Genomic DNA, 72,089 nt, shown 5'->3' on the forward strand with positions numbered 1-72,089 from the left:
CATAATTTGATGAACCCCTTCTCTGACGGTTGTATCTATTTAATCTCTTGCAAACTAAGGTGGAGGAAGCACTGGTCTTTCTTACTGAGTTTTTGTGCCTATACACTAGACCTATATATTTGCTTTGGCCATGGTTAACTGAAAATCGAGGTTTTTTACAATGGTTAAGCCAAACTACTATATTTTCCTACTCTTCAACTGGAACTGTGTTCTATATCAATGAGAAAACAATCTTCTATAAGTTTACCTTGATTTTTGGACTGTACATGTACTGGACGCGATTAAGAACCAGTGATTTTTTACTGCAATTATATTGCCATACTGATTTTTGGCCATGATGAAGGTTTTATTCAGGTGATAAAATACTTTAATCTTGATATTAAGACCATATAGGACCCTAAAACCAACTTCTTCACCAGGATTTGATTAATTAGATGGATCCTACAACAAAACTGTCTTCCTTATGAGGAGCAATGTATAAAATGCTTTCTCTAACTTAGTAAAATGTGAGTTGGGTTTGCCCTTTGCTCTTCATAAGCTGTTTATGTTGAGATAACCCCATTTAAAGGGCCATGGTACTACTGTAAGCTTGGACCTATCATCTTTTCTTTAATGCGATAATTATGCTGATCTCCATTTATGAGGGCTGGAAACTACAATATCAAGCTTCAAGGTATGGCTTTTATGGGAGCTCAAACATTAGTTAAAATAGTTCGGGAATGAAATTTCTTTGCAGAAAATCTTGAATATTCTTTTCATTTTTCATTTTAACTCTATGACTCTCACAAAACTTATCATTATTATCATGACTTCACAGTCCTTCCAAAATGGTTTTTGGAGATGGATATTGGATGCACAAGTTTTTATATACATCATCTTGATCACCGCAATGTGAGAAAATAAATGAATTTTAAGCAGTAAAAATAGTTTATTGTGTAATTTTTTCCTGGACTATTCATTTTATTCTTCAAAGATCATTAGATTTGCACTATTTTGAACCTCCAGATTCATGGATATAAGGTAGAATCTGCTTGAAAGTTATTTGGGCTGCTGAAACTCCTGAAAATCAAATTGGATTTGAGTTAACTCATCAAGATACTTTTCTTAATAGTAAAATATTATATTTTTGTCATTGGAAACTGTACTATAATCCCTAAGACCACACCAAATACGTGGTCATAAGGGCCAATACGATCTATTGAAGGTGAAGGGTGGGTCATACATAGAACTAATGTAACTATCTCAATCAAGCGATTGAATGGTTTCCACTCTCTTTCTCATCACTATTCAAAGAATTAGTCTGTGGTTAGAACCGTAGTTAGCAAGTCTCCCCGTTAAGAACATGAATTTTTTAAATCCGTTTGGAACTTCGAGTTTTTCAAAAGATCTTAAAAAAAAAAGTGTGTTGTTTAATGAACGGACATAAACCGGTATTCTTTCTTCGAAATTTTTTTTTCAAAAAAACCTTCTTTCCTATAACTTTATCATTTTAGTTATTCAATATATTTGAATTTTGGATTAGAGATAAGTACATTAAAAGTGAAAGTAAATTAAAAATCTTGATTTAACAAAAAATTTCATGAATGTTTTTTCACAAATGTGTTTTCTTAAAAAAGTGCAATATATTCTCCAAAAAAAGTAATCTATGAAGACAAACAATATACATCAAAATAATAGAGTTAGAGGAGTAACCGAATGAAAACATTTGTTTTCCTTTAAACACCGAGTGCCATTATAAAGAGCAAGAGAGACACTCAGTGACAACTAAAGAACCTAAGAATTTAGGGGGAACTTTGAACATCTAGATTTGCATAAGCACTTTGCTGCTTTCATTATGCATACAGAAGTTCAATTAACCTTTGCAAAAAAAATTTATTTCATTAGTGTGTACAACATAACAGTTTTATATGAATGGACTACTATGTTGCATTTCAGGTTTTTATGTTTTAGTTAACTACAGTGAGCAAGAGAGACACTCAGTGACAACTACAGATTTAGGCACCTAGAAATTTAGGGTGAGCTTCGAACATCTGGATTTGCATGAGCATTTTGTTGCTTTCTTTCTGCATACAGAGGTTCGATTAACCTTTGCAAAAAAAAATTTATTTCATTGGTGTATACAATATAACAGTGTTATATGGATAGACTACTACTTTGCATTTCAGGTTTTTGTGTATTAGTTAAATATAATCCCATGCTAAAGGTCATTTTTGTTTTTGTTCTTCCAATAATAATATCCCATATCTTGGGTTCCATTCTTATTGTTCGCTAATGCAGCGCTTGTGATTAGTATTGTTATCATTGTACTGTCTCAATAAATTTATCATATATTTTGTGCCATGGCAACATGTATTCTTATTGTATTTATTGAAAGTTTACACAAAACATTGTCAAGAATGACTCCAATAATATTAGGTAAGGACATATAAATTGTTCAAAAAAAAAAAAAAAAGGGCATACAAATTTTAATTCAATGGTTTTAATCTGTCTGTACAATAACCGCAACTCATATTTTTATATTGTGTTATTTTTATGTATACGATTTTTTCACTCTATTTTTTTGAGCCAAATGTGAAATATTCACGATTTTTCTAACTATTTTTTGGCAGATTTTTTGCCTCCAACTTTTTAGAGCAAAATCGATTTATTACCGATATTTCGATTTGGCGATATATTCTTATCCCCGACTTCCTAACTACGGTCAAAACTTGGACGATCCAACCCACCCAAGGAAAAACCCTAAATATTCTAGCATTGGGTTTCTTTTCGATAGGTCATAGTTAAATTAACGCCCTATGTTTTTTCTTGAAGGGCGAGGTTTTCGTAAGGCCATGGGTTACTGATATTTGGTAAATCTACTCCTCGAAACGCCTCAGGAAAATGTAATTTCGTTGCTCTAAGCCCTTGTGAATGCCTGCACAGCCTTGACCCTGAATTTAAAAGCTCAAAAAATGGTGATAAATTTACAAACATTTGAAATCAACTATCTAGAAAATGTGTTGCATAATAAAAATTTTCAAATCCATGATGGTCAAGGTCGAGTTAATCAAAAGTGCAAAATTTTCAGGGTTGAAACTGCATTTTCCGTCTATATTTGAAATGCAACATTATCAAGAGAAAATCTAGGAGTTGGTGAGACATTAGTTTCCCAACTCAATATAAAGAGCATGTCTACTATGCTCCCATGGGAGCATATATTTTACATTTACTTTCTTAGGCAGAAGACCTACTTGGGAGGATTTTTTAATTGAAAATTTTGGGAACCAAAGAATCACTAAATGATTATTTTTAAAATACAAATTTTGATATTTAAGTTTTTTTACACTTAGTTCTCACCTTAAAAAATTGAGCAGCCTTTGTTCAATCTTGAGATATTTTTTTCAAAATGCATGGAGTAAAATTTCCTTGTTTTCTTAGGTTAGCTTATGGGTTGAAGATGTTACATCCTAAAATTACTCAATTAGATTTTATCTGGGGGAGAAAAAAAAAAATTTGCTCCTTTAGGAGCATGAAATCTGTTGGCTTGTCTAATTACGTAAGTGTAACATGTATGTTGTAGAGCACGTCTTCACTGCATTTAAATCATCATCGTCAAAGCCTTTTTCCAACTAATTAGGGTTAGCCACACGAATCCTGGTCCACTATTCTGCTCTATTAATAGTCATACCCTTAGTGAGGCTATAAGCCTCAATATATTTTTTCACTACTTGCAATCATATCTTTTTAAGTCTACCCCTTGCCCTTTTTGAGCTTTCCACTTGAATTAACTCGCACCTCTTAATACGTATTGTACTGATGTTCACGATACAGATCGAGATGATATTAAGATGATATTCGACCAGATCCGATCCACAAACTGTTTTTTTTTTAAGAGTGATAGAGAGTAAGGACAATCAAATTCTTATATAGGGCCATATCTCCTCATAAATGAGCAGATTTGCTCTCAGATTTGTGGCAAAGCCAACATTGATCCGAAATATGAAATACTACATAAAATGCATTTAAATTATTTTAATTCTAATAAAATAAATAAAAATGAAAAGAAATGTAAAGAAGAGTAAAAATATATCATACCATGTCAGTTGGGTATGGACTCCCAAGGCTTCGAGGCCTCGCCCGTATCAAAACCGACTGAGTATATATCGTGAGTCCTCTTTATTTCTTTTCAAGTTTTGATCAAGCTTTGGCTTGGTTGAATGACTTTCTTAACCTAAAGTATGGATATTTAATGGCCTAAAGGTAAGGTCTTCCTAGTTCTACGGTTTTCTCAAGGTATCACGTTTCTTAGCATACGGTGTTTCAAAGTCCAAGGAGTCTAAAAGGCTAAACAGTCTAACAAGGTTTGACAAGGTCTAACCTTAGAAATGATCCTGAAATGATCTTTTGAATGATGGAAATCGGCTGGAATGGGTAACTACCAATTTCAAATGGATTTTCCAGCCCGAACTGTTGTTTGGAGTTAAAGGCAGCACCGCACATATAAAAAGGGTCCAGATTCAATGAATCTGCCCAAAAATGGTCCAGGAGTGGTCAACATGTGGAAACTACTGTTTTGGGGCAGTCGGGGTTGGGCGGCACCAATGGTGTCGCCCAACCCAAATCTACCCAATATCAGAATATTCCAGTTTTGGGGATATCTACATGCTCTTGTGATGATGCTTATCAAAATTTGGGTTAAAACGAGGTGTTTTATTATTTTTAATGATTTTTTTACTAAAATAGGGTGTTCTGCATGACTCTAGATCATAGGGCAAGTAGTATGGACTATGGTGGTCTATGGTCCCAAGGTTTATTGGGATAATATGGTTCTAAGGCGGTCTACTATTTAGAAAACCATTGAATTTGTCAGTTCATAAAATGAAGTGTCTACAATTGGGTCTACACCACACATGGAAAGCCCACCTAAGTCTACTCTCTCATATTATCATCTATTGGTGTCACACCTAATTTTTTTCGAATATATTCATTTAAAATTTTATCCCTTCTTGTATTGTCATTCATCATTCTCAATGCCTTCATCTCAACTACACTCATTCTATGGGTATATTATTTTTTGACCACCCAACATTATGCCCCATAGAGCAAAGCTGATCTCACAGTTGTCATATAAAACTTGCCCTTCAGCTTTATTAGTATGCGGTGATCACATAAAATTTTAGGTATGCATCTCTACTTCGCCTACTCATCTCTAATTCTATGTGCGACATCTTCCCCAATCTCTCCATTTTTTTAGATTATTGACCAAAGATATCGAAAGTACATTCTTTTAGGTATTTTTGGGTCTTCAATCTTAACTATTTTCTCGTCCCTACTCCGATTATTGCTAATGGATTATCTACAAAGAGACTATTTACCTTTTGTACATCCAAGTCACAATCATTTTTATCCTTTAAATTTTTAAATGGGTGGTTGTAAGAATTTCATTGAATAGATACAAGTTCCAAAAAAAATTTCTTGGACTTCGTAACTCACCTCAAACCATCTAATTTGACATTTAATGAGTGGGAATGATTGTTACCTCCATATACAAAAGATAAATGGTCTATTTGTATACAATCTCTGTTACTAAACTTGCATTCCATATACTATGTCTTAGTCCGGCTAATTTTAAAACCTTTAGATTCTAGAGCATCCCTTCAAAGTTCTAACTTTGTATTGACGCCATTTCGGGTCTCATTGAACAAAACTATGTCATCTGTGAAAAATATATACCACGATACCTCAACTTGTAGGTGCCTAGTTAAGTATTTCATACTAAGACAAAGAGTATGGGCTCAATGCTAACCCCTAATGTAGATATTTTGTCTTTGAAAATTCACTCATCTTTCCACTAGTTGTTCGTACATTAGTTAACGCTTCATCGTATATATCTCTCACTAAGTCCATGTAGTGTTTGGAGACTCCTTTCTTTTTCAACATTCACCAAATCAAATCTCGATGTACTCTACCATAAGTTTTTCTATATCAATAAATACCATATGGTGGTCTTTTCCTTTCGCCTTAAACTTCTCAATCAGTTGCCTAAGTAGGAAAATAGCCTCGGTTGTTGACCTCCCTGGCATAAAAAAATTGATTTTCTGATACACTTGTTTCATGCCTTAGTCGTTGCTCAATCAGTCTCTCCCAGAGCTTTATAGTGTGGCTCAAAAATTTGATTCATCAATAGTTTACACATTTCTGTGTGTCTCATTTGTTATTGTAAATAGGTACTATAATACTTTTCCTCCATTCGTCTGACATTTTATTTGTTCTCAAAACCTTATTGAATAACTTGGTCAGCCAGTCAATGTCAATCTCTCTCATGCACTTCCAAACCTCTATTGGATATCATCTCGTCCTAAAACCTCTTCTATCTTCGTATTTTTCACTGCATTTAAATAAGAACCTTAAATAGTTCTAGGTTTTTCTCTCTATAAAAAATAAAAAATTTTAAGTCCCATTAAATATTAACATGAGAAGATAATGGATACATAGGAGTAGAGTTACCTAGATCGTTCATCCATCCACACAAGGCATTTGAGGTGCTAATTCAAATCCTATAGGCCAAGAATGGGTGAATTATTGCTCTTTCTCTCTCTCTCTCTATCACATCTTCAATGGCGACATCTATTTATATAGTCCCCACTTGATGGAACTTACCTTTGAAATTAAGTCTTGACGATGCACTACTCACACTTTGATGATATGGCTCTATTAATTGCAATTGCCATCGTGGGGCTCGCGATGGGCCAGACCTGGGGATGGACCTGCCCTTGGCCCAATTCATGCATGTATTTCTATAAGGCTGGCCCAAACTAGGCCAAAGGGACCTGGCCTGGGTCAGGCTAGGTCTAATATACTAAAAAAAAAAAAAAAGGAAAAAGGCTCCCTTCTTTTTCAACCACCATGCCCATTGCCAGCCAAGTCATGAGGATTATACAACATACTTCCAAGGTAAAAAAAAAGTTAATAAAGACCTCATTGTCATTTATTTTTAATATGAGACTTCCATTGTCAATATTCCATTAAAATAATCAATGTGTCACAATCAATCAGCCTAACTCAGTGAATTTGTCGATTAATTGATGAAAAAAAGTTAGGAGACTTCTTTTGAATAAATAAAAAATTTCAACAAATTGCCCCAATAGGAGACTTCCCGATGCTGTTTTTCAAGAATTATTTGGGCTGATTTCCCTTCTCCATGAGGTCTATATTCCACAAAATGCCTCTGATGCAGTCATTTGGGAGATTCAGCCCAATGGACAGTACTCAGTTAAGTGCATGTATAATCCCGTGTTTTATGACCAATGGCGATGGCCGATGCCTCAGATTGCCCCAATTTGGAAATGGCCTTTACCTTTAAAGGTACAGCTTTCTTATGACTGACAGTGCAAAATAAGGTTCTCATTGTTGACAACCTTATCAACAGAGGTAAGGTATTGCCTAATGTGTGCTTACTGTGTAAACTAGATTCTGAAACAAGGCCGCACCTCTTTCTTCATTGCCCTTTCACTTTTAGAATCTGGTGCTGGTTTTTTTATGAACTAGCTCTTGCCATGGTGATGCCCGCTAAAGTTCTTGGGATCATCTCAAATTTGTCGGCTTCCCTGCCCAAGGCTGGCTTGATCTTATGGCAGATGGCAATAGGCCTAATACTTTGGGAAGTTTGGAAGGAAAGAAACCGTAGGGTATTCAATGGTGTCCGCCAACCTTTTGAGAAGGTGTTGGACAATATTCTTCATTGGTTGTGGCTCTTCTGCTCTATGTCAATGGATCGGTCCGGTATGTTGGAAGTTGATTTCAAGAGGAACCTATCAATCCTCTTCCGTCTAGATATCTTGAAAAGTAGGCCGAAGGTTAGATGACTGCCCCCCTTGGTGGGAACTTTAAACTTAGTTTTGACGGAAGTTCTTTTGGAAATCCTGGTCCAGCTGCTATTGGAGGTGTTCTAAGAGATTGGAATGGTACGGTGGTGTTTTCTTATGCAGGGCCCTTTGGGGACAAAATGACCAACTATGCAAAGATGCAAAGCCTTCTTCATGGCTTAAAGATCTTCACTGATGGGCAACTGGGCCGGTTTTGTATTGTGGAGGAGGATTCACTGAACATTATTAACTGGTGTAATGGAACTCATGAGCCCCCCTAGGAGCTTAGGTCCACCTTGCAGATCTAGGACTCTTGATACTTCGTTTGTGCATGTTTTTCGTGAGGCTAATGTGTTAGACCATCATCTTGCAAAAGGTGGTTCAACCCTTATATCCTTTTTAACTTCGGATACTGTAATCTCTTTCTAGCTTCTGATTAATACAAATACTAAATTTCTCTCAAAAAAAGATATATCAACAAATTGCCTTCAATTGAACTAAGCTCTAGGAAATTGAACCGAACTTTGAGCAAGTTCTAAGAGAAAAACATAAAGGTTTATATTAAAAAAGAAGAAGAGAAAAACAGAAGAAAAATTGTTCCATACGGCGCGGTGGGAACCGTATTTCTATATTTACAGTCATCGAGGTATAAAGCATCCATCTTAAAAATAGATGCAAATAGGTGGTCCATTTAAAAATAATTGAAACTAAAGATCCATATATATTTTTAATATAATTATTATTTTTAATATAATTATTATTTTTAATTTTTAAAATTTATTTATTTTTTTATATTTATGATCTTCATGTTAGAGATTACATATCCTTAATTTTTAAGTCCTAAAATCCATCACAAAAACAGATTTTTAAGAGGTAACTAATTTCTACATGGACTCGCAGAAACCGTGTACAAAACATAAAGGTTTCTTCGCTTTGTTGACGTTGACCTTTAACATTTATTAGCGTTGATTATTCAGCAGGAGCACCCGCGTAACCGTATCATCTTCACGGGAAAAGTTTTACATGTTAGGCTTTTTAATCGCATACTCCCACGGGAGTATACTATACAACAACTCTCTAGGGCAACTTAACTATTTCAGTTTATGATGTATTCAGATTTTGGGATCCATCAATTATCACTAGTTATTTATTTTCAAAGAAAAATAATTTAGATTATGAGTTTTTTAACATCTAGATCTTTCCTTCCAAAAATTAAACTACTGCTATAAGATGTCATTTTTTTCATGCACATAGAGAGTAAGAGTTTTTTTTTTTTTTTTTATGAAGGTTGATGACCGTGTTCTAAATATTCCATCCCCAAAATTTAGGATGTAAAAAATTGTTTCTAGCATGAATTTTACCAGAGGGGGTAGATAGATGGTATATTCCCACACTAGGAAATCTTTTACGGTTTCCGGTGACCAGATTTATTTATTTATTTATTTATTTTAGGAGGGGGGAGCAGAAAGGAGGAGAGAGTGGGGCGGAGTTCAGCAGTAGGAATCCAACTTCATATTTCTAAGTGATAAGAGTTTGGAATTCCACACCCGTCAGCCAACAAAAGAAGCTATGATCTTGCAGGTGCAAATCCAATATGGCTCAACCTCTCCATGCTAAGGGTATTCTAGCTTAGTTGAGAAGAGTGAGTTATTATATTTCAATATTATACCTGTTCAGAGGAACAAAAGGATTGACAAGACCGAAGAGGGCTATTCGCCGATCACCTCTGGACTCAAGATTGGACACTTGTCTAGGCACTGCACCCCCACCCTAGATATTGCAGTGGGCTCGAGCATGCTATAGCTATATTGTCGACAGTTGGCTCCATACAGGTATAACAACGTAGGGAGCGAAAAAGCAAAGCATACAAACTCAACAATCCTTTCCTCACCCCTTCGAGTTCGCTATCAGGGTTCAGGGTTTGGGGTTCCGGGTTCGGGGTTCTGGGTTCCGGGTTTGGGGTTCGGGGTTCGGTAGTACACATTGCTTGAGCAAATGGCTTTAAATGCCTCATGGCAATTTAAGGGTTTCTTCTGCCTTCATATTCCGGGAGGTGAAGCAAGAGAGCTGATAGCGCAAGCTTCCAAACTAGGGCTTTCTAGCACGTGCGCGTGATTCATGCTTTTCACAGTTACACTTCTTAATAGAATGGCATTTGTGATTTAAAAAAAAAGGAAAAAAATTAAAATAAAGGCGTTACAGTGGTTGGATATAAAGAAACTTTCAATCATTGAAAATATGTTGATGTGTCTTATATCGTTAAGGCAAATCTGTCTTGTTCTTTTTTATGAATTTTTTTTTAGAAAAGTTCCTTATGACATGAAAAGTAAGAATTTTCCCCCTTATTTAGTTTTTGGATATTTTTTATAACTTCTTTAGATGTGATTATAGCCAAACAAATATACGTTTTTGAGCTCCAGCACCATGTGTTTTATCTTCTTCTTTTTTGACTTGCTAACTAATGAATTTCATTAGCTAACAAAATCAATGTACTAACATGTGGGGTATACAAAATTGTCAGATAATACTTTACAAAATTTTAGAAACTAGAGACACTTTCGAGTTCCGAATATTTTCGATGTTAGATGTACACATAATTTCTAATATAATCTATTGTAATATGAGGAAACTGTTCATATAAAGTTGCAATGTTAAAATGTAGAATTAAAATGTACCTAAAAATTGATCTTAAAAAGTTGTTATGATGCTGGAAACCCTTTAATTGATCATCTCAACATCAAGATGTACAAGAAATGAAAAACAAAAAAAAAAAAAGATTTCAAGTCTTAAAATAGTACATTTTGCAACACATTATTTGGACAGCCCATTTTCAAGATTTCCTTGTGCTTATAGAGCTACTTAATTTAAACATCTTTTGGAGGTTAAAATTTTACAATTAGGAGATAAAATAGATTCCCAAACTATCATGAGAATTGTTTACATCAAAATTATATATATATATATATATATATATATATATATATATATATATATATATATATATATATATAAAATATTCCATAACTTTATTAATCAAAGGCGATTACAACAAAATCAAAAAAATCAAACAATAACAACATCATATATAATTAAAGAATGCAAAGATATGCTTTTCATTGCCAAGGAATCTGCCACCTCGTTACTCTCCCTATAAATATGATTAAAAGATATGCTCAAGTTATGAATCATATCCATAATATCCATCCATACCGATCTCGACTTCTATGGTGCTCTAGAATTATAAGTACACCAATTAAACACATTCAAAGAGTCACGCTCGATCACACAAGGATCTTGGATAGCTCTATTTGATAAAATTTTCAAACTTTGTGAAACTGCTAACAACTCTGCCTCATTAGCTATCTTGACTCCACATGGACCTGCAAAGCAAAAGATACATACACTCCTATGATCCCTTACTATTCCTCCCATACCAGCTGGTCTCGAGTTTCCAAAAGAGCTACCATCGCAATTCATCCTAATATAACCCGTTCTAGGAGCTATCCATCTCCCTATATTCTTCCTCTTCACCACTGTTTGCGCCTTTGAGTGTTTAAGGTTGGAACCTTATACAAACCACATCCATTATATAATATATTATCACTATTATATAATGGGCAAGCTTTCTATGTTTCCCCTACAACATAGAAGCTCTATCCTCTCCTTTATCCAACTGTCTATTTTGAATGGAGGGCTAAGATTGGCCTAATCACAATGTCATGTCTCTACACTATTTTATTTTTAATTTTTTTTTTGCCAAATTTTAAACGTCCATTCCTCTATTAAACTCGCACCAGCGAAAAATATAAAAAAAAATATTTTTAATAAAATAAAATGACCAAAATACCTTTAAAAGTCTCAAAAAGTATTTTGGTCATTATACTTTATCGAAAATTTATTTTTAATATTTTTGTATAGGTGCGCCCCAATGAGAAGATGGCACGTGTCAAATTTCATATTCATACAATTTGTATAAAAAAAAACTAAAAATAAAATAATTTGAGACGTCAGATCTAAGATCAAACGATGAGTGACTCTCTTGATCAAAATTGGACAGCTGGATGGTAAAGGAGGACAGAATAGCCAAAAAAGTAAAGACATTCTCAAGGAAAACGTTTTTCGCTCGTCCTTTGGATTAATTTTTTTCGTTGTTGAGAGTTAAAGAGGCACAAATGAGAGAGAGAGAGAGAGAGGTCAACTCAACCTGAATGTTTAGTATAAATTGCACAAGAATATGCTAACTACTCTATGGGAAACCTGAGTTTTGGAAAAACAATGAACAAGCACGTGCAGTTGAGTTGAGCGGTTGATCACATCCGCCTTCCTTTTTTTTGTTTTTCTTTGAGAAAATTTGAGTTTCCCTTGTTTTAGTTGATAAGCTTTATCACCTTTCCATCGGGAATCTGTCTCCTGCTTCTCATTCAATAAGGCTAGAGAGAGAGAGGGTGAGAGCTGTGCATGTGGGTCATGGGAATCATTACGATGACAAATCATTCGGACTTTTTTTTAGAAAGAATGTATATGGCAGGAGAGTAGTTTATATCAAAATTAAAAAAATCAGTGATTTAGATCGAAATCGTTTGATCTGGATCGAATTTTACTCTATCCATTTTAAATCTTATAATATATAGAGATCTAGTTGATTCCCTTTTAAAACTAGCCAGTTCATAGTGATCCTTACTGGCTGTGTTAGAGAAAACCGGACGCTTTAACTGATTCCTATGTTTTTCAATTTTAATATTTGAAGTCAACTCTTTCAATTAAAAAAGTGTAGTGGCCCTTGAGTTGCCTTCATTGTTAGACACATGCTCTTTGAATTCCCCATATGTTGAGTTGCCTTCATTGTCAAACACTTGGCCTTTGATTTCCCTACATGTTGACTTGGCTTCATTGTTAGACACCAAACCAAACACGTAAGATTGGCTTCCCATTACGCAATGCTATCAAACACCAACATTTAAGTTGTTTTATATTGCCTTTCCCTCCCACCTTTCTTCGATGGATAATTCTTCTTTGTTCTGTTCACTCTATTCTATTGTAGTGACTACCGGAAAACTGTCTAATAGCGTACTAGCTCATGGGATTAATATTAAGATATTAGCTTATTGGGAATATATATATATATAATATTGGCTCATGGGATATTAAAAAGATAAAAAACAATACTAATACTATTTTATTGAACATTTTTTTAAAACAATACTCGCTTATCGAATATTTTAAAAGAAAAAATAACACTAGCTCATACCACTTCAGAATCTATGTTCAAGTTGTTTTATCAGTCATTCTACATTGCAAGTATGAATTTATTTATTTATTTTCTAATTTTATTGAAACTTGATTACAAATTTATGTTTCTAAATTCTATATTTTGTCCATATTAATTATCACATTAGATTTTTTTTTATTTGTGAGGGTCATACCCTTGTTTTCTCTCTATTAAATCAAAATGTCCAAAACTATTATATACTTATGAAAGAATAACTCGTGTAATCTAGCCAGAGTATATATTCTTTTCTTTTTTTTTCTTCTGTTTTAATTTTTTTTCGTTTTCTTTTTTCTTCTCGGCTTAGATAATCCTTTTACAATCAAACACTTTCAAATAAAATAAAGAAAAAAAATACAACTAGGATCTCAAGTACTTGAAATCATTCAAAACATTTCTTTCAATAACAAAGAAAAGATACATCCTATGTTTGAGAATAAAGAAAGCAATAAACAAATAAGCAAGAAACAAAAGAGGGTGTCAGAGATTACCTCAACCGGGTTTCTTACACCCCACACCGAGTTACCACCTTCTGATGGTACGAGATCTAGTGGTCAACCTTCAATCTTAAACGAGAAAGCAAATTTTGGACAAGCTATACCTATGGAACATGAACACTTTTTTATCACAAAACTCAAACCCTAGGTAAACCCCCTTTGATAACCTAGTTTGAGATATATGGATTCTCTTTTTGCTACACCCTAAAACCCTTAGCTATAAATCCAAAGTTGAGAGTTAGGAGAGACAAGAAATCAAGAGACAATGAGAGGGGTGTGCCCCCCTTGAGCTTTCATGAGAGAGAGAAAGTTTCCAAAATAAGAGAGATATTGCTTAGAGTAGGGCATGCCCCCTATGGGAGTTCATGAGAGAGAGAGATGGAAAGTTGTGATGTGTAGAGATTTGGGTAAGGTATGACCCTCTTTTATAGTACTTAAATAGATTTAGGGTGTCTTAGGGTTTTTTTTGGCTTGCCACACATGCGAGATTGAATATGTACCATTGATTGTAGGTGACTTGTGGGGTGAGAGATGTGAGCTGTCCATTTTATAAATGGGTCATCAACATCCTATGGAATTTGCTAGAATCATTATCCCCCACTTCCTAAACCATTTTTCCATCAATTAATTCAAATAAGAAATAAATATATGATAATATTATCATTTTTTATTTTGTGCTCAAGCCTTTTCACACATTAAAAATATGATTCAAAATCTCTACAAAGCTCAAGCTTTTCAAAACACATATTTCTTACCCCACAAAACAAGAGCTTGTACTATTTATGATAAAAAGTTCCCTAATTGGGGCGTGCCACCCATTGTGGCACATAATGGGCCCCACCTAATTTGTAATGGTGGGCCCAAAAGACCTACTAGGCCTCCCATGCAATTATATTATTTTTTATTTTTCGAAAACTATAAAATTATTATTTAAATATTTAAATTATTATAAAATCAATACCTCTGTTTTTATAAATCCAAATTTGATATATAAAATATCCAGAGATTCAGAAAAAATCAAATAACAATTTTTAAAATAATATATTATTAAAATAAACAAAATTAAATACTTTGATAGGAAAATTATCCATATGGTTTATGAATAAATATCCATTGGAGCACTCCATGTCCAACTGTGAACTACAAACCACACATGCTTTTTCAAACCGACCCAACTTGCCCATGACCCACAGTCCATGCAGGGGATCATTAGTAAGTCACCAAAGTCTAGCCAATGGGTAAAGGTCGTAGTCCTTGTATATGGATATCAGATTCCCTTGGAGACGAAAGCAATGTCATCTTGACCTGATATAATCCATTGTTTGATGGTGCACGAGGGCTATCTCTTGCACATGAACACGCTTCACCCTGAAAGGTGGTTCGCTTTTCTAAAACGGCTATCAATGTGCATACCGTGTGATGGTACAAATGATCAGGCTTTTCCCTTGTCTCTGAAGGGTTCCATCGCACAAAGGGTCACACAGTCCATCGACTCACTCTTCCGGGCGTACTCCGACCTCATCAAGTGATAACACATCTAACCATCATCGGTTTGTTTCTTTATGCCCAGATAATATGGGTCTTTCCCAAACCTGACCGACCTAGCACGTTAAGCACAGTCCAGCATCATCAAAGATCGTTTGCTTAGTATAGTCCACATGGGACTATATTCCCTATGAATTCATGTTTCACTATATAATTTCATTTTACAAGCACTCATAAGGCCTTTAATGACCACACATACCCAACACTTGTTTTTTTTTTAATTATGATTTTGAGTCAAAGAGATCCATTCTATTGTAATGAGCTGCATTTTAAATTTCATTTTGACTATAAAATGAATATAATGTACAACAAACACTCATACATGAGACAAATTCTTAGTACTTAAGTATTTTCAATAAAATTAAAAAAACTATAATGCAATACCACTATTTTTAAAAAAATCTAAAAAATAGATCTTTAATAAACTTTTAAAGTTTTTTAATGCCGATCCGCCCGATTCTCTTATCCGGATCACAGATCTGCCTATCCGACCTTGTTTTTGAGATGGGCAATTTGGATTACCGATTCATTTTTTCAAACCTTGGTCTATATAGTTACTCCGTCGGGCAAAAGATACATGAAGGAGGGCCTCTTTGACCTATTATATTGGGTCCATTTTAAAGTTGTCATGTGAGTATTATGAAAACAAAGAAAATGTACGATTTTTTTGACCTATTATATTGGGTCCATTTTAAAGTTGTCATGTGAGTATTATGAAAACAAAGAAAATGTACGATTTTGAATAGTTGAATACTCATATATAACAATCTTTCTTAGAATGTTACTACTTTTGAGAAATTAACATGTGGTTCAACCTAGGGCAGAAAATTTACCCGGTTTGTTACTTAATAGGGTTTTCTCTTTTTTTACTTTTAGCGAGAGGTGGTGTTGACCGCTTGGTGGTCGTTTCTCTTTCCTCTTTTCTCTTTCCTCTTTTTTTATTTATTTATGTTCCTCTAATTTGAACATTGTAATTTCATGCTCTTGCAACAATTTATCAATAAAAACTTCTGAACATTGTCAAAAAAAAAATAGAAACTTATATATGGCTCAACCTAGGGCAAAAAATATTACTTATTTTTATCATTAAAAATATTTATTTTTATTTTTTTTATCAAGTGTCCCCCTACAAGAAACCAATACCTCAACTTTCATCGCAAATGCTCTACGCCATTTAATTAAGGTAAGAAGCCTAGAGGTTAATGTATGACATTTTGATTGGAGTTATCTCAACCATTCCATTAGATCGAATGGTTGGGAATCATAGTTGGTGGATCAATCATAAACAAGCATCATTACGACATCATCCCCTATTGTTCATTCAGTGGATATGCATGAGTATGTTCCATAATACTCAATACTGATACTATACAAGTAAGGCGTACCCTTAAAATGTGTCAAAAATTTATGGTTGTTTGAAAATTCGTGTTAATCTCTAATTATGAAATTTAAAATTTTAATAAATGTATAGATTGAGTAGATTTATATACACTTTAAAATATTAAAAGAAAATAGGCAATCCAAATACCTTGTTACAATATACTATTTTTAGTATTTAAATTTTATATTTATGCTTTTATCCATAGACCTTGATGTTGAGGTGATCAATTAGAAAATTTTCCAACTTAAAAACACTCTTTTTTAATTGATGTTTTAATAAGGTACACCTTACTTCTATAATATAATATTACAATCGGATACGAGGTTGCAAACTTAAACAAGCAAGTTAAGGTGCACATCCAAACTTTGTCATTGCATACAATTTTACTGTCGAAATTTTTTAGGATAGCGGCAATATATTTAAGGACATGTAATCTTTAACATGGAGACCATGAATATGAAATAATAAGTAACTTTTAAAAACTAATAATAACAATTCTAGTAAAAAAACATTTGGACCGTTAGTTTCTATTATTTTTAGATGGAACACCTACTTGCTTCCATCTTTAAGAGGGATGTTTTACACTTTTTGACCGCATATGTAGTTATGCGGTCCAGCCCGCATGAGACAATTTTCCCCGTATAATATTCCCGCCGTTCAGAACTGGCCATGTGAATCTTGGCGTGCAGCCAATAAAATGAAACTTTTTTCCTTGATTGTTGTTCAGAGGAACAGAAGACTCTGTACATGTCAATGTTCCCCTCCTCCGCCTTCTCTCTACGTTCCGATCCACAATTTAAGCGCTCTCTCTTTCTCTCTCTAAATCGCTCTATCTCGCCCCTTCCCCTCTCTCTCTCTCTCTCTAACAGTCTCTGACTTCATCTCTTCGGCCCCTAGTATCTCTCCCTCTAGCAGAGGCAATGCTTCCAGAGATGAGTGGCATAGAATGGGACAGAGAAACGTATGCCCAATATCAAGACTTTGCGGCGCTTCCTTTACTAGCTCTTTTTTTCCCATCAATTAGATTCTTTCTTGACAGATTCATCTTCGGGGTATCTCTCTCTCTTATTGTCCATCTGATTCCTTTTTCTTTTTTTTTTTGATTTTTTTTATGGTTGTACTTGGGTCTCTCTCTCTCTCTCTCTCTCTCTCTCTATTTTCCTATAAATATGAAAAGTTTGTTGCATCTATAATTGCTGAAATGGGGTTCTTTTGGTTTGTGAAAGTTTCAAAATTTTGACTTTTAGTTGTAATTTAAATTGTAAATCTCTGCCCTTTTCAAATAGTAGTTAGCTTTTGGCTTAGTTATGATATGCTCTTGAAGTAAGAAGACCAGTTTTGGCGTACAGGTTGTTCGATATGTGAGCTTTTAGCTTCTCTAGTGATCCAGATCTAGCATGCTTAAAGAAGTATTTACTTGTCTGTGGCTGCAGAAGTGTAATAGCCAAGTTTATTACCTTGGGCATTTTTGTTTTAACCTTTTTGTTTTTTTTCTGTAATGTGAAGTGATTGTGAAGTTCATAAAAGTTAACCAAAATTACCATGAACAAGTGAGCAACAAATTCCAGCTTACACATGGAGATGAGGAGGAGCATTTAATTGTGATTGATTTTGCTTTTCTTTCTGATTCACGGCACTGACAAAGGAAACAAAGAATTGAATCATTTAAAGGAACCAAGTGGGAACGATAACGATGTGTACATTTGGAATCATGTGATGAAATAATAATAAGTTCAATCGATTTTGTTGTTTACGAGGATTTGGTCAAACTGGGGAGACCAGAAATAGATATGCACAAGCATTGCTTCTGGTTCATGTTTTTTGTACAAAGTCCTGTAAACTGTGTGAAAGGATACACTACACAAAGAAGTAGCACTACTTTAGAAGGATTGGCTAAACAGAAAGATAACGGACCAATCTTCAATTACTGCCAAATATTTGCTAAAACAAATTGGTCAATGGTGTTAAAAGTTTTAGGATGAAAGCTTATGTCTGTTGTAGTGGAAAGTAAATGATATCTGGCTATTCTCCCGTCCTCAATATTTGTGGCTGTCTCCTTGAAGTTTTCATGTAATTGGGTTGCCAGCATGCTTGGATAAGCCCTGCATGGTTGATCATCTTTGGCAAAATGGTACTTGAATTCCCATTATGTGTCTCATATGTATTGGGGTATTGGATACAGTTTTTGAGAATTTGTAAGGCTCACTGTAGAAGAAATTCAGAGGCATAAAGGTGTATGTCTTAGCCATTAGTAAATCTAACTTTAAGGACTTTATGCATGAATTTTGGTGGTGAAGGGCTATGTGTGTTGGAGGCAACCCTTTTAGATAGAGCGCAAATGCCTTGAGTGAGGCCTGTACTCAGTAACCTAAGATGGGGGAAATAGTGAAATGAAATATTGAACGAAGCTTGCTTATGAATTCAGACTGTAGCCTCTCCACTTTTGTAATTGTTTACTATTTCCTTTGACCCAGGAGATACTCCTTTAGCATCTCCTGGCCCTTCCTGGCATTTATTTTCTATTATGTCAATCCACCTGTACTGTTTGCCTTTTTGGTAACTAATCAAGAAACAGATTAGATACTCTTTCTAATCTCTTACTGGATAAGTAGCATATGATTTGTATATATCTGGTTGCATATAATGGTGGATATGTACATTGTTTTTGATGTATTCTATTACCTTACGAATGAAATTTTGCGACCCAATAAAAAAAAGACTTTGCATTTGTTTTAGATTCAACTTTGCCTGAAGTTGCTTCATTTACTGCAGCAATACGCAAAGGTGTTATGCATCATAGATACGTTGAGCAGTGGCTATAAAGTCCCAATTTGTACATGTGAACATCCATGATTTCATTCGTTGGATCTAACTATAACCTGGCCCTAGAGGTTACACTATGATACAACAGGGCAAAAATGGTTTTGTTGGAAGTCTTTCTAGCTCTTGCGTGTTAGGTTTTGCAACCTTGAAAGACACATAAGGATGATTGCATCTCTTATGATGTGTGGGAGATCCTCAAGGGTTGTAAACCAACTAGAGTCCTATTTTATGTCAAGGATGTGATTTTGCATTAAACACTAACTGTTACTACACAGTTTACACACACTTGCATTTGCACATATGGAAGTGTGCACAGATCCTCAAGGGTTGTAAACTAACTAGAGCCCTATTTTATGACAAGCATGTGATTTTGAATTATACACTAACTGTAACTCCACAGTTTACGCATACTTGCATTTGCACATATGGAAGTGTGCTTGTGTGTTTGCATGTGTGTGTAGGTACGCATGTACATATAAATGTACTGTGTTCGTATGCGTGCAAGTATTTTTTGTGAAGTATGTGTGCACACACACACATACATACATGTGGATTTCTAGGACTTTTGTATGCCTAATAATGACTTTTAACCGTTACCAGCATCCAAACACAATCGAAATATGTTGTGGACTGCTCATTTATCCTTGAAATATGAATCTATTATTGCCATGTACTTGGAGCTCCAGCTATGTTAAATCTTGAGTTTTATATGTGCGAGAATTGGTTAGTTGGTGTAAGTATCTAATGCCTCTTTTGAAAAATCTAAACTTAATGGAATAGTTGTATGCTGTTCGCGAAGAGTGAACAAGAACCCCAACATAGAGAGTTATCATGGCCAATGTAGTTATACAGTGCCTGTGGTTGGAGTTATTTGCATTTTGGATCTTTCAGCTTAGACTGAACCTGATGTGAATCATGTTGCAGAAGTTGGGAAAGCGATTTATTGTTGGCTCACAAAGATGTTTGGATGATGAAATTCATGAAAAGAGAAGGAAGCTCAAGAAATTCAAAGAATCGGCTTGGAAATTCATATACTTTCTCTCTGCAGAAATATTGGCTTTGGTGGTGACCTATAGTGAGCCCTGGTTCACAAACAGTAAATTCTTTTGGGTAGGACCTGGAGAGCAGGTCTGGCCGGACCAAAAAATAAAGTATGGTCTTTCTATAGTTTTTGCTCATATGATGCATGGAATTTGGACTCTGTTATTAATTATAAGAAAAATATAGTGACTGGTTTGTAGTCTGTCAGAGTGTCCAGTTGTTATTGGCATAGTAACCTGGAGCAATTTATTGAACGAGTAGTTTATCTGTTCACAGATTGAAGCTGAAGGGGTTGTACATGTATGCTGCGGGATTTTACATTTATTCTATTTTTGCTTTGATATTTTGGGAGACAAGGCGGTCTGACTTCGGAGTTTCGATGGCTCATCATGTAGCAACTCTCATCCTTATTGTGCTGTCCTATATTTTCAGGTTGGTTAATTGACAATACTGTATTTTTGCTTTAAAATTATGAATCTGATTCTTGCCTTTGGATGTAATGGCTTTTCTGTGTGGAATAATATAATGGATGGCAGATTTTGCTTTCTATCTTTGTTTACACTTATTCTGCTATTGTTGGCTAACAAGTTCATATAGTGTGTTTATTTGAGGGTCATTGACATGGTTTGGAAGTCAATATTGCATTAAACTGAGTGATTATACCTGGACTAGTTATATCTCTTGACATGATGAATCTACAACTGGAGATACTAGTTCGTACTAAGAAAAATAAGAGAAGGCAAATACAGTATTCATCTGGTATGTGATAGCCCATGCTTATAAGGTATAAAGAACTGATTATAACATTGAGGATATTTTAGTAAAAGGGATTAAGCAAAGGGGATTCTATGACACTGAGGCACTTGCTAGGCATGCCTTGCATCTTCAAATTCTCCTTGATCGAAACCTAATGGAGTTTTTTATGATCAGGAACATGCATGATTTGCCACTTTTAGTTTCTTGTTACTTATTTGATTTCTTGGTGTATTTCATCTTGTGAGGTAATAAGCAATTGTGCTGCCTCTTGAAAATAATTGGGTTTCAAGTTTTACACATAAAAGCGGGATGGTGGTATCATTTAGAAATGAAGGGTGCCAAACAATCCTAGATTCCAAAACATAATGGGTGTGAATTTCTCATGGACAAATAACTTAGAGAAGCCAATATCACTAGAAGATGTAATTTCTTGTTAAGTGAAGATTGGAAGTTGGACAGATGGAGTGCAATGAGTTTATTGTTGTGGTGATGCTATTTCCCCACTGTTTTCCCCAGAAATTTGGAAGAACCATATCTTTGTTAACAAGCCACAAAATGAATGATAAGTTGTGGAGCATGTTGAAAGGGAGGTTGTCAGTTAGGTCCCTTGATTGCAACCTATGGAAGGTGGCGAAATGGGATGTGGTTAAGACTACATTATGGTCCTCAAAAATTTCAAAGGGAGAACAATGACAAGTGGAAGATGTGGTCCTCCTCAATTGGGATTTCTTACGAAATGCTGATGGAGAAACTATCAGTTACTTCTTTGCCCCCATGTGATGGACAGAGCATAGTTGTTGGCATCTCCCATCCTAGGTGGAGATCCTGCTCGGGAGTCTTGCTCCCATGCTTTGGGAAAGGATCATAGGAGGCGATTTTTAAATTTTGGGATCCTGTTCCCCTCTTTTAAGGATCCCGATCCCTGCCTTAAAAACCTTGATAACAACCAAAGTGAGGATTTCCTTTATTTATAGCTAGCTAGAAATGCAAATGTACTTTCAATAAAGTTTCTTTGCTTGCTGGCTGTAATTTAAGAGTCCCTGCTTTAAGAATATATAATCCTAGACCTTGTATATCCTGTTGGGAGCAAGATCCATCCCCGAATGGTTGGGATCGAGATCCCAAAAGGGATTGAGATATCTAACATTTGGGGATCTTGATCCCTAACATATGCATTGTATGGATGGTGCTCCCTACCATAGGGATCTTCTAGCCTTTTACTATTCCCTACTTCCAGTCTCGGTCTTGCTTCTGATGGGCAAGAGTATATATGGGCTCTGGCTCAATCACACCTCAATGGGCTCAGATGTTTTAGGGATGATGGGAAGTTTTATGGAGTTGGATATGCAGTCAGATATTCTCTTGGTCTTGTTTTTCGAAAGAGTATTGATCAGGATTAATTATGAGTGACTCTTGAGTTTGTTTGCATCATATTTGAAGAGACAACTGTCTTAATGATACATTTGTTATTAGGGAGAAGGGATAGGAGGCTGATTTAGGTGGGTTTAGAATGGCCTTGTTTAGAACCTGTTGCAGTTATTGGGAAATTATTATGGATCCAATGGGATTTCTATGGAATGGAGGAGATGATAGATGGTCACTGTAGTGTGGATCTCTAAAGCTCGAGGTGGAGGCAAGTGAGAAGAATGCCTGGCCCTTCTCCATGTATAGTCCACTCTAGGCCTTAAATTGGAGTTGTGCAATTTTTATCATTGGGTGATCAAAGAAATATTTTGATATAAGCGGGGAGGTGGCTACAGTACTAAAGACCCTAAAAGACGTATACCGATGGAACGAAGGGTTCAGGACTCCCACTGACTGCCGGCACTCAACTAAGGGACTTTGGGCCAGAATCAAATAGAAACTTTTGACTGACGGGACTAAGGGACGAGACGAAATGGTGGCTTTCGAGGCCTTTCCTAGAATTATTTCATAGGAGATCCTGAGGTTTTCAGTAATTCCTTCAGCATGGAAGTCCATGATGGCATTTTGTAAAGGGTAGCAGAGTAGTTAAAACTCCTGTCTTTATAAGTATCACCAAGGACAAGGCTAAAGAGTTGACTATTACATTAGACGTTGTTTGAGGATGTCTACTTGCCTATGGACATTACGGATACTACTTCGGTTTAAGTAATGGAGGCTTACTTGTTCTACTCATCAAGCATAGATGAAGTAATTCTTTACTCTTCTGATCATAAAATTTGGAGGAGCTTGGATTCTTCTTGGGTTTTTGACTTTTTATGGCTAGTGGTCAAACAATAAGAATTATGTGTGGCCACCTTCTTGTTACAAGTTTACAACATCTATTATATTTTTTCTGTTGTTTTTGCTAGTGCATTGTAGTTTACTATTTTCATGATCATCAGGTTCTTTGAGAATGGAACTGAAGAAAGATGGAGTTTAGCATGGATTGGGAGGTAGGTTTAAGCCAAAATTGGATTCTTATATGAGAATTCTTGCACATTTGAAAGATTAGAACAATGGGAGTGGCAAAATTGAATACATTATGTTTATTCCAAGATGATTATATGGAGGAAGGGCAACATTCCGGTCTACCTCATGTCCATCTTCCATATTCCAGCCTCTGTGTCCGATAAGCTAGAACAGCTCTTGAGAAACTACCTCTGGTCTGGGCAACCTGAAAAAACTAAATTTCATCTTTTATCCTGGGACAAGGTCTGCAGACCTAAACCTCTTGGGGGACTGGGGATTAGAATTCTCAAAAAACACAACCTTGCACTGCTCGGGAAATGGTGGTGGCGCCTTGCCACCCAGCCTGATGCTTTGTGGGCTCAGGTGATTCGTGACAAATACCACATACCTCCTTCCCATTGGGTACCTCAACACACAAATTGAGGAAGAGCTTCAAGGTTCTGGAACTCCTTTAAACATTCCCTTGAACTTTTCAAAAAGTTCATTAGGCTGCACGCAAGAGAAGGTTCCAAGGTCAATTTCTGGTCGGACTTATGGCTAGGGCACACACCCTTTAAGGACCTTTATCCCTCCCTTTATGCCATTGCATCAAACGCCTCTTTCAGAAGAAACCTATCCGGGGTTGAAATTCCTTTTTTCAATCATCTTCTTGCAGCCTTGAATGAAATTAATTTGCCAATCTCTGGTCATGATGTGTTCGTATGGACCCCCTCCCCCTTAGGTAATTTCACCGTGGCCTCTTTCTACCAAAAACTGACCCAACCTTTCGCTCTGCATACGACTTTCCACACAGCTACAGTGAAAGTTTGGTCTTCCTTGGCACCCCCGAGGGTGCAGTTGTTCAACTGGATATCATGCCATCAAAGAAATCTCATAATAGACCAATTGCAAAGGAGGGGAGTGCAAACCCCTAACAGGTGCATCATGTGCCACTCGGAAGAGGAGACCAATGCTCACCTCTTCATCCTTTGCGACCTGGCGTCTTTTTTATGGAGCAAAGTCTTGCACCTTTTCCACCTCCAATGGGTCATCCCATCCTCAGTACCTGATTTATAGGGCACAGACTTCAGTGGGCCCTGTCCGAAGGCTGGGAAATCTCTGTGGAAAGCAGCCACGGCAGCACTGTTTTGGGTCATTTGGAACGAAAGAAATAGCAGAATTTTCAGGGGCTGCTACCAGCAGCCAATGGCACTCCTCAACAAGTTTAAAACCCTGGTCACTTTCTGGGCCATTAATTCCAAAGACTTTGTAGGAGGGCCATCTGCATATTTGTTTGACAATTGGCACCTGATTGTAACCCACAAGCCAAGAAGGCCACCAAAACTCAGCTCTTGGCAACCACCCCCAAGAGGGGCCATCAAACTCAAGTTTGATGGATGCTCAAGGGGTGTAACCCAGGGCCTTCGGGGGCAGGCGGAGCGTTCCGAGACTACCAAAAAAAACCTCCTCTTAACATACACCGAACCTCTTGGGGTCATGGATGCTCAACATGCTGAGGCATCAGCATTCCTGATAGGATTAAAAAATTTCAACTGTTCATGGGCCATTACTCTGATAGTTGAAGGGGACAACAGAAATGTCATAGCCTGGGCCTCTAAAAAGACTCCACCTCCTTGGTACTTATTGCACATTTGTGATAAAATTGAACTTCTATGCAGGGATATCAGCGTCTTATGGATGCATACCTACAGGGAATCAAATGCCCTAGCGGACCTACTGGCAAATGACGGAGCCCTCATCGCAACTTAATCACGGATCGCAATTTAATCACGGGACAACTGGCCACTTTTTGTCTTCCTCTTGTTTACCTTTCGCCCTCAACTTTGTACACATACTACTCCTCTGTAATCTGGGTGCTCTATAAGCCCTTTTTTTTCCAGGCCAACTTTTGGTTGTCATAGGCGATTTTTGTTTGTACATAGGCCTTTTGCTGGCCCTGGGTGGCACCCATTTTTGTGAGGGTCGACACTACAACCTCATGTACTTCTCTTTTATTAATGACAGTTAAAGTTATCAAAAAAAAAAAAAAAGATTATATGGAGGAAGGGCGTATTGCTAAATACCTTCTCAAGGTCAACACTGTATATGGTATGAATTTTTAAAGTTTTATTTTGAAATGGGCAAGGGGGTTTGAGAAACTCATGATTTCCTATTGATTGGAAGGATTTCTTAGGGAACAGTAGCACACCAACATGAGTGATTGAATAATGCTTCTTGAGGCTAGAAAACTCCATTAACTACTCCCTATGTTACAAGGTCATGGATACGAGAATCTATATCTGACTCAGATCTGAACAATCCAAATGAGGTACCTATGTTTTGCCAAATCAAATATGATGCCTCTGTACAAATCTGTACAAAGCTTGTGTGACTATTATATATTTAATTTAAAATTAATGTGTGACTTCTAATAATAAAATTAACTCTAAAATGAGAAATGTGAACCCAAATCAAAGTCATGCATGCCCAAATTATAAGACAAGTGTGCCCATGTGTGTCTTGAAAGATGGATGTGCGGGTCTTACAAAATGGACATGCTAGTCTTACACTAGGTTTAGGGTAAGAGAGAGATTTGGAACTTGACAAGATTAAAAAACAAATCCCAAAAATTAGTAAAAATGCCCAAAATTTCCAAATTACCAAAAATCCAAAATCCAAATACCCAAGTTAACCCCAAAATTCTAGCAAAAACAACAGGAAATTAGGATAAAGAAAATCAAAATCATGTATTGGAAAGTCCATCAAACTCGGCATTGAGGTGCATCCCTCTTTTCACAAAAAGCAAGCAAGGTGGGGCTATATTCCGTACGGGAGTGAAGGGTGTTTAATCCTCATTCCAAGCCACTGTTCATAAATTCTGACACGAGTGAGGGTATCCCTGGTAAGCATATAACTGGTGGTCTAAGAGGGGCCGACTATATTTCGAACTTGGGAATGCAATGAACTCCCCCAAATTGTAGGTACAATGTACTTTCTTAATGAATTGAACTTCATTATCTTTTTTGTGTTTTCTCTAGTTTTTCTACCTTATTAGGGTCACAAATAACACAAAAATCAAGCACACATCGAAGGTTTACCTAATGCCTCGTATCCCACATTTCACTCCCATCAAAATCCTTTACTTGTAGCTTCTTTAGAAATATCCTAACTAATCAAGGAATGATTCATGCAAATCCAAAAAAATAGGAAACCAGCTATCATACCCAATACATTAAAACAAATTTCCTTTTAGCCCTTCGTGCTTCAAGTACAAAATTCAGCCAACAATAACAGTAAAAATTGTCCATGCCCCTAAAAATAAATAACTAAAATAAAGCAAATATAAAATCCAATCAGCCCATCTTCTAAATTTGATTTACATCATCTTCCCTTGGTTGGAGAAGACATGACTTCATCCTTTGGGCATCACCATGGAACACAAACATATCTCGAACATTGAAGATCAGAGAGTTCCATCCAATTGGCAACTCCACTTCATATGCATTATCATTTATCTTCTTCTTGATCTTGCAAGGTCCAATCCTCTTGGCTTTGAGCTTACCATAGGTGCTTGTAGGAAACCGTTTGGGTCTGAGATACACCTTCACATTATTTCCAACATCGAACAGTTGCGCACGATGGTGACGATTCAGAACTCCTGGTACTTGTCATAGCTCTCCTCCAACTTTCTTCAAACATTGTCGTGCAGTCCCTTCATATATTCAGGCATGTTTGCAGCATCTGTATCCAGTCTCATGCATAGGTAAAGGAATTGAGTCATGAAAATGCAAAGGGGACATACCATAAACCAGTGTAAAAGTAGTATTCCTGTTGGCGGATTTGGAGAGTTATTATACATGAACATAGCTTGCGGTAACACTAAATTCCACAGTCTCACATTTTCTTCAACCAAACTCCTTACGCATATTGTCCACACTTCTATTGATCCCTTAGATTTGGTCATCTGTCCGTGGATGATAAGCACTGCTACATTGTAACTTAGTACCCATTTTCCCCGCAACATGATCTACAAATGACTAAGAAGCCGAGTATCACGGTCTGCCGTAGCGGTCTTGGGAAGTCCATGCAACTGCACTGTCTCCTTAAAGAAGAGAATAACAACCATTGTAGCATCTATGGTCCTCCTGCATGGTATCAAGTGTGTCATCTTAGAAAAGCGATCTGCCACTACCATAATTGAATCATAAACCTGCAGTCCTAGGCAATCCCATAATGAAATCCATGGATAAATCAACTCATGGCCTAGTTGGGACAAACAAGGGACAAACAATGGTGTGTATGGGCCCGTGTTTTGAGTGCCCCTTGGCCACTTGATATACTCTGCATCTGTTAACAAATTGATGTGTATTCCTCCTCATTTGTGGCCAAAAATATCGCTCCTCCATGGAGATCCGACACAAGATGCTCCCATAAAGAAGTATCAGGAATACATAATTGCGTGCAATAAAGCAATTACTCATTAGTCAAAAGTGAATTGGTAATGAGAGGAATTATCACCTGAACTGCACTTCGATACAATAGGGCTGAACAATGGATCGTCCAAATATGCTCCATGAATAGCTTCAAGACCCACGACTTTCATAGCCAAAGTGCGCAAGTCGGCTCAGTGCATCGGCCACTCGATCCTGAACCCCTAACTAGTGTCGAATATGAATTGGAACTCTTGCAAGTAAGCCTCCCACTTTGCATGCTGTGCACTAAGCTTCTTATGGCTATTGATGTGCTTTAATGCATCATGATATGTATATATATGATAACCCCTGCTGCTCTATATATTATTGCCAATGTCTTAGGGCTCGGATGACCTCATAAAACTCAAACATCATATGAGGAATACTTTCTTCATGCTTCATTGAGTGTGTTACTAATAAAACAACATGCCTTGTTACTTGGCTGAGCACCACACCAATTTCCATATGAGAAGCATCACATTCTACCTTGAATACCTTGCTGAAATTAAGCAATGCAAGCGCTGGAGCCTTCGTTATCTTCTTTAATGGTGTAAAAAACTTTACTTGCAGCTTAGGTTCCATGCAGGCTTCCCCTTTCAAGCACTCAGTAATTGGGCCACAATACTGCTGAAATTTCTGATTAACCTTCTATATAAAGTAGCAAGTCCATGGAAACTACGAACGTCTGACATTGACTCCGGAACTGGCCACTCCACTATAGCACACACCTTCTCAGGATTCACCTTCAGCCCATCTGACGACACAACATAGCCCAAAAATACTAGGTTATTGGTCAAGAAATTACCACTCCTTGAGCTTGATGTATAGCTTCTTAGCCTTTAACTGTTAGTATCTAGCACAAATGGTCACTATGGGCATTGGCTTCTACATTGAAACACTATATCATTGAAATAAACCACCACAAAATTGTCAATAAAAGGTCGTAATACCAGGTCATGATGTGCATGAATGTACTAGGCACATTTGATAGGGAAAAAGACATCACCAGCCACTCATATAACCCCTCTTGGTCTTAAATGTGGTCTTCAACTCATCTCCTTTGTTATGTGAATTTGACTCTAGCCACTTCTCAAGTCAATTTTTGAAAATACATAAGCGCCAGTTAATATGTCAAGCATATCATCCCGATATTTATTGGTAATGTTATTAGTAGCTCTGCTTTCTATACACATTCTCCATGACTCTTCTTTCTTGGGGTAATGAAAACTGGTGCTACACGTGGACTTATACTAACCCGTATTAGCCTGTTTGCCAACAACTCATCCACCTGCCGCAGAAGTTTACTATGCTCTTTAGGACTTATTATAGGCTGGTAGGTTACGTAAGCTTGACCCAAGTATAAGATCTATACAATGTTGCACAACGTCTGACACTAGGTCCTTAAACACCGACAAAAGTGGTTGAACGGCTTCGCTCACTGAAACAGGCCACAAGAGCATCAATCTGCATGATCTCCTCACTCTCCTCCATAAATTGTCAGTGAGAGAAGAGACACCCTCCACTTTGGAAGATTTGGATGGAGTCCCTCACATTGGGGCAATAATATCACCTTATGACCATCCTGCCAAAAAGTTTAAGTGTTACAATCACCATTATGAATGATTTTGCAATCATACAGCCAGGGATACCTAGGCGTGTGGCAGGCATCCATTGGTGTAACGTCACACCAAACCTCATCTTTATAGAAACTACCAATAGAAGATTTAATTAAGCATCGAGAACTAATAGGTACCTCAGCCCCATGTCTGAACCATGCAACCTTTTAAGAATGTGGATGCTTTCTCGCCTTGAGATGAAACTTGTCTACCATCTCTTTAGCGACCATGTTCTCACAACTCCTGCTATCGATGATGATGTTGTCATTACACGTACACCGGGTGTGAAATATGTTAGTCCTTATGCAACTTTCTTCCTGGGTTGCATGTGACAATGAGAGAACACGTCTAACCAGCAAGCTCTGGCCTTGATCAACCACCACTTTGTCGACTGGATAATCAATCTTAGTCTCATTTTCAGTTTGCAGTCATTGAGTGTTCTATATGGTCCATCCCTGGTTCAGTGTTATACTCGGGCTCTGCCTAGTTGGCATGGCGCTGGGTTGCATTCAGCGGACACTTCATGGCTCAGTGCCCCACCTCATTACATTTAAAACACCTTGGAGCAGCAGCCTCTTGGGTTTGGGTTCGAGCTCGGGTATTGACAGTTGGGCTGTCGTTCACTGCAGAAACTCCTTGGGTTGGAAGTGCAAGCTTCCTGGTTTGTGATGGTCCCGCTCTAGGTGTGGACGGCATGTGGTTGCCCCTTCTCTTTGTTGTTCCTCTAACTTCTGAGCAGCTTGATGGGCTGCGTCCAACGAAGGCAAATGATGTAGTGCTAACTCATCTTGGATTGAACTTCGCTACCCTGAAACATAATGCAGTACCTTTTGGTCCTTGGTCTCCGCTAACCCATTATGCAAGGATAAGCGGTAGTTTTCCTAATACTCCCTTATAGATCTTGTATTGTGTTGCAACTTGTGAAACTGTTAGTACAATTTTGTGAATAGCTTGGTGTGAGAAATTGCTGACACAACCTTGCCTACATCTTGGTCCATGATCTGATTTTATCCTCGCTCTTTCGAATCTATGCTTCTTGAGCTTGATCCCATCTCCTTGATGCAAGTCCCCTAAGTTTAAGAACCACAAGTTTGACCTTCTTTGAATCGAACAAATCTTTCGAATAGAAAAAGCGCTTAACCATTCTCGATGAGTCCAAAAACGCTTTGGGGGAAGATATACGTAAGATTCAAGGGGATCAATTTCAATACATGAATCGGACTCTCTTTGCTTTTATCTTTGTGCATCGCAATACCGAATACGTGATTCCTCCCTACCGCTGGTCACATTGGCCTTGGGGTCGTTGGCTGCTCGATTCTCCCTCAAATTCATGCTGATGTTGATGTCGTAGCGCATCAAACAAAATTGGATAATCGAACACATCATCAGCTTGCTCCAACCTAGATCCGGACTCCGATTTGTGCCGATCGCCATCAAGATCCCCACGATTTGGATCCAACACAGTGGGAACCTCTTCATTTGAGGCGCATAGTTGCAGATCTCTCCTTGCAGCAACTGTGCAACCATCTCTGTCAAGTTGTCAAGTCGTTTGTTCATTCAGTATAGCTCGGCATTCCACAGCCACGAACTCCACAACCAACGGTGGTAGCTGCTAACCCCCTTCTAACGTCACTTTGATACCATTTGATGTGAAAGGAGCTCGGGAAATTAATTCTGGCTTTCTTTCGATCTTAGAACAAACTAAAAATCTGCAACAAATAGGAGAGAGATATGGCTATGAATTGAGTCAAAAGGAAGAAGAAACTCATTTCTTCTCTCATAAAATAACCCTTCACAGAAAGTATCGAATTTCAAGTCCTAAAGGGGGAATGTCCCTACTTTTAAATACATATTACAACACCCCCCAACCCCCCAAAAAAAAAAAAGCACACACACACACAAACTCTCTCTCCTCTTCTCTCTCTTTCTCTCTAACCCACCTTCAATTCACTTAGTTATCTGTGCCCATCTTAAACTCACATGACTGCCCCCACTCTCTTCCTTTCCTAGAGATAAACTTCTCCATCATTAGGAATTCGCTCTTATCCCGTGCTCCACTCTCATCAAAATCCCTTACATGTAGCTTCTTTAGAAATATTCTAACTAATCAAGGAATGATTCATGCAAATCCAAAAAAATGGGGATAGTAGCTATCCTACTCAATACATTAAATCAAAGTCTCTTTTAGTCCCATGATTCAAGTACAAAATTCAGCCAACAATAATAATAAAAATTATGTCCATGCCCCTAAAAAATTAACAATTAAAATAAAGTTAAAATAAAATCCAATCAACTCATCTTCTAAATTTGATTTGCATCAATCCTCGAGCTTGAGGGGAAACTACTTGTTTACATATTCATTGCATGATGACTAAATGCCCCTGGGCTATTATAAAATTGTAGAAGCGGCCCTTGGTTTTATATTCGTTGTTGGGAGGCGAGGAGATAGCAGACCACTTAACCATCCAGTGCCCATATAGATGGATTTTTGGTGCTCTTCTGGAGCTCTTTGATGTGCTGTGGGTTATGTCTAGATCGATTGAGATGTTTTATGGCTGGGAGTCCTGTATGCAATCCCTTCATAGTTGCACTGTATGGCAACTGCGCCTGTTTGGATGCACTCTGTGTAACTTGATGTATATTATTCTTACTCTCATAATGTTCAAAGATAAAAGGAAATATTAGGCAATTAATTATGGTACTTCGTGGAAGTGTTAATATACACGTCACAATGTTCGGATGCATGTATAACTACAAGTCACTAGGAAGCACAGGCACACTAAAATAAGGGGAAAGGGATACTAGTATGGAAACATAAGTATAGACGATAACACAAGCATGGTTAATGTAACTGTATTATTAATTAAATGGCTGTTTTCTGTGTTTGCACCTTAAGCTCTAACCTTTTCTGTTATGGTGACCTTTATTTGTGTTTCTTTCTTGCATTCTACATGTTTGGGCACTTGTCTATAAGATCCAAGTGTTGGTGCATATGGATTTTATAACACCATCCTAATAATGTGATATAATTCTGGACATCTGTTTTTAGGTTCGCCCGCGTTGGATCAGTTGTTTTAGCTCTACATGATGCTAGTGATGTGTTTTTGGAAATTGGTAAGATGTCTAAGTATTGTGGTGCTGAATCAGTTGCAAGCTTTGCGTTCATTCTTTTTGTATTATCGTGGGTCATACTTCGTCTTGTCTACTACCCATTGTGGATTCTCTGGAGCACAAGGTTAGTTTATATGACCATACTTTTTTATAATTAATTAAACTTGTTTCGTTGAGTATCATCCATTTGAGAGAACTCTATTAGACTGATCTGAGACGGTAATTTAAGCCCTTAATTGTTACTTTCATTTGGATTAGGAAAGAAAAGCTTATAGCAGGAGAACCATCGTATAATGCATTAGAATGTAAGTTCTGGAAGTGGAAAGTCGAAGATGATCATTGCGCAGTAATTTTTCCTTTTATTTTTATTCTTTTTGATACTTGAAGTTACTTGTACTTTGAACTTTATTTTTCTTTGGCAAATGCTCAACTTGCAATTTCATGCATATTTAAGACAAACTTTCCATTCGTGTCCTATTATGCAGTTGAACGACTTGGCACTGATGTAATTGACTTAGCTTTGTCATCTAATAGTTTTCAAATCTAAAAGCTTGAGAAAGAATTTTGATTCCAGATATTGACTTGCAGGGTATATAAGGGCACGCTTAATTACTAGAAGTTTCAATTTATTATAGCACTTTCTTGTTTGATAACAGGAAGTCCTATTGGGACTTGGCATTAGGAAGTTTTGGGTTCTCTAGAAATGAGAATACGCAGCTTCCATCCTCTCCATGGAAGTTCGTAAATCCTGTTTTTTAGGAAGTTCACCTGTTGCATTATTTTTTGCATCCTTATCCTCTCTAACTCTAACTCTCTCTAACCGTGCCTTCCTCTATCTAAATCTTCTCTCGATAACTATACCATGCCTTCCTCTATCTAAATCTTCTCTCGATAACCATGCCTTTCCTATTTCTAACTCCCCTATCTCTAACTGTGCCCCTTTTCTCATTAACTCCTTTCTTTCTCGAAATGTGTAATTTCTCTCTAATGCCTTTTTGTCATCTGCTCACTCTTTAACTGTGCCCTTCCTTTCTCTAACTCTCTCTAACCATATACTTTCTCTCTCTAATGTGCCCCTTCTTTCTTTAAAAATTCTCTCTAGTCGTGACTCTTCTCTCTCCACCTCTATTCTTTCTCCAATCATGATTCATACCCACTCTCTCTAACTCCTCTCTCTAGGAGTGCCCCTTTTGTCTCCAACTCTATTCTTTCTCTAGTCATGCTCTCTCTCTAACTTCTCTCTCTAAAGTGCCCTTTCTCTCTCTAACTCCTTACTCTCGTTAACTGTGCCATTCTCTTTATAAGTTCTCTCTACCAAATTGTGCCCTTTCTCTCTAAATGTGCCTTTTCTCTCTCTAACCATGCCATGTTCTTTGTTTTTCCTAAGTCCTCTCTCTAACTGTGCTCTGTCTTTCTAACTCATTCTCTCTCTCTCTCTCTCTCTATATATATATATATATTTATATCAGTGTTTTAAAATGTGGGATGTGGTTGTATGCGTTGGGGGGAGCCGATGCGGCGATTGACTTGATACGGTCTAGATGCAGGTGCATCATCGTGATGCGGTCAACAAATATAATTTTTTTACAAAAATTCTAAAAAAATAAGTTAATGTATAAAAAAAATATGAAGGTGATATATGTTATAGTAGGTTATTTAGTTTATTCATTAACACCAAAAGTATTAGCTATCGAAGGTTCTGTATCCACTATCCCCTGATAGAAACTAGAAACTTGCTTAATAAAACATTCAACAATAACCAACCATAAGCACAAATCTACAACCACAAACTTTGAAGTTTCAAAATACTACAAACTAAAAGAGTTTAAAAGTTAAGCTCAAGAAGAGTCAATACAATCATCATCATTTCTCAAGTCTTGAGAGTGAGATTCTAAATTTCAATTTTTCAAATCCTAATCAGAGAAGTCATCTTGAGAGTCTCCATGTGCATAATCATCCCTATCATCTTCGGCGGGCTCCACATATTCTTCTTCTTCAGTCTCCTCTGAGTAGCCTCCTGGTGTGGCTGAAAATGATGTTTGGGGGGTTTAATACCCCCCAAACCCTTTCCCCCCTTTTTCGGGGGTAAAAAAGATCTTAATAACCCTGCCCAAGGGGTTCATTTTTGAAAAAATTGGCAGATCGCATATGCAGTATGATGCGCCCTATGTGGGACGTGCCCGCATATGCAGAGAGATGCGGCGCATCTATCCGTACCTCATATGTGGTCATCTGCAATGCGCTGGGCAGCACATAACGCCTGATGCGGCCGCATATGTGCCAATGTGGCCGCATTTTATATATATATATATATATATATATATATATATATATATATATATATATATATATATATATATATATATATATATATATATATATATATATAAGGAAAAGATGGGATTAGCCCACTAGCTCATATGAACATATGAGCCCAACGTCCCAGATCGATTATGAGACGATCTGATGATCACAGATGTCCGGTAGTGTTTGAATTTTAGTTTTTTTTTGTATAAATCCAAATCACTTAAAATTTTAGGCGTGTGTTCATAAAAAATAGGTGAATCTTCAAAAAATATCAAAAACATATTTTGCATTAAATAAATTGACCAAAATACCCCAAAAAGTTTCAGGGGGTATTTTGGTCATTTTTTTTGTGCGAATAATTTTTTTATATTTTTATTAGGTGCGCCTTGATGAGAAGAACGCACACCTAAAAATTCATGTGATTTGGATCTGTAGAAAAATAAATAAAATTCAAGCACTACCGGACATCTGTGATCGTCAGATTTGAGCCGTTGGGCTCATATATTCATATGAGCTAGTGGGCTCATCCCATCTTTTCCCATATATATATATATATATATATATATATATATATATATATATATATATATGGGAAAAATTTATATAAGGTTGCAACCTTAAAATGTAGAATCACAGATGCACCTCAAAAATATATCGAAAATGTTGTTTTAATGTTGAAAAACTCTCTAGTCAATCATCTCGACATCGAGTTGTATGAATATGAAAAAAAATAGTTTTTGAGTCCCGAAAATAGTGCATCTTGCAACAATTATCTGGACCGTCCATTTTCAAGATTTTCATATATTTCTAGATCTACTTGATTTTAACCATTTTTGGAATTTAAAATTTTCTAATTAGGTATGAAACTAGATTTTAAGATAATACTTAGAATTTTTTACAACAAAATTACATGCTATGATAAAATTTTAAGGTGCGCCTTAATTGGATTGTTAAAGGTTGCAACCTTATAGAAACCGCACCCTATGGGTGTGTATATATATCTATACATATATATATATATATATATATATATATATATATATATATATATATATATATATATATATATATATATATATATATATATATCTATATATATGTATATAGTTTAATCTTTTTGGCGGATTATTACAAAAATCTGGCGGCTGACTGTAAACCCCTTTTTCAAAAACTTCTAAAAAATCCGCCAGATTAGGGGGAGCAGCATACTCTCACAGTAAAAAATATTAAGGCAAAAGCTAAACAACTGCCTTGTCTAGTTATTTCTCATCTAAAAGCTTTCAAAATTATTGAACCGGATGCCTCTGAACTGGGTTATGGTGGAATCTTAAAACAAAGATTTCAACCAACTGAAAAGGAAAAATTAGTAAGATATACCTCTAGAATTTGGAACCCAGCACAACAAAATTACTCAACCATTAAAAAAGACATTCTCTCAATTGTCAAATGTGTTACAAAATTCGAAAGTGATATTCTAAACCAAGAATTTTTTGTAAGAGTAGATTGCAAAGCTGCCGAGGATATTTTAGAAAAGGATGTTAACAACATAGCATTCAAACAAATTTTTGCTAGATGGCAAGCTATTCTTTATTCACTCGATTTTACTATAGAATATATAAAGAGAGAATCTAACTCCCTGCCTGACTTCTTAACCCGTCAGTTTTTGCAGGGATTTTCGAAGGAAAATAGAAGCTAATACATAGCAGCAGTAGTCAGAATAGGCCTTCTCCTTATAATAAGGACGTAAATGAAAAGGCTAAAAGCCCTAATACAAATCCTAGAACACCTTATATTGCAAAGGCGTTAATATCTATAATGATTATTGAAAATAAGCAGCTCTAAAAGAGCCTAATCAGGTAGCTGACCTTTATCTTATAGATAATATGCATCCTGAAACAGGATATAAAACCAGAGAATATTATGAAAGAATATTGACTGAAACAGATTCAATAAGGATTTTCCATTATAATAGGAATAACAAAATTATTGGCTATTCAAAATTTCAGATCTTAAAGATCATTACTTATGAAGAATGAGGCTTTGATCCCCTGAAACATAAATATCTTTCAGGACCCCTAAAAGTCAGGGCTTATAATTATTATGACTACATAAAAGCTTGAGATGCAATCTTGCTATTTCAAAATCCTCAAAGGACCCATAGTTGGTTTTTACAATTCCGACTAAGTACTAAAATAAGTGCATTTCCACAATGGTTTAAAAAATGGATGTTGTATTGGGGACCTACTCCAGACATCTATCCAAAAAACCCAAAGGAATCATATGAGCTCTTTCAGGCCTCTAATAGAGGAATAAATCAAGTAGATATATGTATGCATTTCACTACATTACATGAATCCCTTGGATTTTAAGATGGGAATATATGACAACTCCTAATAATAACGAATGGGATTATCTCCCTTGTTTAGAGAGGAGAGTCATAATAAAATGGTGGGATTCATTCGAAGATACTTATCTTCACCCACAAAATATAAAACTTGAAAAGCTTATACAAGCTAATTTTGAAACTCCAGATCCTTATAGGATTGATGAATATTTCAAGCTCTTAAAAGAGCATAATCCAAATTTATCAAATAAAGAACTTAAAAGACAATTATTATTAGCTCTAAATGAAGAAGAGCCAAATGATATGTCCTAATCTCCTCAAAAGACAAGGAGGAAGATCATGCGGAAGAAAATGAAGATGATTCCTATGGAGTCCTTACGCCTATAAGAAGATAAACAAGTACAGTGGGCCGGCCCGACTCCAAAATGATCCAGGACACGAAGGCCTGAAAGACAAAAGTCAACAATAACTCACCGACAAAAAGACTGTAGCTACAGTAAAGATTCTCCGCTTTATACTGTAGCCACTTGTCGACCACCTGTCAAAAAGGAGTATTACCTTTTTGGTAGCCACCCCAACTTGTCGGACATTTGTTAGCAACAGAGATGCCACCTACAACTTTAGTCAACATCATCATTTGGCAGCTTGCTTTAATAGGCCACCTGTCATCAACAGAGACGCTACCGACAATTTTAGTCAACATTATCACATGGTATACTGCTTTAATCACTTGGGGAGATAATCAATCAACATTCGGAACTCAAAATAATATTTTGAAGTCTAGAGACCTCCTCTATAAATAGAAGGAAGCTCTCATTTGTAAGCATCGAGTGTTACAGAGTCTAAGTTTTCCATAAGCAAAAGTCTTCTGTGAGTCCTCTTCAGTTCTTTTGAGTCTGTGTATCAGTAAATTTCCAAGTGTTTCTAAGTGTTATGTGTGATTGTTTCTGGAATGAAGTATCGGATTACGTCTTGGTACAATTGCATCTGTTTGCTAGTTATTGCTAGTTATTGCTAGTTGTGCTGTTGTAATCATCTGTGTGCTTTCAGTTTTATGCATTTAAGTAAATGATAATCATTTGAGTGCTTTCAGTTTTTATGCTTGCTTTCATTTCGTAAATGGTATCAGAGCCAAGTTACAAAATCTTGACAAGCTTGTCAAGATGCTTTCATTTCGACATACATTAAGCAGTGGCAATAACTAGCAAACAGACGCAATTGTTTCGGGACGTATTCTGGTACTTCACTTCAGAAACAATCACACATAACACTCAGAAACACTCATAATATCGTAATAGGGTTTTCCATTATAATAGGAATAGCAAAATTATTGGTTATTCAAAATTTCAGGTCTTAAAGATCATTACTTATGAAGAATGGGGCTTTGATCCCCGGTACTTCACTCCAGAAACAATCACACATAATACTCAGAAACACTCATAATATTGCAATAGAATTTTCCATTATAAAAGGAATAACAAAATTATTGGTTATTCAAAATTTTAGATCTTAACGATCATTACTTATGAGAATGGGGCTTTGATCCCTTGAAGCATAAATATCTTTCAGGAACCCTAAAAGTCAGGGCTTATAATTATTATGACTACATAAAAGCTTGGGATGTAGTCTTGCTATTTCAAAATCCTCAAAGGACCCATAGTTGGTTTTACAATTCCGACTAAGTACTAAAATAAATGCACTTCCACAATGGTTTAAAAAATGAATGTTGTATTGGGGACCTGCTCCAGACATCTATCCAAAAAACCCAAAAGAATCATATGAGCTCTTTTAGGTCTCTAATAGAGGAATAAATCAAATACATATATGTGCGCATTTCACCGCACTATATGAAATCCCTTGGATTTTGAGACGGGAATATATGATAACTCCTAATAATAATGAATGAGATTATCTCCCTTATTTAGAGAGGAGAGTCATGATAAAATGGTGGGATTCCTTCGAAGATACTTATCTTCACCCACAAAATATAAAACTTGAAAAGCTTATACAAGCTAATTTTGAGACTCCAAATCCTAATATGATTGATGAATATTTCAAGCTCTTAAAAGAGCATAATCCAAATTTATCAAATAAAGAAATTAAAAGACAATTATTATTAGCTCCAAATGAAGAAGAGCCAGATGATATATCTCTAACCTCCTCAAAAGACAAGGAGGAAGACCATACATAAGAAAATGAAGATGACTCCTATGGAGTCCTGACACCTATAAGAAGATAAACAAGTACAATGGGCCGGCCCGACTCCAAACTAATCCAAGACACGAAGTCTCGAAAGACAAAAGCCAAAGTTAACAATAATTCACCGACAAAAAGACTGTAGCCACAGTAAAGATTTTCCACTTTATACTGTAGCCACTTGTCGACCACCTGACAATTACTGTAGCCACTTGCCGACCACCTGTCAAAAGGGATATTACCTTTTTGGTAGCCACCCCAGCTTGTCGGACACCTGTCATCAATAGAGATGCCACCGACAACTTTAGTCTACATCATCACATGGCAGCCTGCGTTAATCACATGGGGAGATGATCAATCAACATCCGGAATTCAAAATAATATTTTGAAGTCTGGAGAATTTCCGAACAGGTTATCAAACAATTATTCCAGAGCTTCCAAATATCAATACTTCTTGCTTCTATGGAGCTAGAATTTCTAGGTTCCAGGAAATCCTCAACTTCCAATTACCAAACACTCACTAAAAGAATTGGGGTAGTCCTCAAGTCTTTCTTGTCCTGTCCCCTCAGCCCTACCCTGCAGTCCTCATTTGTGAATGACCACTAATCATTGTTTTTATTAGACTTCCACACTTGTGTTTTACTTCTTGGGGGTTATCACTTATGCTAGATATGAGGATACCTCACCATTATGGGCGATATTACTGATTTAATTATAAGGGGTGATATTATCAACCTTTTGTGCGATTTTCAATTCTAATCATAAGAAGAAGAGAGAATCATCTCAAACTTTTCAACCTGTCTGTTTGCAAATGTTACTAGAGCTTAAAGTATGCTCACTTCAATCTATGGAGTGCTTAGACATCTCTCTATCAAGGCTTGATGGTTCATCTCCCCTTTCATTCCTCTGTCCTTTTCTTTCGATGTCCTTTTCTTCTTTCTTCTCGAAGGTTCAACTTCGAAGGACCTAGTCTTCTCTCTCCAACAACTGTTATCTCTATTACTCTTTTTAATTCTTTACAAAAAGTACGTGATCTTCTTATAGATTGCTTAATTTGTCCTCTACAAAAGAGAGAGAGCTTAACACGTCATTCTTAGAGCTTAACATGTCATTCTTACTTGCTTATCTCTCTCTCTCTCTTCCTCTCCCCCCCCTTCTCTATATTTGAGCTCCAAAATAAATCTAATTTAGAGGAGATTGCTTTGGAGGCTTCTTAGATTTTCTTTTTTTTGAGTAAAGTTAATTTTTGTATTGCTTTGGAGTGTGAGGCTTCTTGGATTTTCACATTCACACATACACACATACACACGTCAATGTTTTAAAACTCAGCGGAGTCAACTCAGACTTGACCGAGTAACTAGGCCTCAACACTCTACCGAGGCGAGTTTTGTGTACAAAATCTGGTATACAAAATGAAATCATAAAAATAATATATGTTTTACTAAATAACTAATAAATTTATTTATGAAAACATTTATATATAATGTTGATTTTTTGTGGATTTTCTTACTATATGCTCTATTTCTACTTTTTCGTTTTTGGATTTTTCTTTGAATTGTTTCGAGCTACATATCAAATTTTATGTATTCCATTTTCTATATACTTTTTCCAATCATGCATACGATACATGGTGCACACGGACAATCAATTATGTTTTACATTTTTAAATTATTTTAACAATTTCATTTTCCTTTTTGGAATTTTTGAGCTCTTGTTGGGTTCATTAAGGACTTGAGCAAGTTCATTTGAACTAGCACTATTTACACGGCTCGGGAAGGGGCCAAGTCATGAGCATGAGCCGAGTTTTTGCACCATATATATATATAGATGGAAGAGACTACAAAACGCCTATGGGCGAAAATGAACAGTATTTTTGCCCACAGGCTCGGCGCCGTTCGATTTTTTTTTTTCGAATGGGGTGGATTAAAGACCGTCATGGACTTAGCATGTCTGTGGCGGTCCGTCACGGATAAAGCGTGTCCGTGATGGGATTTTTTTCACTCAAAAAATATATGGTGACTGCCACGGCCTCGTAGGTATGTGGCGGTTTTTAGGCAAAACCGTCATCGACATAGACACTGTAGCAATTCACCTATAGGTGTTTTTAAAACTTTTCCTATATATATATATATATATATATATATAGGGTGCAGTTTGTATAGAGCCGAGGCTCTAAACAATCAAAGTAAAGTGCACCTTCAAATAGTATCGAGAAATGTGGTTTCAATATTGGAAATCTTTGTGATATCCTTAAAATATATTTTGATCTTTAATTATAAAATTTAAAGCTTAAAAAATAGTGTAAATCGAGCAGATCTATGAAACTTGTAAATTTTTAAAATTGAAGGTCCAAATATACGTTACAAGATGCACTATTGCCAAAACTTGAAATCCATTTTTCTCTCATGTCCATGCATCTTGATGTCGAGATGATCAATTTGAGGATATTTGGGCATCAAAACAACCTTTTCTAGTGAAATTTTTGATGTGGGCTCTAATTTGATTGTTTAGAGCCTCAGCTCTGTATGAACTTTTTCCATAGATTTTATATATATATATATATATATATATATATATATATATATATATATATATATATATATATATATATATATATATATATATATATATGTATGTGTGTATGTATGTACAGTAAGAAAAATTATTTCCCATAAGCCAATGACGTGAGTTATGAAGTTCGGTATGTTTTCCTGATTCCTATGTGATCTTCTCCCTTGTCCCTCGTTTGTCCAACCTGGACTCCAAGTCCGAGGCCTTAAAGTTGGGAGGCTCCTTACCTCATTAATCGTGTGCGTCCCTCATTGGTTTGTTCTGAAATAGTAAGAATGAGACTTTCACGAACTTATTACTTTGAATCACATTATATTGAAATGAGAATAATCATATACCAAGTATATGTGGACCATGAGCGTGTATATGTTAAAGAAGATTTGACCTCTCCTTAAGATGAGTTATATTTAAATGTATTTATGGCTATGGCAAAGTATCCTGCATCTTAGATTTCATCTTATGAGGCCCTTATGCAAAATGCATTGACTTAGTTGTAACCATTGCCACAATGGGATGGTCTTTATTGTAGTTCTATTTGATACTGTCAAATTACATGGTTATGTGTGGAGGGCTTGGGATATCTGCTCCTCATGCCTTTTAATTTAGTTGAGGTGGGTTTTTGAGGAAGAAGAATGCACAAAAATAGAAAAGGATACAAATGGCAGAGGTATTTTTGTTAAGGCTATACTGACTCTAGTGAAAATAGAGGGAGCAAAATTGATTGGATTCTCCATTGTCCCTGCTGAAAAATGACGGGTACCGTGCACTGTGCTTTTGTTGCACATTAAGTTGCTGTATGAAGCAGTCTATTGTTTTGTGCTTCCAGGTCATCTTAACTTGTTATCCCTTGCCTGTAAAGATTGCTTTTTAAGAGTGCTTTTGTGAGTGCCCTTAGTGTTTCTCAGCCATAAATGCATGAATGAGTCTGAAAGGATTTGATGGGCGGACAACTAAGTGCGGAGCATGACACTCCAAAGTACTAAAAACATAGGTGTTTCTCATCTGTATATGCATGAAGTCTGAAAGGATTTGATGGGGGCACAAGAAATTGCTGAGCATGAAACTCGAAAGGACTGAAAACACAGCCTTTGTGTGTGTGTGTGTGTGTGTGTGTGTGAGAGAGAGAGAGAGAGAGAGAGAGAGAGAGAGAGAGAGAGAGAGAGAGAGAGAGTTTTATTGTTAAAAACAGTATCAATGACAATAGTATTAGATTACTCGCTGTGAGTGCTCAATATGTGGAATATCATAATTTGAGACATTGGATAAATCACTTAGTAAAAAATAAAAATAAATATTTGTTGTGTGTGCTATGTGGCTATTGTCTCTATGTTCTTGGGGATTTTGGTTTTGATTTTTGCATCCGTGACACTTTTTATTTCAGTTTGGTGCTTTTCTTTTCATGGCAGCTATGAAGTTCTCTTGACCTTGGACAAGGAGAAGCACAAGGTAGAAGGACCCATATACTATTATGTGTTCAATTCTTTGCTCTTCTGCCTGCTGGTTCTTCACTTTTATTGGTGGGTGTTAATGTACCGGATGCTTGTAAGACAAATCGAAGCGAGAGGCCAGCTTGGGGATGATGTTAGATCTGGTACCTAACCCAAATACTTAACCCATAAACCCCTTTTCTTTGTTTAACCCACTTCTCACTTTTGTTTAAAGGGAAAGTACAGTATATTCTGATGGACTATGGCAACCACAGTCCATTAGGAATTTGTCCGATGTAATGATGGATGGTGATGGAGTGAGAGTAGGACTCGTCAGAGTAGAGAAGGAACCCAATGGTCAGGCCCACTCTCCTGTCATCACCGTCTATCATGACCTTGGATGTTGATGTCCCCAATGGCCTATAGTTTACTTACCCATGTGGATAAAGAAAGAGGTAAGTCCGCTTATACATGCATTTTTGAAAGATTTGTATTTTGAAAAGGGCAGTCAAAAAATATATCGTTAAAAATTGCTAAAAAATAATGGAAAACTAATGGATTGCCAGTATTATTTTTCGAAAATATGACTAAAACCACCCCACTAGCTGCTGGTGATGGTGTAGTAGGTTTTCTCTGTGTCAATTTCTTGACGATGTGGTCAATGATTCAATTGCTTGCCTAACAATAAAGAGTTGAAAACAAGGTCCATTCTTAAGAATATTTTACTGATGCAATCATTCAGTATTTTATACATAAATATGCCAACACAAAAAGTCAGTTTGAGGTTCTCTAGGATGATTTGTGTCCCAGTTTTAGACCATAATAATTCAATTGCTTGTTGACCTGAAATTTTATGGGCTTGGTGCTCAAAACTCTCTCAGGAGGCTACTCTGGTCATTTTGAAAAATCTGTCCTTGCAAAGTAGGGATTCTATCTTGGTACCTTCCAGTAGTTTCTCAGGTTGCATGCTTATCACTACCACTCCACAACTCAATACATTTTATCAATTATTATTGCAGAATGTTTTTGGGTTGTGTGTGTGTGTGAGAGAGTGAGCATTGCATAGTGTGCTGTTGAAGAGAGGGAGAGAGAGAGCATTGCATAGTGTGCTGTCAGAGAGAGAGAGAGAGAGAGAGAGAGAGCATTGTATAGTGTGCTGTCGAAACATGTGGGCTGCATTCCCTAACATTATCCCCACCCAGTGTTGTAGACTCTGCTATGTATTGTGTTATATTGCGAGTTTGCAATTAGTTTGAAGCCAGGCCAATGTTAACAAATGGCTTGTTTACTTATGTATTTTTCCTATTGTATAGCTGTAAACAAGCGACGTTTTTCACCTCACGCTGCCTCAAAAAGAAAACTATAAATTGGCTAACAAACCATCCTTATATTCACTGATTTGAAATATGTATTGCCGACTTGCCGTAACAGATTCTGAAGGTGAAGATAATCATGACGACTGAATGGATTAGCTCTATGATGTGTACGAATAGATTGATGCTGCAAAATGCAGCCATCTTCATTCCTAGACATGATTTTGTAAAAGTAGCCGGTGATTAGAAGAAAAATGAAAATTTGATTCTCTCCCTTTGATTATTTTATGTGAATGCAATTTATTGTAAGGTTGTTGAGGTTGTTTGCTATGTCTAAGCTTCGGATAATTTATTTATGATTATTTCGTCTGCCCAAGCTCTTACTGCAATTCTGGGCTTGTATAAATATCCACAAAAAAGACAGTTGGACTGCTCTGGATAATCAACAGCAAATGCAGAAGCTGAACATTTTACACTAGGGAATGCATTTTGGTTTGGCTTTTGAGGTTTTTTCTGATGGATTTTTTTTCTGAGTTTTTTATGCCTTTGAGACATCCCTACCCTTTTTATTTCTTTTTCTTCTTTGATGAAGTTGCTTTTTATTTCTTTTTCTTCTTTGATGAAGTTGCTTTTTATTTCTTTTTCTTCTTTGATGAAGTTGCTTTTTATTTCTTTTTCTTCTTTGATGAAGTTGCTTTTTATTTCTTTCCTCCCCTTTATATGAACTCTCTTGGAAAGAAAAGTCAGAAGTCAGTCATTTGTGGAGAGAGAGAGAAACGCTTGCCCATCTCCTTTTGTGATGACTAGTCTTAGTGTGGTAGAAGGTTTGGATAGCCAGTGCAAGAGCGTGCCGGTTTGAGAGCGGCCACTTTGTGCATAAGCTAAAGGTTAGGATCATCTCCAGCCCACCCTCTTGGGACCATGTTTAGGTGGGATCAGCATCGGGTTACTGCCATTTTTAATCCTTGTATGTGGAAGGATGTAGTGAGAGATGATTGTTGAATTTGATCAGTGAATCCAAAGCAATATTCGGTTCAACCTGGGTCAGTATTTAAAAATGTGGATTAGTAGTTGAATTGGTTGCCCCTTGTTTCTAAGCTGGATTGGTTTTTTCTTTTTTTGGATCAATGGGAAAAGGCCCTTACCCTTGGTAGGAATTGAGCTTAGGACGTTGTGTTGCAAATCTTCTAAGTGCTAACCATTTAAGCTTGAGCTCTTTTGCTGTGTTGGATTGGTTGACTCGGCCATTTTTGTAAATTAGTGATTATGTTTAAAAAACTTTAAACAAGGTTTAGGATTCTCACATCTATCTAGGAGCAATGTTTTTATTGCATTAAAATTCATATAACTATGATTAAAGTGTATCGGTTCCGACCAGGAAAACCGGTTGGTCCGTTTTTTGAAACCTTGGCCCGTGTGATGGTGAGTATCCATTGGTCTGTCTCTGTCTTGTAAGTGAAAAAGCCTGCTCAATATCATAGGTCTAGTGGATTGACATGATTCAATGATGAGTTCAATAAATTTCCACCCCCTCTCACTCTCAAAATGCACGATAAATTCCATGTTACTTTTGGGATACTATGCACGATAAATTCTAGGTTACTTTTGGAAGAGTATCTTGTACTTTTGTCCAAGACGTAGACGCTTAAAGGAATCAGGTAGATAGACAAGAAATGGGAGATGCATCATGAAAAGTAAAAAAGAAAGCCCAATAAGGCTTGATAAGGATTCAAGGGGGCCTGCCTTCCAAGTTCTGAAAATGGGGTTTATTGAATCACACCCGCGCCCATGAGAGATGGAGAATCAAATGGCCAACCCAACTCTCTCTTTCTCTCTCTCTCTAGAATCAACTGGCCAAAAAGCATACCACCCATCTCTCTCTTGACCTTTGAGGAAGAGAAAGGCTCAAAACTTTATTGGAGCTTTTTTGCTACAGATTTTGAAACTTTATTGGTTGGCATGTGCCTCACATAATTCACATATTAGATAATATCTGAGGGCTTCTACAAGGTTGTGCATATTCTTTGCTACAGATTTTGATCCGATATAATACCACTTTTGCTGCTTCTCTTTTTCATATTGCCTTTAATCATCGGAACATCAATCAATTCTCTACATGTATGAACTTGCTCCATTAACTTCTTACATCTCTTTCTCTATATGCTCTCCCCTCACCTCCTCTCTATGCACTTTACTCTTTTTTCATACTCCTTTTGATCTCTTCTTTAGTCACCCTGCTCCAATATTCTGAACTCTGAACAATTTTACTAATTCTCTTCGTTTCACTGAAGAGGCTAAGTCGTTGGCTTCAGCCCCAGAGCTAAAGTGGTATCCTAACCGAGTTTTTGACAACATTTCCGACCAGCACTGTGCATGTGCGCGCCTGCGCTAGCCCGGTTAAGTACCCCGGTAGATGATGTACATTGAACAAAGCAAAAATATCCTTATTCCTCCCTTTCACTTTTGGAAGAAAACTGCGGCATTGAAATAGAGAGCTGTTTTAACATTACCATTGATAGCGAGTACTTTTTTTTTTTTGACGATGTTAATCTTATTACCATTAACAAGGTCTCACTTGCAGCAAGATTTTGTAGCCCCACACCAAATCTAGCTCAGGCATCAGCTAAATCATTTGCCTTCCGATAAACATGCTTAAGTGAGTACTTCTTGGCTCAACTAGCGATAACTTCGTATGTGATTGAGTGGAAATGGAAAGTCTTGAATCCACAGCACAAAGGTGTAATCGCCTTTCTCTTCATGGGTGAAAGCTTAGTTTTCTTTATACTTGGAGGTGTTGGTTTTTGTTGACTTGAGGGTGCTCTAGTGCTGCAAGTTTGAATATGCAAACTCTTGCTATTCTGAGCAAAATTGTAGGTAATCGGACCTCTGCCAGGGCTTCATATATGCCATAGCACCTCTAATTATTCTTTTAGTTCATTTTGATTGTTATGACATTACTCTGTCTCGTTAATAGAAGTTTGTTGGGTTAATTAAGAAGTTCCTGATTACATTCTTCATGGTCCAAACTTCTAACTCAAACATAATGCTCTTGTTGTATATCAGATCAAATCTATCAGATTTTCACAATGATTTCAGAGCATATTCCACTACATGATTTAAGAATCAGATGAATATAAACTTTGTTTACAAACAAAATAGATATGATTCTCCAAATTACATCGGAGCGTCTTGATAAATATACAGTGAATCACAAGTAACTGTGATTACAAAAAGCCACATTCAAATTGCAAGGACTGATTTTTTCTCTCTTCAGTAGGTTGGAACGACGCCATAACCGGTCTCTGCCACTAGAGAAGCTGAGTAAAATTGATCGACTTCAACCTCTACATCAGTCCTCTTTGCAAAACGGCCTTTTATTCTAGGCCTCGTCTCTGCGTAAGCCTTACGAGAGGCATACCTGATCGTCTTCTCAAATTTCCTGGTTTTTCTCTTCTCTCTATATCTCAGCACTCTAGCTTCTCTATCCATGGGAGTGAATTGGTGGGACATTTGAAGAGGGTGGCCAGTCGTGATGTCTCCCAGTCGTGAAGTTCTTAAGTGAGAAGCTGAGAAATCAGTGATATTCGCCTCTGGGACGACCCCAACATCTAAAGAAGATGAAGAAACCTAAAGAAAACAGGGAAGAATATGAGTCATATTATTGCCTGAAAATTTGCAGAAAGCCTCTGAAAAGAAAGAGAAGTAAACCCAAGAAGTGTCTCTGAATTTAGGTTTATCAGACCCCAAAAGTGTTCTTCATACAAGAGATTGCAAATTCAAGTGAAATTTCTCTGAAAGTCTCAGTTCATTTTTGGATTAAGGTCAAAGCAAGAAAGTAATAACATGGGACATGCACTCCATAAACAAATACCTAGTAGTCTATAGAGAGTATAAATATATATACAAGTGGTCCAACCTTTTTGCTACTATGAAATAAAGAAAAGCCAACGTTTGGAGAACACAGCTGAATATTCTGGAGACATTTTAGTAGTAGCAAGCCATAGGAAATTACCCTTTCATAGATGCGGGCATGAAACTAAGACTATGTGGCATTTGCAAGGACCAGGAATAAAGCCAATCCCAATATAACCAGCAGGTATCCACAACTTTCAAAAAAAAAGATAAACGTAATTTTGATAAGAGAAATAGAAAGGAGGAAGGAGATGGTCAAAGATCAGCACCCATAAAGCTGTCCCTTCATTCACAATCTTCACTGAATTCCCAATTTTCTGTTGGGAAAAGTCTCGTTACTTTTGGGCAAGATAAAGAAGAGGAAGATGGTGAAAGTATAGGTAAAATATTGATTAAGAGAGAGAGAGAGAGAGACGTGAGGGAAAGGCAAAACAGCGAGAAGATGAAAGTACAGGTAAAATATTAAATACAGAGAGAGAGAGATTCAAAAAGAGTTGAAATGAAGTTCACAGCCCCAATGGAGAAAAGGAAACCCACTACATGGACACAAAGGAAGATTCATGAGAAATGGGAAAAGTTATCAATATTCTGCACTTCTCAACCAACATAGTATTAAGAAAAATAAAGTTAAACTCACCCCTCACCCCAATTAATCTATCCAACCATTGCAAACAAAAGAACCCACAAAATTGAAAAACAATAAACCAAAAATAAAAATCAAATATTAAAATTCACCCAACAAGTAAGCTGTCAAGCCCATCAAGGATATAGATTTTATTTTCCAAGATGAAAGAAAAGCAACTAAACTTGAGAATAGAGAAGCAATAGAACAAAAAAAATGCAAAAAATCGAAAGAACAAAAGCAATTGAGCAAGAGCTGGATATAGATTTTATTTTTCAAGATTAAAGAAAAGCAACTAAATTTGAGAATAGATAGAGACTAGAGCAGCAATTGAAAAAAAAAAAATGCCAAAAATCCAAAGAACAAAAGCAATTGAGGAAGAGCAGAAATTACTTACACTGTGGCTAAGAGATGCAGTATACCCATATCCATCCTTGCACACCTCCATCTCCAAAAACTCCAAATTATTGCAGCTACTGCTGTTGTTATTACCATTCATATGACTTTGGCTTCCATTATTGTTGATGCAATCACTGTTGTTACTATTGCTAGGCTGCACAGGCACTATGCACTCTCCCACCCCTCCATCTTTCATCCCCATCTCCCCTCCCTCAAAACCATTTATACCATCAACCCCAAAATCAATATCCAAATAGCTCTCCACATCCCCATAAAAGCACCCATTTGAAACAGTGTTTCTCTCTCCTCCTCCTCCTCCTCCACCTCCACCTCCACCTCCACCTCCTATATTCAGCCAAGAATTTGCCTCCTCTTCACTTTCTCTCTCATCCTCCTCTTGATTTCCATTCTCTCTGTCTTGAATTCCACTTTTTAGAGAGAGGGGGAGGATTGGAAGGCGGTGGTGGCGGGAGGCGAGGGGGTTGGCAGCGTGGATGTCGGCGTCGCAGGATGCACAGAGGGCGGCGGCATCGGCTTTGCAGGTGAGGGAGGCGGGGGCTGCCTCACAGACCTCGCAGAGGAGCACACGCTGGTGGCGCGACGCGAGTAGGTTGGCAGAGTGGACACGGCCATCGCACGGTGTACAGAGATAGGCCCCATCAGCGCGGCAGAAGATGGCGCTCGGGACTGCGCGGCATGACTCGCAGGCACGCCGAGTCTTCCATGCATTGCTGCCGCTTCCAAGGAGGAGGGGGTGTCCATCTTCGTCCTTCACCATTTCTCTCACTCTCTTGATCTGTCGATCTTCTCTCTCCTGACTCTACACCTCTCTCTCTCTCTCTCTCTCTAACTTCTCAATTTTATGAGGCCATCTTCACCACCACCACTACTACTACATCCTTTCTCTACGTTTTCGTAAGAGGATGGATTCTCTCTCTCTCTCTCTCTCTCTCTCTCTCTCTAAAGGGGGGACGGACACTTTCTCTTTTAGACCCAACTTGGTAATTGCTCTCCTTTCTCTCCAACCAGAAATCTCTCTTTCTAATTCTCCCTCTCTCTCTCTCTATAACTCTCTTTCTCTCTCTAACTCTCTCTCTCTCTCTAATTCTCCTTCTTTCTCTATCTAACTCTCTCTCTCTAATTCTCCTTTTTTCTCTCTCTAACTCTCTAACTCTCCTTCTTTCTCTCTCTAACTCTCTCTCTCTCTCTCTCTGTATGTGCACTGTTAGTACTTAGTATTACCAGAAGCTTCTTTCTCTATCTAACTCTCTCTCTCTAATTCTCCTTCTTTCTCTCTCTAACTCTCTAACTCTCTGTATGTGCACTGTTACTACTCTTAGTATTACCAGAAGCTTTATGAGTGAGAGTGCAGATGAGTATGGGTTTGTGGCGTGGGGAAGAGGCATGTAAAGGGCAGAGAATCCTTTGATTGACACGTGGCAAGATGTGAGCGGCTGAGGGGCAGCTTCGTTTATCCATTTCGTGGTCTCTATGGCTGAGGTGGTGGGCCCGGTTTGGGCCCCCCGCTCACTATGCTTTCCCTTCCAAAACCCTTTTGTTTCGCTCTTCTTTTTTTTTTTTTTATTATTATTTATTTATTTATTTTTATTATCTTTTGACCAAAAGGTTTTCATTTTCTTGCTCTTGCTATGGCCAATTACACTGTTTTTGTTGGGTTTAGTGAAGGGGTTAGGTGTTAATCCTATTATGGCGAAGTAAGAGTCACAAGATACATACAGTTTTGGTACTTGATGGTACAAAAATCTATTGTCGTCTTTGATTATGAAATTCGAAAGTTAGATATAGTAGATCTTAAAATAGTTTAAAATTTTTAAAATGGGAGATCTAGATAATGCATTACAAGTTGCATTATTTTCATGGTTTGAAAAATTTTTATATTTAATATCTAGATGAGATAATCGATTTGAGGGTTTTGTTTTGACATGGTGCATTATTTTCATGATTTGAAAACTATTTATTTTCAATATCCAATTCAGATGATCAATTTAATGGGTTTTTTTTTATAAAAAAATGACCTTATTATTATTATTATTATTTTTATGGGTTGTTGGAGTGCGCCTTATTTCAATGGTATAACATTAATACCTTATATAAACTTTAGGGAAAGAGATTTAGATGTGACTTATTTATTCCTTTTCTGTTTTTTTGGGCTTAGAGATTGCTCACTTACCTATTTACTGTTGATTTCTGGAGAGAGAAAGATAGTTGTTTGGCTAATGTGTTTCTCTTTGAGAGAGAGAGAGGCCATGTATACAAAATTTATCGATTTTGGAGTGTTTGGTGAACATAGATTTTATCCGTTTCTTGCTAAAGAGAATCTAGGTTCTTTCATCCCATGGGGAAACATATCCTATTTTGTGCCTTCTCATTTAGATTAGATCCTTTAAAAATGGAAATCGGAATGAGTTTGGGAAAAAATAGACCTCAACCCAAACCTCAAATAATTTGTATGAGGATGTGGACCACATTATATATATATATATCATTATTATCATTGTAGTTTTTTTTCAATTAATTGGGGTCAGCTACATGAATCCTGATTCTCTATTATGTTATATTAAAGATCATATCTTCATTGAGACCTTAAGTCTCCACATCTTTTCGAACTATTTCAAACCACGTCATTTTGGGTCGACACTTTGTCCTTTTCAGTTTTTTCGCTTGAACTAATTCGTACCTCTTAACAGGTATTGTACTTGGTCGGTGTCATACATGGCTAACCCACCTAAGTCTCTCTCATTTTATCACCTATTGGTGCCACGCTTAAATTCTTTTGAATAGATTCATTGCAAATTCTATCCCTTTTTATCTTGCCACCCATCCATCTCAATATCCTCATCTCCGTTACACTCATTCTATGGGTATATTATTTTTTGTCTGCTCAACATTCCATCCCATAGAATAAAGCTAGTATCAACGTTGTCTTATAGAACTTTCCTTTCAATCTTATTGGTATCACAGAAAATTCCAGTTACACATCTCCCCTTTGCTCACCCAGCTTTGATTCTGTGTGCGACATCTTTCTCTATCTTTCCATTTTCCTAGATTATAGATTCAAGATATCGAAAGTACGATCTTGTTTGTACTTCATGACTGTCAATCTTAACCACTTTTTTATTTCTACTCCTATTATTATTAAATTTACACTCCATAAACATTATATATATATATATATATATATATATATATATATATATATATATATATATATATATATATATATATATATATATATATATATATATATATATATATATATATATATATATGTAAGGGTGCGGTTTGTATAGAGCCTAGGCTCTAAACAATCAAAATTAGAGCCTACCTTTAAATAGTGCCGAGAAATATGGTTTCAATATTAGAAGTATTTATGACAACCTTAAAATATATTTTCATTTTTATTTATAAAGTTTAAAGCTTCAAAAATAGTGTAGCTCGACAGATCTATGAAAACTTGAAAATTGATGGTCCAAAAATGTGTTACAAAATACATTATTTCCAAAATTTAAAATCTATTTTTTTCTCATGTCCATGCATCTTGATGTCGAGATGATCAATTTGAAGATATTTGGGTATCAAAACAATATCTTCTAGTGAAAGTTTTGATGCATTAAAGAATGAAGTTTTATGGAAAGAAGTGAGAAACATGTTTGCCTTCTTAGAGCTATGAACATGGTTTTGTAATCAACCGGGATAGAAAGGCCCTCACCCATGATTAGGGCACTGGACGATATTGTATCCTTACACACTCATCAATTGGAGAAAAAAAAAGAAATTTATTTGTTGATAAATGATTAATCAATATGGGGGCCTAATTCTATTGGACATCGTACTAACTTATGATACAAAGAGATCACAATTATTTTTAACCCTTAAATGTGAAATCTGATATTTTAAAAAGTGTTGTAATAATCAAAAAATTCTATCGTAGACTTTATGCCATATTTTCTACAACTCAATTCCACATATAATAGTCAATAATGATTATGCCTTCTCATATAAAAAAGTAAATAATCTTATTATATACATTTTCTCCAAGAAGTGACATGGATGATAAGTAATTTAGAATTTTGAGGTAAAACATATTCCCTCTTAAAAAAAACCATATCTAGGAGTATGTTTTAAGATTTTCAAAATTTAAGGACATGATCTACTCATCCTAGCCACCCAGCTTTTCGCAAATAATTGTTTAGGCATCAATATGATTTGACAGGCACATCAGGACCATCCATTCGTTTGATCAATCCAATCAAGCAAGTGGGGCTCTATTCTCCACTTGATTGAAAGCCCCACCCACCGTCTCTTGGTTTTGGTTTGGACGATTATGTAATGGACGGCATAGATACAATTGACAACTCATGTCGCCTTAATGCATGCCCTAACTTCTGTCGCCTTGATGTCTCTCTCTTTTTTGGTGACATCATTGATTACTTAATGTGAAATGGCCACTCGGTAAAAGAGAAGAAGTTCACATTTTCCGGCTGCCCTTTTTCAAGGAACATTGACTTTATTTCCGACCCTTTTTCCTTACGGAAAAAGTTTATACAGAGTGGAGGTTTTAAATAATCAAATTAACCCACTCAAAAATTTCACTAGAAAAGGTTGATTTGATGCTCAAATATCTTCAAATTGATCATCTTGACATCAATCAAGATGTATGAACATGAGGAAAAAAATAGATTTCAAATTTTAATCATATTTTTGGACAGTCAATTTTCGGACCATCAAACGCATCTTGTAACATATTTTTGGACGGTCAATTTTTAAGACTTCATAAATTTTATCGATCTACACCGTTTTTTAAGTTTTAAATTTTATAATTAAAAATAAATATATATTTTAAGGCTTTCACAAAGATTTTCAATATTTAAACTATATTTCTAAACACTATTTTAAGGTACGCTTTACTTTTTATTGTCTAGAGCCTAAGCTCTATTCAAACCGTACCCACCAGGTCTTTATTGCTTATGACTCAAAGATTCGAGAAACTTTGAAAACATTGAAGCTTTCAAAGTCATTTTTGGTCTTTGATTGCTCAAGAAACCGATGAAGTTGGTTAAGTGGGTTTAAGTTGTGGCTTATAAAATGAGGTCCATGTTGGTTAGGGTTGAGAATTTACCCAGTTGGATCTGCAACTCGAATTTTGGATCCTATCCAAATCTAGGCATGGATCTTAGTTTTGGATCCACGGGTCCAATTCGGATCCAAATTTAGGATTTGAATAGTAATTAGAATCACAGGTACAGGTGGATCTGATCCGGATCCAACTTAGTTATTAATATATGAGATTGTATACCATGAGACCATTTATATTTAGTACAAGGTCACAACTGATCCTAGCCATTGGATGTCCAATTGTATGGCTTGGGATATGTCACGAAGTTCAATAAATTTTTTGTTGAGCGTTAAGTTTAGTCACAAATACACTTACAACCATTTGATTTGAAATTTGATTGACAAGAATGGTTGTGACATCTTTGCACTAAAAGTAAATAATCTCGTTATAGTTTTTTTCTTAATATATTATATATTATGTTGTATATATACATATATGTTATTTTGGATCTAGTTAGGTCTAAATCCGGTTTTGAATCTCATGTATACTTTTTGGATCTGAATCCAAATCCCAATGGATCCAAACCCGATCAACCCATTCTCAGCCCTAATGATGGCTATTAAAACATCATAGCCAAAAGTTATGCCTATGCGAAGTTGGGTGTCATTTCAAGGATATTTTTGGACAAATTTGACTTATTTTGTTTTGTCAACGGCAAAAACATCAAATTAGGGAAAATTCCTAGGATTTCTAATCAACTAGAATTAGGATTAGGGGGTCCAATAAAGTTTATAAATAAGATATGAGTTAGGGTCATTAAGAATTGATTATTGCTATTTCAGAACATTGTTGTTAGGAATTCTATTGAATTTGCGGAGTCAAGGAAGCTAGATTTGTTCACTTCTATTAATTTTTAGTCAATACACTATTTCTGTGAGTTACTTTATGCTATTCAAATTTGTATCACTTTCAAGAAAGCTAAATAAGCACTATTTGAATCATAATAGTACTATGATTTTGATCTCAAAATGTGGAATTGGAGAGAGAGACATTGAAAAAAAAAAAGCTCAATAAATTAAAAGATATAGTCCAGGATGGATCTGCCCATGCTGAACTTCAATAAGGAAAAAGTAACATGACATGTTATCATATATTTTAGACCTTAGGGTCTGTTCGGATCCTGCCGGACCCGACTCATTGCCACCCTTATACACCAACGAGACATATACCATATTACTGACAAGGCAGTTCGATGTTTCCGACATTGAACCAACTAAAAGTGTAAGCTAGTATGATTTTTAGAACATCGGACCACCCAACAAAATTGGTGCTCGATGTTTTTGACATTAAACTGGCCTATAAATATCATAAAATCAAAAAAATAAATATAATATGTGATACAATTTTTTTATTTTGGGTAATTCAATAGGGAAGACAAGCCCTTAGCCACTTTTTCAAATAGATTAGGAATTAGCTTTTTGAAAGTCTCAAATAGATTAGGAATTAGTTTTTTGAAAGTATTAATTGATGAGCAATGATCCAATACAACAATTGTATCATTTTATAATGCAACGATACTTTTAAAAAATCGTGATTGTGGTATTTATATGAAGTGATGGGAAATAAAAACCACATAGTGATAATTAAAGCACCCACATGGTGGTAACGGTCAAATAAAACAGGACAGTATTTTCCTGCTTTCCGACCCTCCTCCAAAAGTAAAAAAGAGAAGTCACGTTTGGAATCAGAGTTCCACACGTGTGTCACGTAGTCACCTGCATTGACATGTAGGCAAATTTCTCATGGACGCCACCTCTCGGCCCGTCCACGTCAGACTCGGTGGGACCTGGTGGCACGCATGCCGGCCATATCCTAGCCAAAAGAGTACTGCCACGTGTGATCTATAGATGACTTTGAAACTGCGCCACGAGTTTTTGGACACCCGGGCTTGTCCTACGTGGAACGACGTGGACCACGAGTTCCCTTCGTTTGCCTTTTCCTTAATTCGAATGGTTTCCATTACTTTGGACTCTCTCTCTCTCTCTCTCTCTCTCTCTCTCTCTCTTTCTTCACAAGAAGAGTGATTACGTCGCTTTCCCTCACTTGGAAAGCAACGTTGATGCCCACAACTCCAAGTAAATTTCTTGTTTTTAATGGTTGTGTGCTTAGTAGCTTCCTGAACGGCAGGGAAAAAGATTGTTGTGTTGGGTGAATGTGATTATTAAAAACTTTATGACTTTTTATAGAATAAAATGATATAGTGGAATATGAAGTCAATCGAAGTATAGTCTCTTGTGGATTATATTAAATAAATAATATTATTGATATCACACTGTGTTTGACGTGTTAGATCAGTTTGGTTGAGAAAAACCTATGTTACATAGAAAATTATCCGATAAGAGTTATAATAGGTGAAAGCCTCGTCACACAGCATGCATAATGATAGCCGTTTCAGGAAAACAAACCACTTTTTAGGGTGAAACGTATGTATGTGCGAGAGATACCTTATACGTCATAGGAACTGTGGTCGCATCAGGTTTAGGTGATTTCGACATGTCTATAGGGGACAACCTGAAATCCACAAAGCTTGGATTACGACCCCTTGGCTAATCACTTAGGCTTTGGTGTCCCATTAATAAGCTTATGCACGGATTGTGGATCATGGGAAACATTAGGTTGTTTGATAAAACAAGTGTGGATCGTAGTCTAGGTTGAATGTGGAGTGCTTCAAATATTTATTTCTAGATCATATGGATTATTATTTCATCTAATGAATTTAATTATGTTTATTTTATGATTATTTAATTGTGTTTATTTTATGAAAATATGATTTTAAAATTATTCTTTGAATTTCTTTAGATCTTCATATATTTTATTTATAAAATTTGAATTTATAAAAACCAAGATATTGAATTTTTTAATGTTTTAAATATTTAAATTAATTTTAAAATATTTTATTAATTTTTAAAAAATATTTTAAAACATTAGGAGCCCATTGTGCACATGGCCCACCATGCCCTAAGTTGGTAAGGTTCACGTAGCCACCTTTTGGGTGGCACGCCCCCACTTTTAGTAGTCTTTCCTATTTTATAGGGGTTGAAGTTGATAAGAGTAATAATTTTGGCTTTATAAAGGTTGAAGTTGATAAGAATAATAACTTTGATATTAGATTTGGAAAGGTGATTTATCTTGAGAAAGATTTGAATGAATCTTTTAGAAAGCATAATAAGGATTGTGCATATTTTTTGATAAAGCACAACATTATGATTAATATTATTCTAATTGACGTACATTGCTGGATAATAGTCAAAGGAAAAAGGGGATAAGTGTTCTAGCACCTTCTATAGTAGGTTGATGACCCATTTATGAAATGGAGGGCTCAAATCTACAAGTCACCAATGATCGATGGTTTATATTCAATCTACAAGAAGAGGCAAGCCATAGAAAACCTACAGAAACTCTAAATCCTATTTTTGTACTATAAAAAGAGGACCATTTGCCTATAATTCTACACACCAAAAACTTTCTATCTCTCTCTCTCATCCATCTAGGGGGCACGACGCACTCTAGAAAGCCTCTCTCTCTTATCTTGGAAATCTCTTTCTCTCAAGAAAGCCTAAGGGGTACGCCCGACCCTCTCCACCTCTTAGATCTCTCTCCCACATTGTGAAAAATGGGCTAAGGGCTTAAGCTATGAAGTTTTTCTCTCTCCCATCTCCCAACTATGGATTTATGGCTAAGGTTTTAAGGTGTAGCAAAAAAAAATTCATTTCTCTCAAACTAGGTTACTAAAGGAATTCATCTAGGGTTTGAGTTTGTGATCAAAGAGGTTCATGTTCCATTAGTGTAGATTGTCCAAACTTGCTTTTCTGGTTGAAATTGAAGGTTGACCATTAGATCTCTTGCCATCGAAAGGTGGTGACTCGGTGTGGGACGTAAGAAGCTCCATTGAGGTAATATCCGGCACCATCTTTTTGTTTCTTCTATATTTATTTATTATATCTTTTATTCCCAAGCATAGGTTTTGTTTTTTATTTTGTTAATGAAAAGTATGACTTGAATGACTTCAAGTTCTTGAGATCTTATTATATTCTTTTATTTTATTTTAAGTTATTATATTGTAAAAAGATTTTTTGTGAGTCCGAGAAGAAAAATAAAAAATAAAAAAATAATAAAAAATTATTATATACTTCGGCTAGATCACACATGTCCTTCTTTTAGGTTGGTTGGTATAAGCTTTATGTACTTTGCAAAATGGACCCAAGGAGTAGTCCGGACTTTGGGTCTGGGTATGGATCCAAATTATGGAAATTCGGGTCCAGGGTCCGGGTCTAGCTGGACCAAACCTATACTCGTAGTCATTTGAGTATATGGTGGCAATCATGTGTCTTTAGGCGCATGTTAGGTGGTCATGTCATGGTATTACTGGCAAAAAAAAAGAAGAATCTCATACTCATATGGTATATGATGGTAGAAAAAGGAACAAAAAAAAAGAAAAAGAAGCTTATTGTTATAGGGTGGCAATGGATCTATAACCAAACCTGGGATCCGACGGGTCCAGGTAGGGGTCCAAAATTTTGGACTCGAATACTATTCGGGTCCGAGTCCAAGTCTAGCCAAACCTGACCCGTACTCGACCCGTTGCCACCCCTAACAAAATGAGGGATAAAAGTGGACCCTGGCTAGCTTAGCCCTAAAAAACTAGGGCCTCGGCCATAAAGTGTGGCCCTAGGGCTGCGTCAAGGCTGAGCAACTATGGTTGAGGATAGGGATGGGCCTGAGCCACAACAGGTCCGGTGCCCGGCCTTCTTTTTTTCTTGAAATGTCCCAGCCTGGCCTGACCCAACCTTGATAAGGCTAGTGCAGGGCTTGGGTATGGGGCTCCTTCGCCTAGTCAGGGCTGGGCACGCCCTATGGGGATTAGGGGCGGCCTAGGGCCAGGGATGGCCCAACCCAACCCCGTTGCCACCCTATACAAAACTACAAGAGCGATTTAGTGAGAAAGGAGGAGCTTGTAATCGGTTTGGATGAACCATTGGACTATCGAAGTTTTCTTTTGTGAAGACCTACACCTTTCTTTTGTGTCTATTGGTTTTTTTCAGAGGAGTCAGTAGGGAGAGGGTCCCTATCCTTTGTTGGAATTGCGCTTAGTAGAGTTGCAAATCGTCAAGCGCTAACTAATTAAGCTAGAGTTTTTTTCTGTAATACTAAAATATACATGAGCAAATACCAAGAGGGCATTGATTTTTTCTACTTTTTTATTGTGTCACACATTGAGGACTACTAATGCATTCATGTAACACAAAATTATCAGCTCAACCTGCCTAAATTATAAAAGTATGTGTACTAATAGATAACTTATAAAAAAGTGTACTCCAATGCCATTGTTTACACACACACAAATATAGGGTGAGGTTTATAGAAGTGAGGCCCATCATCCTTACAATGTAGAAGTGAGGCACACCTTTAAAAATTGTTTGGAGATGTACTTTAGTGTTAGAAATTTTTTGATGCCTTAAAAATCTATCTTTATCTTTAGTTATGAAATTTAAAAATTTAAAAATTATTTTGAAAATAATAAAAATTTGGAAATAAAATTTACTATGAACTTGTCATGTGTCCTAGTTTGTTCGAATACAAAACAGAATGAACCAACGGATTTGGGATTTTGCGAAGCATTTTTATCAATGCTTTATTGTGTAAGGATAAATGTCCTTTATTTTAGAATAAGAATTTCAACTTAAAAATAGCAATAAAACCATAGAAATTACGAATATGGTATACCGCTAAAAAATAATTTTTTTAAAAAATAAGCAATCTAAATTTTTTTAAAATAAACAATCTAAAATTTTTATTAAGGAGACATTCCTACTTTGAGAGAGAATGTAGAATCCAAATCCCCATCGCTTGCATATCTTTTATTTCAAATTGGAATTTCTTTTCAATTAAGAAAAATCATAATTAAAAGAAAAAAACTAAAAAAACAAAATCTATATTTAAAACTTAACATATTAAAAATTTTAAAAATTTATTAATACTGTACATGTATGAAAACCTTGCTTACTTGTTAAGATTTTGTAAGGAGGGATTCCTTCAAAGTAATTAGGGTTCTCAAACTTTGCTATTGCATACATCAAATTCTCTCTGTAGATACACCCCATTTATTTATTTATTAAGCTGAAGAAATTCTAAGAAACCAAAAACCTTAAAAATTATTGAAACCTAACCTAGAGCTCTCTGAACCTATTCAATACAAAACGCTAATTTTCGTCCCCACTATTTCTAGCCTAAACCTCACTAGGGACCATCTTACCATAGTACACCCTAATGCAACCTACTTCCATACATCGTATGACCTTAAATCCAATTAAAGCCCTTTAAAACTTCCAAACTAGGCTTCAATCCCCTCTAAACCAACTTAATTAGGTTGAAACCTATCTAATTAGGCTGAACCACCCTTAATCACCTCTATTTCTTCCCTAAACCTTAGATTAAGAGTCCCTAACCCTAATGAAGCGATAATCATATTGTTGACCTCTACCCCTCTCTCTCTATCTCTCTCTTAAATACTCATAAAAGGCATAAGATTAAAGTTAACTTAATGGGTCATTATTACCACTCATCTACCCCTTAGAAGCTAGAAGCCCACCGATTTTCCCACTCTTACAACAAAACTCTGCCTCAGAGAATCCGAACCTCTGTCTCTCTCCAAAACCCTAATTTTGACCTAACCTAGTTCTTGGCCTCCCAAAACCCTACTGCAAAACCCTAAAGCTTCTAGTGCAGATCACCCTAGGGGCATCTTAGTCCACCGTGGACTATATTGCCTTGAAGGCCATTTTTGACTAAGAAAAGAATATTGAATGGAGCGTTTCGGCTCAAGACTCTAAAAGACAACGGGAACGGTCCGCTCGTACTGACATCTATCATTTTGGTGGCCAACTCTGAGTGCTAGGCTTGGCTTCGTTCTAAGTTGGCCCACAATTATTTTTGTTTTTTTTATTTATTTTTTAATTTTCATTATTAATTGCTTAGTTTTGGTCTAATTTATATTTCAAAGTCCTCTTTCAAAACCCCTTGTTTTCCTAGGTTTTTCTAAAATTTTATTTTTCTAGTTTTAAATGAATTTTAGCGAGTGTGGCCGGTGGACTACAAAAGAAAGGACCGCATGTCATTTTCCTTTTGAGGTCAATTTGATGGAACCCTTGGTTTATCACTGATCGACATAGTTTACATGAAAAACAAGGCAGAAAATATCGTTTTTGCTAAAATTTCACGTATAAACACTATTTAACAAAAAAAAAAAGACGGTTTGATGCTTCAAACATAAGATTGCTACTAAACATAATAATAAAAACAATGTGCTATTTTGATGCTTGAAATATTGGACCAAACTAAAAGAAAGGAAAAAGTTTACAATGGGGTTGTCCAAGGTGTGGGGACATCGAACAACCTAATTTTAAGGTGGTATGAGATTTCAAACATTCAATAGACCCCTAATTGACATCAGAGCTCTTGGACAAACCTATAGTTTTAAAAAAAAACAACAAACTAAAACTAAATCCTAGTCTCAGCAAAACTGGAAAGAAAAAGTGCAAAAACGTAGGGCCTTTGCATAAATCTTAGGAAAAATTGGAGTATTTTGTAACACCAAAAATATTTTCTGGTATTGACATAGGTTTTTGTCAAAAAGAAAAATAGAATGAAATTTCAAATATTTTTTGCGCGTGTCTAAAAAAATTAGGGTGCTGTTTATACAGAGCCGAGGCTCTAAACAATCAAAGGGTGTCGAGAAATATGGTTTCAATACTGAGAATCTTTTTGATAGTCTTAAAATATACTTTCATCTTTAATTATAAAATTTAAAGCTTAACAAATATTGTAGATCTAACCGATCTATAGAACTTGATAATTTCGAAAATTGACGGTCCAAAAATGCATTACAAGATACACTGTCCAAAACCTGAAATCCATTTTTTTCTCATGTCCATGCATCTTCATGTTGAGATGATCAATTTGAGCATATTTGAGCATCAAAACAATCTCCTCTAAGGAAAATTTTGAGGTGGATCCGAATTTGATTGTTTAGAGCCTCGGCTCTATATAAACTTGGCCCAAAAATTTAACATCCTAAAATTGAATATAGGCCACCGAATTTTTGGACAGTCATATCTAATGGTTTAAGAAGTCAAAATCGATTTTCTTTGAAAACAGACAGATAGAAAAAATCCTTCTAGTTAACTCTTTTGTGGAGGGAGTAGGAATACAATATGCTTCATAGGGGAACATGCTACATGTGCTTGTACCGTATGAAAAACCTGGGATCCATTTTTAGATTCAGAATGATCAGATAAGTATTTTTTTTAAAAAAATTAAATTAAATGGTGGGTTTAGGGTGATCCCCGCACAAAATCATTATTAAAGGATCCAAATCATCCAATTTTTTTTTTTTACCTTTGCACTACCAAGTTTAGCCCAGGCTCATAAGTTTAGCCCAGGCTCATTTCCTTACACTCAGCACCCTTATTTATTTATTTATTTTATTTTATTTTATTTTTATTTTTATTTTTTATAAGTGAGTAAGTGCAGAGAGGGCCTTTACTTTTTGTAAAAATTAAGCTTAGAAAATAGCATTGCAAATCGTCAAATACTAACCAATTAAGCCCAGCCCTTCTCCCACTTAACACTTCAAGGCTTACTTTTTAACTTTCTACCTCCTTAAAAAAAAAGGCATAAATTGCCATGTTCAAGTTTGGGATCCTTGAATAATAAGAGAATATAATAATTTCATAAGTTAGGGCCAGGTTTGGGTAGGGCCTCTTTGGCCAAATTAGGGTCACGTCAGGCCTTGACCAGCCCTTTAGGGACTAGGGCCAAAGCCCGTCGGACCCATTGATAACCCAAACCATCGCAACCCACCTGAGCCTGCCTGTAGACTTGAGTGCGAGCTTAGACGAGTTGACCAGCTCAAGCCTTGGAGGAGTCGTTAGGTTCCTCGAGCTGCCCTTACGAGCAAGGCTTGGCGTGGCCTCATGGAATTCATTGGTTTTTTTTATTTCCTTTTTTATATGTGGATTTGGGTTTTTTTCTTTATTTTATAGGCTTTTTATTTTCTCAAGTATAAATATTAAGTGATGGGACTTGCATGGGTGAATTCGTACATTCAGCATGAAAAGGGGACCCTATGTCTTCATGCGAAAGCGTTAGGACTGGTTGATTTATGGAATGTTTTGAAATTTTTAAAAAATAGAAAAGAGGGTTCTAGAATTTATGCAATGTTTTGAAATTTTTAAAAAATAGAAAAGGAGGTTCTAAAATGGCGTGTTAGATAAAAAATGACGCAACACATGTTAAAGAGGATGAATCCTCTAGAAGTAAGACAATTGAAAATGATAAGCCGACGTGTTCGAGGGTTATAAATTGATATCTTGTAGTTATCTATTTGTGATTGATGAAATAAAGGTTTTAATTTATTTTTAAATTGTTTGAGATAATGAATGTAATTAACTAGGTGTCCACCGGTACCTTGAATCTGTTAGACCCCAATATAATAAATACAAGCTTTGTATACAGGTATACCTGTCACAGTAATTGTTTGAAGTTCTTTTGAGTTTTTTTGTGTTTATTTTCGCATTGGGCTTAAGGTCACCCAAATACCCACATACTTAATATTAGTTTTCGAAATATATTATTCTAATATCTCTAACGTCAAATTATAGTTGTAATAAAAAATAAATTGAGCCGGTTTGATATCGGAGCAACCCATACTCTACCTCCTTTATATTAACATTGTCTCTAATATCGTGGTGGCACATGATGCTACCAAGTTATTATTGCATGTGCAACCATGATATATCATAGCAAAAGGAAAAATTGAGTGATTCAATATTAAAGATATCGGGCAGATCCAATTTTTTATATATATTTTTTAATTTTAAATGCAATCTTAAGTTAAAGATATTGAATAGGTATACTTAAAAAAAAAATGCTAAGTATGTGACAGTCTGATATTTCTCACATTGAACCGTCCCAAAAATAGGTTATTTTAATATCCCAAAAATAGGTTATTTTAATATCTGGAGTATCATACTGCCCCATAAATAAATTAAAAAAAGTGAAAAAAATGCGGTCCAATAGTTACTACATTGGACAAGGGGCAAAATTGAAATTAAAAAAAAGACTAGACATAAAATTTTGAGAAATATAGACAAAAATAATTCCTCAAAAGAATTATGGTCCGTATATAAAATTTCCTAGAAAATAACCAGTAAAGTATAGATTAGATGTCGTAAATTCTTTATTCTTCCAGCCCATCCCTTAGCTACGGGTTCAGTAATATTGGTGGATGATGGATAGTGAATCAATCCATGGTGGATAGTAAATTAGTCAATGGTGGATAATGGATTTATGTGTGTTGCACATAAAAAATCAATTTCAATAATCCTATGATGACTATTAGGTAAATCCCAAACATTTCAAATAAAAAGAAAGGATCTCCTGATTTGCTCTTTCGCTATGAGTACCTATACAATATGCTCCCGAGGGGAACATGCTCTATATGCTGGCATCACGGGAAAATTTGGGATCCATTTTAAATTTAAGAATGATTAAATATTTATTAAAATAGAAAATAACAGTTAAAAGGTAGATATCCTTTGCAAAATCATTATAGGGTCCAAGTCATTTCATTTAACAGTTCAAGGGTTGCTTTTTTAGCTTCAATCAAGTACCTCCTAAAAAAAATAAAAAATAAAAATATAAACCGCCCCATTCAAGATTGGGAATCTGGAGCAACAGAGGCATTTCAGTAAGTTAGTTTCTTAGATGGGGCTCAATTACCAACATATCCCCATTTCTTCAAGGTTTGTAATCCTTATTAGGAGCACTATTAAGTATATTTTGAATTTAAGAACCTTATGCTTTCTTTTTGTATATATAACTTGATTAATTCACCTTTTTTGGGAATTTATGTTATTTAAGACACATCTAGTTATATGGATCGTTTGTTTCGTGCTTGTGGATTTTCAATTTTTGTTTCCTTTTTGTATATATGGTTTGATTAATTCACCTTTTTTTGGGTTTTTTTAAGTTATTTAAGACACATCTATTTATATGGATCGTTGTTTCGTACGTCTGGATTTTTAGCTTTTGTTAATTATAATCTTAAAGCATAGGCCCTTTTTTTTTCATTTTTTTCTTTTCTCTAATAGCAATCCTCTATCTTGAGTTGTTGCTCTTGTTATTTGTTATTGTATTTATTGTACGTACTACTTACTGTTATTGTTGTTGTAGTTGTTCCACAGCATGCTCTTAAAGGGGAAAATATAGAATGCGACGATTTAATTTTGACCATTGGAAGTGACATTGGGTGGCTACAATTATTCCATTGACAAAGCTCAAACTTCAAAAGAAATTTTTTCGAGCTTTGTGACACATTTAAGCTATCAAATTTCACATCAAATGGTAGTTAAGGAATTGTGACCATCATGTATCAAAGATAAATAATCTCATTGTATACAATCATGTCTTAAAAAACTCATTGTACAGATAACGAAACAAGCATGAGGTCTTCTTTCCATGTTTATTGAAATTTAGAAAAATTAATTGTCAAATAACACTTAAATGCTATTAGTCATGGCATATAATCATTATTCAACGATTTCATTCTACTCTCTCAAGAACTATAAATTGCATCTTTATTTGAGGTCATCTATATATACCTGATTTACCATTTCATTTTTTAAGGTACTTCTGAAATGTTTCTAGTTTTTTAACTTATCTTAACGATCCATATTTCTACCCCAATTTTTTGCCTCCCAGTTTTCGGACCAAATCCATTTTTTTTTTTTTAATAATTTTTGGATTTGCATAAATATTATTATCTCCGGTTAACTAACCATGGTCTATGACCTCACATATCTCCATGAGTTCATCTGATGTTCAAAATATTAAAGTAACTTGTAATCAATTATTTGTTTTGTGATTAATCCTGGATTAATTGTTTAATTGGAAAGGACAATGTAGCCTGCCTACCTTCAATTACAAATATACCCCTATCTTCAAAGCTCATTCAAACCTAGGTGATTTCATTTTGCACAAAAATACTCCCAAACACTTTTGAAAAAATCGCTTCCATTACAAATTAATAGAAGAGACGGTGATTATTTAAAACTCTTTTAAAAGGAGTTGAAAAGGTAAAAACAATGCACCTTTCTAACTCTTAGGGCCAAGATTGAGGCATTGTATATGAATGAATCCTAAAATACTTTGGAATACTTTTCAAGAGTCTTGGTTGTAAACCAATTGAAAAGAAATAGAGAAAATATAGATGATGTTAGAGTTGAGAAATATTATGGTCACTTGATAGTAAATATGAAAACATTGGTGTAGCCATTGAAGAATCAAAATATTTAGAGGCTATGACTATGGATCAACTCATTGGTTCCCTGCAAGCCCATGAGTAAACTTTGATAAAAAAAGACTAAAAGCACTTTGGAGCACGCTCTTCAAACAAAGCGTCCAATAAAAGAAAAAAAAGTAAGAATCTCATGAAGGAAGAGGCCAAAGATATCAGGGCAATTGAAGACGAGGATGTGGAAGAAGCAACGTCAATGATGGAGGTCTTAAGGTTCCTATAAGCTAGATATAGAGCATCTAAGAATATTTAGGTTTTCGGATTTTGCTAAAATTCCCAAAGAAAAAAAGCAAGATGATAAATGAGAAAAATGTATTTTCATATGCTATAAAGAAAATACAAAAGGTTACAAGTCGGTATCCCATGACTAAAAATGTATTCTTGAGTAGATGTGATTTTTTATGGAAGTAGAGTATGAGATTAGAAAGTTATCGAAAAGAAAATTATTAAGGTTGATGAAGTGGAAGGAAAAGAAGATGTTGAGAATCAGAACGGCTCTTTGAGTCCTACTCATGGTTTGTCTTCTAGATGCAGACACCAAGCAAGTCGAAGCTGTCCAGGTGTAGGGAGCAGTGCGCTGGTGCCTGCAGTTCCTTGAGAAATATGTGATGGTGACTACAGCCGGGATGATCGGGTGAGGAGACGGGGTGACCCACCAAATGAAATATTGTTCTTGGGGTGCCTTAAACAGAGATGGCCATGGACTGTGATTGGAGTGGCGTTGATCACAATTTGGTGGTTATGGGTATGAGGGATGATAGCTTAAAGGTATGAGATTTGAGGAATCAGGTTCAGTCATTGGGGTATTGGGCCAGAGCCCCTACGACAGTAGTGCACCATGTTAGGTTCTCCGAGGACACTGCTCATATGTTGTACATGGGGATTAGGACTTGTCGGTGTGTGCATGGAACTTTGAGTGGACGACGCAACCCACCTGAACCCGTAGTTGGATTGAAGTTGAGGGCAGACGGGGAGGACTTGTTGGCCAACACAAGCCTGGGAGGAGACATCCAGTTCCCCATGGTTCCCTGATGAGCCGGGCTTAACGTGGTGTCACTATTTCATGAGATCAGTAGCTCAATCGGATCGACTCACTGGGAGCCACTCACTGTTCTTGCTTTTCTTTTCTTTTTGCTGTTTTCTTCTCTGTTTTGTTTGATTTTGTATGCCATGCCACTTCCCTGTCTCTTTTTTCTCAGTGGAATAGCTTAGTGACAACTTGGATATTTTTGTACTGGATTTTATGGATGAATGTCATACAACTGAAACAAGAGAATAGTTGTGACCATTGAATGGGAGTCAGTAAGACTTTGTTGTTTAGTGCATACCAGGTGCACTGTGCACCTTTTCTCCATAAAAGTTAGCACTAAAAAAATCCTGGTAACTACATTATGGAATCTCTCAACTCGAGGTCTCGGGTTTGACTTTCAACTGGAATTGCTACTCAAAGTGCTCTTGGACATGCATAATCTTTCTCTTTGTTAATGAACACGAGTTGTTAATTTTACCCTTTCCATTATATGGTGGATGGGTTTAGGATTTAGGGTCCAGGGTTTAGTTGGTAGCACTCATTTTATCACTTTTCAATGTTCCAATTCAGGGTTACATTGAAATCGATTGATCATGCTCATGGACAAAGACATGCTCATGGACAAAGACAAGTTCGATCTAGTTCCTGGCATGGCATATATAAGTGACTACTGTACTACAATAGGGCACTCTCTCCAGGGCCTCTTTCTCATTCTCATCACTAGGGCACAATTGAAGGCTTAACTTAGTCTTCTCATCTATAGGGGTAGATATGGGCGTGTACTTGCCCATTTCAAACTTTTCCTGTATTTCAAACTTTTCCAGTAATCTTTTATAATAAGTCGCTTGGAAAAGTTAAATGGCTCGATTCAGTTTGATTCTTATTATCTTGATGTGCAACACATATGATGTTTCTCCTAAATCCTTCATGTCGAAATGTTGTGAGAAGAATGCCTTTGTCTCCAACATGGGAACCATCGAGCTGCTGACTATCAACATGTCATCAACATATAAGGAAATAAACACGACATTACTCCCACTCACCTTGACATTACTCCCCACCCCCCTCTTGCGCCGCTTGTGTGCGCGTGTGTGCGCATGTGGGTGACCCAGTTTGCCCGTGCAATGTGTGCATGGAAAAAGTGTGCATTGTAGTGTGATGGCAAACCAACGAATTTAGATTTACAGTACTACTTACTCGAAAATTGGGTTTAGATGTGTCCGAGCTTTCGCCCTCTAAGATCTCGGCGTAGTGTTGCTGTAGAAAGCCCTCCAGGGCCGCTCTTGGAATCGGTTTGGTTCAATTCCCTCATGAATTCTGCCGCCTCAATTTCCTCTTGAGTTGCGCGTTCACTCTTACTAGGTGTGTCCTATGTATTCTTCGGTTTAGCTCGCTTGGTTAGGATTCGTTCGGGATTTGGTTCGGGATTTAATTCGGGTTGGTTCGGGTTTGGTTTTGGGTAGGTCCAAGTTTGGTTTTGGGTAGGTACAAGTTTGGTTCGGGTAGGTACAAGTTTGGTTCAAATAGGTGCGAATTTGGTTCAAGTAGGTGCGAGCTTGGCTCAAGTAGGCTCACATTTGGTTCGGGTAGGTACGAGTTTGTTTCGGTGAATGGGGGCGTGCGGGTCTTGGATGGGCCAGCACGCCTAGGGTTGGGTAATGGATTAGTTTGGTTCAAAGGTAGGATGGACTAGTGGCTAGATAGAAGGTAAATTGGAACCCGACAGAATTCCAGCAGCACCTCCCCCTTGAGGGTGGGTAGAGAAGGATATGGTGTAGGATAGTGACTTGGATAGGCTATAGTCTAAGGAGTATGATATGATAGGGGTTAGGGAATATGGCATGGTGTGGAGTAGGGTAAGGTGCAAGATTAAGTATGGGGTATGGTGTAGGCGAGAGTAAGTTATGGAGTAGGATAGGATGTAGGTTGGACAGTTGGGTTAGGGAGGTGCGGTTGGGTTAATATTTAGGAAACCCTTGGTTAAGTGTAGAGACATAACCAAAGTGGGTTAAGGCTTAGGTTAGGATAACTAGATGTACTTAACTTAAGGTTGATAAAATTCTTTTGTCAAAATATTTCTCTCTTATTTTCGAAGTAGTAGAATTTCAATAGCATTGAAAGCAATTTATTTGATTTTTTTCTCTATTTTCCAAGCCTTTCCAACTTTGTTCAAGTTCATGAGTTGGGGATTATATAGAGCTCCCCCTTTGAACTAGGGTAGATGCTCAAAGCCCATAGGAAATAAATAAAAACAAAAATTACATGAACAAAATAAAAATTCGTGTAAAGAAAAATATGAGCAAAAAGATAATGCACAAAACTCAAAATTGCCAAATAGGTTCTCAAAAGAACCTCTTCCCATCCACATGGCATAGGGTCTTGGTTTGGCTTTTCTGGCACCTAAACAGACGATCTAACACTGGGAAAATATAGATCGTCTTGACACCATCGTTTTGATATGTGGTTTGCAAATAACCATGGAGATTTGATGATGTTTCTTGATATTTTTGGGTTTCATGATTTTTATACAAACTTTTCCTCGTCTTTTCTTATAAATTGCTCTGAAATGCCGAATCTATAGCAATTCTTTGGTGGCGAGATCGAAGGGTATGTTGACACGATTGTTTTGCATAAATAACCACGTGAAATTTGACCGAGTTATGATTCTAGCAAGTTGCCAGAAAACCACTTTTATGTTATCTCAAAAAATCTTGCCTACCACTTTTATGTTATCTCAAAAAATCTTGCCTATTTTTCTGGTTTGGATGAGCACCTTCCCAGTCCCCCCCAATCCTCACTTTTCTTATGTGAAATCGAAGATAGTCGAGTCACGATTGAGCTGCACTAGCTTAATCCGACCGTCAAATATCGAGTTATGGTTTGGAGCACGAAGAGGTCATGCAAATTGGTTTTCGTATAAGCTTGAACTTTTGTGGACTTCTTTCTAGAATATCTTCCAAGCCGGTAGACGATTATGTTTGTGGCTTATACCAACAGATCGTGCTCGTCATGGAGCATGACATACCGAAGTTTCACGTTGATTTGACTTATGGATCGTGAGATTCATGGGTACAAAATTCGCCCGTGTTTTAGGAGATGTGGCAAGATTTTTCCATATTTGGAAACTGGTTCAAGTGTAAAATTATGAATAGTACAGAAATCGCATATTTTTGGAAAGTGGGACATAGAAAGGTATGTTTGGACTAAAATTTAGGGTTGGGGTTTTTTCAACCTTCTAAAATCGTCAGCGATGGTCTGGAGATCATCTGAGGTCAATTTCCAAGAGTTATGTTGTGGTGTAGGTACGTACACCTATGAAGTATAATACTCATTTATCGTACTTTTCTCGTATCTCCTTATAGCTTTTTCCAATTGGGTGGAAATTTGAGGGATACCTCCAAGGTATTGGGGGCCACTCTTGTGCTCTTTCTTCGGCTGAGACGATATCTCACAAAGGCTCTTCAAAATTCAGGCTTTATTATGCATGTGCTTCTATGGCCTTTCGAGCGTATTTAGTGCCTAAAAGTTTCTAAAAGTTACAGCTGCAACGGCTTTTTCTGTTAATCGCATAGAGGGTAGGTGAAGTCTCGCCTATATTTGGTAAAAAATTATTAATTAAAATCAATGTTTGATTAATTTTCGCTTGTAAAACTGACCAATTTGACAAGTCACAGCAACAAAAAGAAGTGAGCCACTTTTAAATATATTTTAT

General features: G+C 36.4%; 2 protein-coding genes across 10 annotated transcripts; one reads left to right on the forward strand and one right to left on the reverse strand.

Annotated features, from left to right (window-relative positions):
• Positions 1–17,258: 17,258 nt before the first annotated feature.
• On the forward strand, positions 17,259–45,424 carry LOC18434033 (ceramide synthase 1 LOH3). 9 transcript variants are annotated; one of them, XR_016042063.1, is made up of 7 exons: positions 17,259–17,585; positions 20,281–20,507; positions 20,674–20,829; positions 32,703–32,888; positions 33,023–33,069; positions 43,589–43,773; positions 45,041–45,424. XR_016042063.1 is itself a non-coding variant. In XM_020667158.2 (7 exons), exons 1-7 carry the CDS (start codon positions 17,454–17,456, stop codon positions 45,070–45,072), a joined length of 990 nt encoding a protein of 329 aa, XP_020522817.1. In that variant the 5' UTR covers positions 17,259–17,453; the 3' UTR covers positions 45,073–45,424. The 9 variants fall into 9 exon arrangements, 8 of the variants coding, with proteins under 8 accessions (XP_020522817.1, XP_020522818.1, XP_011623275.1 ...); XM_020667158.2 differs by having other exon boundaries at positions 43,564–43,773; XM_020667159.2 differs by having other exon boundaries at positions 43,564–43,628.
• A 2,528-nt stretch (positions 45,425–47,952) lies between these two features.
• Positions 47,953–51,235, reverse strand: LOC18434032 (zinc finger protein CONSTANS-LIKE 2). Its single transcript, XM_006844107.4, has 2 exons — positions 49,854–51,235; positions 47,953–48,549 (listed from the first exon to the last, which is right to left on the reverse strand). The coding sequence occupies exons 1-2, from the start codon at positions 50,631–50,633 to the stop codon at positions 48,193–48,195; spliced, it is 1,137 nt and encodes a 378-aa protein (XP_006844170.1). The 5' UTR covers positions 50,634–51,235; the 3' UTR covers positions 47,953–48,192.
• Positions 51,236–72,089: the final 20,854 nt, after the last annotated feature.

Source organism: Amborella trichopoda, chromosome 10, assembly GCF_054954075.1.
Source record: "Amborella trichopoda isolate Santa Cruz 75 chromosome 10, AtrichopodaSantaCruz75HAP2 v2.0, whole genome shotgun sequence".
In the NCBI taxonomy this organism is placed as follows: domain Eukaryota; kingdom Viridiplantae; phylum Streptophyta; class Magnoliopsida; order Amborellales; family Amborellaceae; genus Amborella; species Amborella trichopoda.

Excerpts from the sequence above, each read along its gene's own strand:
- LOC18434033 (XM_020667158.2), top strand. The coding sequence starts at position 17,454 with ATGCTTCCAGAGATGAGTGGCATAGAATGGGACAGAGAAACGTATGCC. Across the intron at positions 33,070-43,563 it reads ATCGTATAATGCATTAGAAT|TTTGGTGCTTTTCTTTTCAT; the intron begins GTAAGTTCTGGA and ends TTTTTATTTCAG. Across the intron at positions 43,774-45,040 it reads TGGGGATGATGTTAGATCTG|ATTCTGAAGGTGAAGATAAT; the intron begins GTACCTAACCCA and ends TTGCCGTAACAG.
- LOC18434032 (XM_006844107.4), bottom strand. The coding sequence starts at position 50,633 with ATGGTGAAGGACGAAGATGGACACCCCCTCCTCCTTGGAAGCGGCAGC. Across the intron at positions 48,550-49,853 it reads CTGCATCTCTTAGCCACAGT|GTTTCTTCATCTTCTTTAGA; the intron begins GTAAGTAATTTC and ends TGTTTTCTTTAG.